Source organism: Mercenaria mercenaria, chromosome 2 (genome assembly GCF_021730395.1).
Source record: "Mercenaria mercenaria strain notata chromosome 2, MADL_Memer_1, whole genome shotgun sequence".
Taxonomy (NCBI): domain Eukaryota; kingdom Metazoa; phylum Mollusca; class Bivalvia; order Venerida; family Veneridae; genus Mercenaria; species Mercenaria mercenaria.
The window spans coordinates 21,949,916-22,022,004 of record NC_069362.1 but is presented as its reverse complement, the minus strand read 5'-3'; the positions used below and the strand labels follow the sequence as shown (position 1 = coordinate 22,022,004).

Here is a 72,089-nt window from a genome sequence, read left to right as displayed (position 1 = left end):
TATCTTTTAACGATTTTGATGACTACTCTTATTTCTTCTGTGCCTATCCTGTCACTTTGATGTGGATATGCGTTCGATATATCTTTTAATAGTAATTCTGGCACGAAATCGCTGCTTTTGGCGTCTTTGTGTTTTGTTTTAGCAAGAGATTAAACGTGTGTTAACAGAGAGATCTTTGCGCTCATGCACTGTTCAGACACCTTTCCATTTATTGTTATTTTGTTGATTTTCTAACTAATCAACTAACGGTAAAAGATATAAGCTATGCCTCAGAGATCAGTATTTCCAGCGGTGGAATGAATGGCCATACGGAGTGTGCAAAATTCATTTGTCACCATTGATCTCGATATTTACGCCTTTGTTGCGTATTCAAATGAAATGTTCGATTAACTAGACACGTTCGCGAAAAACATTCATTTCAGGCGAGAGAGGAACCCTACAAGACGCACATTTTTGGGTATTTGCATCTGCTTTCTCCCAAGACATGTCTGCATTTACTTGACTGATATGCATAGATGTAAATATAAGAGTAATTATGATAAAATCCTTAAATAAGCATATCACTTTATGGCTATTAAATCATACTATATTGATTCATTGATTGCTTTTGCGAACGGTCATAAAAGCACAGTTCTTAATTATGTTTCTTTTTTAACCTGGATTTTGCCTTCTTTATTAGCCATCATTTATAAGATCTACGTCTTTGTTTCAACGTGACTGTAGTTTTATGAGTATTTGTCTTCTTGAAAAAACATTTTGTTGTGTTGGCACCGACAATTATATGTCTTACTGCGGATTGCAGGACTCTTCAATGCATATTGTTGATTGGTATATAAATCACTTTGTCTATATTATCTTTTCCATTTCAGAAATCCCGGTGTCGATTCATGGTGGCGCTATTCGCGATTTATGACATTGTTAACGTTTCAGTATATTCTTCTGATATAGTTTTTTTTTCATTATGATTATTAAATACTGATAAGGATAATAAAAAAAAATTGTTCGAAACTGGATGCGATTATATCATAGAGCGGTTACTTTACACATAATGCCGCATGTAGTGACTTTATATTTCTTAAGGGAGTATAAATAGAGGATATTACATGAGTGTCTTTTCATATTGAATTTATCAAACAAGTTAAATAAAATAATAAAATGCGAGGCTCTGCCGAGCATTATATCAATTTTATTCAACGAGTTTGATAAGTTCAATATGGAAAGTCACAAATGTAAACTTCTTTTTATCACATGTTAGCCTTTCTTGTCGAAAAATAAAAAAAAAAATCGACTTTCTTTTACTATATAAACATGATAATTTGACCGACGTCGCCTATAGTATAAATGACGTCAAAGCTTTATTACACTAGTGTATTATCATTTTTATTCAATGGCTTTATTACACTCCCGCGACGTCAAACATGTGATAAATGATATTCCATTTCCCTTGCACGTATATTCTAGGAAATAGTAATGTTGATTATATTTGATAACGATGTGTTATGCTCGACATACAATTAATTAATCATCAAGAAGACTGCATCATGGAAGAAACATGAACTATTTTGATAATGACCTATTTTCATTAGCAAACATTCGACACTATATATATTTCCTGTGCGAAGATGTTATTAGACACAATATACTTCAGAGATTCGGGGGAATCTATAGTGGCTTATTTCTGCAACGAGATAGCAAAGCAGCTATCACGATAATGTTGAAAACTTTGCAGGAAATGTATGCATATTTTCTGAAAATTAATATTTTCTAGATATTTTTATTCATTTTCTGAAAACTTTTAACGTACAATTTCGAGTTAATGTTTGGAACTACAACGAGATGCTTGGTAGCAGTCACCACAATGCATTAAATTTTCCAGCAAAGTTGTGCATTTTTCTGAAATCATTTTCGCAATTGATTTTGTTTTCTAGATATGCTTCCTATTTCCAGAAACTTTGTGTTGTTGGGATAATCTTTTCAGAATATTTCGAAATATCATGATAATTGCTGAAAGTACCGAAATAGCTATTTAGCTAATAAATGTCAGTTGTTGGCACTTACACAAACGGTATCGAGGTCTTAATGTAGATTATCGCCATAATATTTCCAGGAAACCTTCAATAATTGAGATAATTATTTCAGACAAATCCGCTTAAAAAAGATTTTTTTTTCAAATATCGAGATAGCTACCCAGCTATTTCGTGACAGAAATATGCCACCATAGAAAACACAACGGAAAATCTGAAGTGTCTTTCAAATTTATGCAAATCTCGACATTAACTTTAAAGACCAGATTATTTTTGTGATGCTTTATTTTACACATAAGTTTGATTTTTAACGAAGCAAGAGATACATAGCTTATGAGGTTTCAGCATGAAATCTATATCTATACTCATAAGCAAAAGAATATATAGAGGATCACATATGATTAAACGTAATATTAAAAGCACTGTAGAAATGAAACTCAAGCTGGCATTTCTAAATTTCAACATAATATAAATGGCTTTTTATACCATTTACTCTTTGTTTTAACTTACAGGTTTGTTGTATGCTCACTGAATTTGACTTACAGACGTTAACAAACAGCATAGTTTGTTCTGCATCATGTTTAGGAAGATTTGTAAAAATATGCAATATTTTCGCTTTGTAATCAAGATTAAAATGCAAAATCGTTGCTTAATTATTATTTGTTGTTGGTACTTGTTTCAAAAATACAGATGGGAATCTATTAAACGTTCTTGATTGCAAATAACGTTTGAGGGATCTCACTAAACATATAGTGTTGACAAACTGGCACAAATGACATTTATCATATTAATTCAAATATCAACGTTTGGTGACACGATAACCAGGTTGCACGAAGAAAACTCTGTTTTCATTTGTTATATGGCGTTGAATTATTATTGTAAATTATTTTTCAATATATTTGTTTATACATCTTTTTTCCTATATTTTTACATTTAGATATATTAATTACATCATGCATGAATCAAGATAAATGTAATTTGTAAAATTATTTTGATTTAGAAACGTTTTAATTTAAAGGATAGCAATACTATTCTGGTCAAAACTCATAAATAGATATTCCACAAATTAGGTTGAAACTACATTCTTACCAGGCATAACATATTTTATATTATCAACATTAAAAGGAAAAAGACATGTCAATTTTGACCAAGATTATTCAATACACGAAAATATATCGAAGGCTTTCATAGATTTGTATCAGGGTTATTATTTGATTATTTCTGTCATGCAACTGACAAAGCTGTTGTTTTCTTCTATTCCAGTACAAATGATAAAACAAAAGCAATAAAAGGTCTGATACAGGCAAAGCATCATAATACTGCTTACCAGTAATTGATTTACTAGTGGTAATTACTTGCTTTTATAGCGTGAATAATGCTCTTCACTGTAAATTGATTGTTTTATTTGATAAATCCTTTTAGATATTGGAATTCGCGACATGCCCTTCATCAAATAAGAATTAAACTTGGAAGGTGACTTTAATGATGTTGAAGGTCTAAATGCTAATCTGCAGATTCGGCTTCTAAAGAGTAGGCGGTGCATATGATACTGAAGGTTATACTAATTGTTGCATTCATAACTGATTTCATTTTACAAAATGTAAATTTTGCATATTACACCAGAAAAGAAAGTGTCATTACACCCTACCCTTATGTATACTACAATAAACATGGTCATGACCGGAAAACTATACACTTCAGTCGCATATTTCTCACATAAAACGCACAGTTTGGCATATAGGCATTATGTATGTTGATCAGAAACATCTCAAATAAGGAGCAAGTGCTTGATGGGTGATATATTAAGAAATTTTTTACTTGAATTACGTAACATAATACAGAATTACAATACCAAATGCAGGGACAATTATGTGGAAATGCGGTATATTTGCAGCAAAACTGATGCAGAGGATACAGTTTTGTATAATTAGGCACTTAATGCATGAGAATAAATCTATTCATACTATGCATTATCTTTTAGATATACAGTGATAGCCAGACAAAAGATGAAAACTATTCTTGGAAATGTGCAAAAATCCAGTTTACGTAAGATTTTAGTTTTCAAAAGCAGAGAGTTTAATGTAAAAATACTTTGAACATTTGTTCTTAATTCTTATTAATTTTTATGCGTCGCACAGTTAAACGTTCCTATATTAAATCCCTTTGGACAGAATGATCGTGGCTGTAAAATAAGGTTGCCGTTTAAATCAGGTTCACCAATATAAATGGCTCTCTGGCTGTGCCTGGGGTGCTCTGTGTTACCGGGAAATCCACTCTAACTATTTATTGTTTAAGTCTTAAATGCTTTAAAAATGTGATATGATATAATAAGTATGTGTATTCACTTTATTTTTATTACGTTTCATACATTTTGTAAAAGCATTCCATACGGCATTTTTAAAAGTGATATTCGGCTTTTATGTAGAATGTTATTAGTATGTTAAACATTGCTGCCTTTAAATCTAAAAACTGCCGTGTATGTTGATTTTTAGCTGATTGTCGGTCGTATCCAGAAGTTTTTAACGTTACGTGAACTGCATCATCCTTGTTATATATGAGAAATTAATTCTAAGCACGTATATTGTACTTCGTTTGCATAATTTCCTTCATAATCAATTGCATTAAACTATGGTTTTCCCCATTCTGTTTTAGAGTTTAATTGACTAAGTATGTAAAAGAGCTAGGAATTTCAATATGTTCCTTATGCAGGAAGTTCTGGAACCTTATGGAAACATCCAATAACTTGTCCAAATGAGGTGCTTTTATATCGTCATGTTGGAAAACAAAAGTAATTTCTTAAAGAAATATTCAAGTATGGATGTTACTGTAAACTACAAGATATTTCTTTTATTTTTATATAGTACAATTAAATGCTTTTCTGATCTGGGGGTCTTTGAGACTTAAGATCTTTGGAGTTGAAACTGTTGGCTTTATCTAATATACAATCAAAGTTTATATAAAGGGATTATTACCAGATTATTAGATTTGATTTAGGATTTTATTTCAACAATGTATTAGAATTACGTCAACAGGGATTATTTGACATTAGCACTTATCAGTGTTTTGTGTTGATTACTAGTAAACTTGAAGGGATTTCATTAAAGCTACAATACTAGAATTATAAGACTTTTTTCAAATATTCAATCATTCTTAAAAATTTACAGGATACCTTGTGTTATTGTTAAACTTTTTTGCTGGATTTTCTTTGTAGATACACCCGAATCGTAACAATCTTAGTGTTTGATATCTGCAAGCATCTGATTCTTAATTAAAAATGATTTCCGGGTGCTCAGACGGGACCTTGTTATTCTTGTTTACAGGCGGAAACGTCCGGGGTTCTATTTGGATTCCGTAATACTCCATTACGACAATGCAGCCGCGTATTGAGATATAGATTTAGGCTGGTCTTCGTGAACATCACTTTGACTTCGTTTCTGTTATCTGACGGAAGAAGTGATTGGCTCATTCAGTGAACAATAGTACAACGACTCTTTCCAAATATGGATAACAAGACATTTCGACACAGGCGGTAATTAAGTTTAAAAGGTGCGACACTCGTGTGACTTATTAAATGTGCTGACGCCCGGTAATATCAGTTTGTGTGAAATTGTATTATTCATGTAATACTGTAAGTTTGTTGTATTTTCGTAAATTTTTCACCGTTCCTAGAAAAGATATTTCAGCTCTTACCCTTAAATTTCATTGATTTCAAACGTTTAATGTTTCTTTTATATAACAAAATTCCACGAACTTTGAAAAGTCCTCGTACAGTAGCTTGGAGATCAAATTCTAATATCTCTTCTGATCAGTCGGAAACACAAGTGCTTTTGAAAGCACTTAGTATTATTTTTAATTTGAGAAAAAAGATAATAGGAAATTAAGTAAACTAAAGGGTCAATTCATTATGCTCTATTTTGATGTTATATTATTTATGGAAAGGAGCTTTAGATGTAATTTGTCAGTATTTACAAACAGTATCTGAAATCCCATTAGTCTGATGCCATACTTTTCAGTGTAATTGAATGTTTCAGTAATAACTGGAGGTTCTGATATTCACTTTACACTTATTATACAGATACATATTGATTTCGTCTCTATCTGTTCATTAGAAAATAGACAACGAATGTTTTTTCTGTTTCAAGCATGTGATTACCTTGATAAGTATGTCTGACTTTAGATAACAAGACAAAACTTCATTGATATACGATATAAAATATATTATGTCTTTGTTCTCGTTGCACGGTTCTGTAATCAGCCATTGAAGTCATTTTGACAACTTTAGTTCGAGTTCTGTAAATATTGGGTTTTAAGAAAGAACAGTCAAACTGATGCCTCATTCTTTTCAAAACTGTGACCTACAATCTGTATACTGCTGCAAGTATTAGGGAAATCAAATACATGTATATTTAATGCATTTTATCATAATTGTCTTTGCGGGAGTGTAAGGGTGATTAGATAAATTCTGACATTGGTCTTTGTATGTCTGTACTATTAATAATATCAAGACAATTTTCACGTCTTTGTAATTTTCATACTGTATTTGATATAGTATAAAACGTTAAACTAATTGAAGTTATAATTCCTCTGCCGCATGCTTCGTTTTCAATCATTTTACAGTTGGACGCTACTATTTCCTCTTTAATTGTTTCTGAAGGAACGGAAGGTGGGTTCGATAGGCAGTTTATAAATTGCAACGGGACTACTGTCTTCTGGCCTTTTACGTCTAGCCACTAAGGATGTTTCTCTTGATGTTCTGTCATCCACAACGACATTGAGCACTTGGTTTGCCAAAGAGCATTTTGTGTTTTAAATCCGATGCATTCTAATATGTTCCGTTGTGTGTTAGGGATTCGTCTGGCTGCGATAACTTTTATTTACAAAGCCCTGTGTCTTTCCAACATGGTGGGGGTAAGAGTGAGTTTAGGTGCGCACCATAAACCGGGTTTAAGCTCACCCGTGATGCTTTCGTCACTGACAGTTCCAAGGCCGTGCCAGACTATGTTCATTTCTCTGATCGTTTTGTCCTCATGAGTTTGCTTTGTCTTTGTCTGTGTATGTATGTATGTGTGTATGTTTGTCCGTGTATGTTTGTCCATGTATACTAGTCCTGTACACGCCCCGTAATACATGTTTTGCTTTGGGGAGGCTACGTTTTCAAAACTTGCCTTACGTGTATGTTATTCGTACTTGATTTCCCACTTTAAAGTATACTTGTGAAGTCTTGTGTCCCGTGGCCTAAATGTTGAAAAGTAGGTTCCCCTTTGCATACTGTTAAAATAATAAAAATTCAGGAACCAAGGACACCTCTAGTGACGCAACGTTTATCTGCAAGCATTTTCTGCAGCAAAGAACGAACATAGGATAACATCACACAGACTTAAGACAGGGAGAATAAGGTGGGTGCTCAACTAGAATAACCTTTTATGTTCTATTAAAGACTTACAATTTCACTTAATAATGTGTTGGTGGACGCATTGTTACGAGTATGCTATATACATTTCAAAATCATATCTCGAGGATACAAATATAATAACACGCACCTGTTCTGAAAAAAGTCACCAGAATGCCTATATGTGATAGAAAAGTTACCAAAAATGGTACCAAATCTAAATTCCTCACCTTTTTAACTTTGAAATTTGGAATGCTGTTTTCTTTTCTTTCGAAATTAAATTAAATTCGTACTGGCGGGTTCAATCGGCAGTTTTAGATAGCACAACAAAATTTCATTAGTACAAAATAACTATAAACAAAGTCTTTTCAAATCTAATACTTTCTTCCCTTAGGTCTAAGTCTCAGACTTTCATTAGTGATAAATGCGGGCCTTGTTATTAAAGAAAAATAGATTTTGGTGAATTTGTTCAAGCTCTGTGTATAAGAGCTAAATAATACTGGCGTTTTTTTACATCTTGAAAGCGGTAATTTTACCTAGGCACAGAATATTCATTATATCCACTTCCAATGAAGTCATAACATGGAATAACATGTATATGGTACTTTATTTCAATCAAAACATCTACGTGTATAGTCATGTATATTTACACAATACGAACACACTTACTGTATCTATTTTACAATCTAGATGTCACAAACATACACACCTACTACTTGCATTTTAAAAACTGCTACCAAATGTTAACGGATTATATGTGTAGAACTTTTAAGTAACAGACGTAAGTACTTTGAAAAACTACAATCAACTCAAATTTAATGGGTAATATCAATAGTACTTTAACGCACAAACGCGTGATATGCTATTTCTTAAACTACACTTTAACAGAGAAACTGTAAAGAATTCAATCACAAACGCTTAGTTTACTAAGCTTTTGAATTTCTTGAGGATAAATTGTATGGAACTGTATACATAATATTAATGGTTTTAAAATAATATACGTATGGTATTCGGACTGCATGCTAAAAAACTGCACCGAAAACAAGCAATCTGGCCGCATGTTCACAAAACTTTTTTTCAGTTTCAACTGAGTTTGAGATTGAAATTTTAATTGCAAATTCGACTAGAACTTCAAGATTAAATTCTATAAATTCTAACTGAGGCTGTCAATCAGTACTGAAAAGTCACTTGAAAATAGTCGTTAATTGAACATGTAACTTTAAACATGCAATTTAGACAAAAATACAAAGAAAGTTTCCTTTTCAAACTCTGCTGAGACTGATATTGATTTGTGAACATGGGGCCTAGAATGTTGAATAAATTTCAATAATATGCGTGTAATTTATTTCATCTGTATATAGTTCGGTGGATTATATTTACAATTTTCCGTATTTCAAATAGTTGGATTTTCATTTTATAAATTTTACTGTTTCGGAACTGCACCTGCACGCAAAAAAAAATTGTGAATTATAAATGATCGGACATTCTTTCTTAGATATACATCAGTTAAGATATATAGAAGTATATAAATACCTAAAACATAAAGATATTCTCTCTAATGTATTACAGCATAAAAGAAAAGTATAAACTTAAAATTTTCACAAATATTAACATTTTGACGTCATGCTTTTGTGCATGGCGTTGCTCAATGCGCGTGAGGTTGTGCTGGTAAAACTGGTACACATTTGTAAAAATTTGCTATTTTCAGGTTATGCACATTGTTTTCCAGTTATGATGAATGAAATTGAATGATGATCGTGTTATGTGGTGTAAAAACTCATTCCAAATTTTCCAATTAGTGCAAACAATTGTTGCCGATCATATTTTATCATTTTATTTTTACTATATAATGAATACGCATGGTATGCAATTTTGGTACATGATAAGGAAATATGTTTTGTTACCAAAATTATAATGAAATTTAAGTGAGAACGATTGTGAGGGGAAAATCTTGTGTCTTACTTTTCTTGCATTTTTTCCGCGATACAAATCTGCAGTTTGTCAGTTTGAATACTGGAGATTTACACGACACAAACCTTTGCTTACATTAGTTAAAACAAAACAGGAGTCTGTTATTTTAGACGTTTCAATAATTCATTTAGGATCCTAAAACGAAAGAATCACATTTCTGCATAAATAATATATAAAATACATGTCATTATTATTATTTATATATACACTGATGTCCCGGTTTCGACATACAAAACTTGCTTTTACGTACTGACCTGAAACTATCTTAAACAATATCCTTTTTCTTAAATTCCAAAAGGACTTCGGACACTTTCTGTATGAATTTGCCTACTCCAAGAGTGAAAAATAAACCACTAAGAAATAAGTATTTAATTACATATACCATCAAAATACATATTTGAGATTATTTCTTAAAGTCAAATTTTTCAATATTTTTTCATAAAATGGTAATTTTTGCTCTAAATAGAATTACGTACCCTGTTATATACATATAAAAGCTAGTTTGCTTTAAAGAACATTGTTCCCCCCCGTGCATCAAAACCATATTTGACCAGCATATGTAGATATTAATTATACACATTTTCTGTGACTATTGTGTTGATGCAAGGGGTGGAACAGTACTTTTAAACAAAAAATATAACTACAGGGTGTTCCCAAATGTAAAGTAACCAATACTTTTTATATTCATTTTTATTAATTTGATAGTCACATATTTTACATCTGTTTGTAACTAAAATACTATACAAATGTTTGAATGGTCACATATAGGCATGTTATACATGTAGAGTAGTGAGAGAAGCAAATACTGTTAATTCATTATTATTCATTGGGTTAAATTTTCATTCGCATATCCTGTTTGTTTGTTGTAGTAGATTGGCAAATGTGTGCTGTAAAATACTAGCAACACACCAGGTATCTTCTGCATGCCTCCTGCGACGCGCACACCAGGATGTAATTTGTTTTCCATTTTGTTTTTATTATTATTATTTTTTTTTTTGTATTTTTTATACATTTTTCATTTCTTTATTTCTTCATCTTTTCTGTGCATTTATATTTATTTCTTTAGACACATACTACATGTGACACGCATTCATCACTTCATGTTCTTCTTCAGTAAAAACTGAATTGAGATTTTCTTTGCGGCGGACTAGCCTAAACACAACAAAAAAAAGGGCAATATGTGCACAGCATTTTATCTGATCCTGACTATAGTCTATCCAACAGAAATAAAGCTTGGCATTGATATGCCTGTGATGAATAGGTCAAGAACAGTAGCTTCTTGGCAGGTCACTATCAGTGACGGTTCACATTCAGTGTGATGCCACGAAAGTGATGTGTCAAGTCGCTTTCCATGCAGATGGCATATACAAATACGGCTAGACGCGAACACGAACTAAACGGTCCAGCCGAGTTTCAGGTGGAACTTTTAAGCAGCGACCTGCTTCAACTTTTCGAATATGTTTTGCCCACAACTTCAGCCCTGAATAGACAACATTATCTATAGATGGGTTGTTGTCAGACTTACCCGGATTTAACTTTTTCCGATCCAGCTTCCTTAGGCAAGCCTCAGATAGAACTGTCATTTCGGATACATTTTTATTACATGTTTAAGCGAAACGAGCCGTGCTATGAGAAAACCAACATAGTGGCTTTGCGACCAGCATGGATCCAGACCAGCCTGAGCATCTGCGTAGTCAGGATCCATGCTGTTTGCTTTCAAAGTCTATTGGAATAAGACAAACCGTTAGCGAACAGCATTGATCCTGACTAGACTGCGCAGATGTGCAGGCTGGTCAGGATCGATCAGTGCTGGTGGCAATTGCACTATATTGGTTTTCTCATGGCGCGGCTCAAATATTATGTGTGCCACTGGTACTTATCCTAATCAAAATCCCACCCTACGGCCTTGATAAGATTACTGACTTTTCTTATAATTAATGTTATACATCACACAAATAGCTGCCATCACTTATAACAGAGCTATACAGACATGTACATGTACTTAAATAACTACCTGAACCACTGTAATAAAACTGACCGGTCACTTATACATGTATACCTATTCACACAATGTAATGCGTCAATAACTTTACATTATGAACAGTGTATAGATAAATCGAGTACAGGTTGTTTGGAAAAATATTGTTCCCTTTTTTATTTATTTATAGGATTTTAATCTTAAAATGTTATTTTTTCCTTAAATAAACAGATTTTGTCACTTTTTTCGACTGGAATTAAAATATTTAAAACTTCCGTAAAGTGATGACATTATATTTTCACGGAAATTTAAACATTTTATTTTTTCAAGAAAATATACCCTGGCCCAGATAAAATAAGAAAAACATCTTGATAGGAACAGATACAAATCAGTTTCTGCTGTAAAAAATTAACTAATACATTGGTTTATCACTGACTCGAAACGCTTTGGGTATTGTTTAAATACTTTAGGAGAAATTTGCATTTAAAATATAGGCTAGAAACATATGATAGTGTCCGAAGTCCTTAGCACATTACTAGTATAAAAACGTATGTGATACCTCTAATAATAGATGTATGTTGATAATATCAATACACATAATATTAACCAGCTAATAAAATGTTGAAATTGCATGACTGTTTAATTTACAATATTGAACACTTTCTTGAATTATCCCAAGGATTCTTCTTCTTATCTGGAGGTATTACTAGACCATCTTCATTAATGTTTTGGTCGATGAAGCAAATCATACTGTAAAAGAGGAAAATATGAATTTCATGTTACTCTTAGTAAAAATGCAATGTTAGAACCTTTTTAGAACTGAAGTTTTGCAAAACGTATTTCTAGATTGTAGCAAGATGCCATACTGGAATAATTCAACCGCAAGTACGTAAAGTGAGTAAATTCTTTATATATTGAGGGTGGCTCATTTAGCTAATCTTCCACGAGGCCCCCTTAAAGTAGCACAGAACATAATGCATATCAAACATGAGAACAATGAAAATACAAAAGCATATATTAGTAAATATATAAAAAGTCAGAAAACAAAAGGAATTACGTTATGTAACTTTCATCCAGTTGAGACATGATGATCTAAAGCAATGTCAAGAACAAGCAGATCAAATTCAATTGTAAAGGTAGACAATATAAAGTAATTGGACCAGAATAGAGGATACTACATTTAAACAATCCTTTGTGCGTATTTAGTGTTTGTATCTGATCTCAGTCAAGGAAGCATCATTAGCGTAGGGGGCTGCATGTACATTTCAAAAATATAGTTGGGATGTTAACTGTTAACGACGTTCATACATGAAACATGCCGATTTTTATAAAAAAAACTTGCTGATAAAATCGCTAAAATGAAACGTTCATGTACATTTGAGAACGTTGTGTTTCCCAATATAATAGAGCAATAATTTATATGTAGTTGCATATAACCGTTGTAAAACATTTTTTTTATAATTTGTATCCGAAATTCCTTGATTTTTGATAACAACCAGATATACGAGATATTTTTTTTTGCACATAGATTTGATATATGGACCCCATTTTTATCCATGTTGCATATAAACACCTAGTCCTTTTTAACCAGACATTTTTCCAGGTATTACATTCTTATATAAATGCTAAATGTCATCAGTTTCTAAACGTGTCGTTTTTGTTGAGTTGTTATAAAAATGACTTTAGTAGTTTTATCAGTATTTAACTGATGGTAAGAAATTTTAGTTTCGCTATCGCTGAAAAGATAATACTAATAACTACAATTATATTTTTCAAACCATGGTTTTGGTGACTTTCTTTAAAAGTGCACGTAGACAGATATTAGATACCAAATATAATACTTGAAGGCCAAGAGGTTAACATCACTTGCCAGTCACTGCAAGTTATGAGGAAGCCATCCTGCTGACTTACGGAAAGCGGGTGGTTCTACCCAAGTGCCGCCCGCCCGTGATGAAGTTATGTTCGGAGGGACATATGGAGTCTTCCTCCACAATAAAAAGCTAGACAGTCGCCATAACGACCTATAGTTTTGGCATTGTGACAAAAAGTGAACAGTATAAAGTTTGACAGAAAGGGACATGTGACTGCTTGTCTGTTTAACATTATCTTTGTTTATTAGTTATGACGTAAGAATCTGGAGCAAATCCGATACATCATTACTAGATTGTTGTCTACATGACTCTGCAATTTGTAACATTTCTGCAGGAAATAAGTAAGGGGACCCTCCCCTAAAAAGTTTTGAATGCCAATGCCTGAATTTTAGAGGATGGATTTCAACACTTTAAGTACGTTTGGTTCGTCAGTTGCTCTAGCTTTAAGTTATATAATGATAAATTGGGCTTGGGAAACGATAAGGACAGCAACGCTTGACTATTCAGCAGCCTTGTTACTAAAGAAAGTAAAGTTCAATTAATAAATAAAAGGTCGGAAACGGGCATAACTGTGTGTGAAGTGAAGTTTCAATCCATTCACATTAGCGGAGATACAAGATTACTTATGAAGGAAATGGGTATAATTTTGTAACAAAACAAAGTAGAGTTATGGAATTTGTGCACTGCAAGACAGTTGATCATAGTGTATAAGTACATGTCACTTATACATAACACGCAGTATTTCTTAGAAACAACCAATTTCAATAGTTCACATGTTGACGGATAAGAGTATGCATAACCAGTGCATCGATAAAGCAGATGATTCTTCATATTTACAGAAAAGATACAAATACAAATTATATTTAAAGTCGATGATTCATACAATCAACATTTACTATGTATAGCTTTTGGCCGACATTAGAATAACAACGAAATATCAACACATGAAATCAGCACAAGAAAATAAACATAAGCAATTAATGCATAAAAAAGTAGAACTGCTAATAGCACATGACATTAAGAAGTAAACAACTAAATGTGTGATTGATGCTAGTCTTGGCTAATGTCTAAAACAGCTTAAAAAGGTCAGTTAATACGTGAAAAGCAAAAGAGCACCAATGTGCATGATAAGAAATGTCTTAAAATGTGTATTACATCAAATCAGATTTGAAATAACCAACTAATACCAAAAACAAGAAGGAAAACTGCAAAAAGCCTGCAATATGTGTATTAATACATGGCAATTGGTTAGAACAGTAAGGTACATGGGAATAACAAAGCACATAGCAATGCATAAGTCAATGAAGCAACCAAAAGGAGCGGGTAAATACATCAGACTTTAGGCATTACAATGTATAAAACACAGAAAAACACACATCCAAACATAAGCAACTAAACAGACTTATCAACATAGGTAATGAAAGTAATATATTCAGAAATGCATCGACCTAATAGCCGATATGATATGAGGACTCAAGTTGTAGACCTAACAAGAAAGGTCAGTCTTTCCATTACTTTGTTCGGTAAATTTCTTACATGATTTAAATAAAAAATTACAATAAAGTAAAATAATCCGTGTTAGAATTATTTCAATAGTATTGTCTTACACAAATGTTATGCGGTTTTTACATTTATATACCCAAACGTCCTCGGTTATTAAGAACGACAAAATTTAATAATTGTAGAGCTTCTTTCTTTCTTAATTTAACAAGTCCATTTGCTTTTTACATGCCCTTTGGGGGAAATAATAGTAAAAAGCTAATTAGTTTCCTCCTTTACAAAAATGGCAATGATTAGTTACAGTAAATAAAATTCATTGATTGTTTTTGGATCCACCATTGCTCTTGCATTGTGACTTTATTTCGCAAGATCAAGGTATGTGTAATACATTATTTTTTTATAAATGTCTTCATAGATGATAATAGAATCGTTCTGCATTTAAGGATAGCATTGATAAGGTCTATCTATCAATTATATGAAAAATATTTTTCTCGGTGTACGATTCTTACCTATGATTCGATGAAACAAAAACTGTTTTACGAAATATACAAGTCTGATACAGCGAAATGGTGCTTAATTCTAACTTAGATATCCTAGAGATTATATATTAGTGAACAAATAAGCCTAATTAAAATTTTAAAACTCTTTTAATGTCCAAGACGGATTTATTTTACAATGGAAAATGCACTGTCAGGGTAATTGGTATTTTCTTTTATTTAAAAACATAAACATTTTATGGAAAAAGTCAGACCAAATTAAGGAAACACCTGAATACATGTACAATCAAAAGAAGCTTGTTTCGGCTTTAATGTAAAATTTAACGGAAAGTAAAGTTTTAAGTAAAGTCATGGAATATACAAATTATTCTAGCAATGCTAATATTATTAAACTTATTTTCTTCATTTTCTTTTCTTCATTTTTATCTTCAATCAATTTAATTGAAGAAGGTACTTGGAGTAAATTATAAAAAACACTTTGAAGATTAAATAGAGGATAATTGTTGGTTTCGGTGTAATATCATGTTATAATTTCACCGAGTGGGCACCAAAAGTGACATTTTCACGAGTGGCGCAGCCACGAGTGAAAATAACAACTTTTGGTGTTCACGAGTGAAATTACCGTGATATTACATCGATACCAACAATTTTTCTGTTTATTTTATGTCTTGTTTCCAGCTTTCAGTACGCTCGGTAAACTTTTTGAAGTTAATCCGGGTATCAGATTTGATAATTTTCACTGAGTGGCCGGTGAGTTTATCAGGATATAATTCACCGTTATATTTCGATAAACCACCGAAAAACATAAAATAAAGAATTTTTTCTCGTAACATGTTGTTATTCAGTGCGAAAATTCAATTTAAAGATATTTTTTGTTGGATTTAACGTCGTTCCGACACATGATAGGTCATATGGCGACTTTCCAACTTTAATGGTAGAGGAAGACCCTCCGTGCGTTATTTCATCATGAGCGGGCACCTGGGTAGAACCACCGACCTTCCGTAAGCCAGCTGGATGGCTTCTTCACATGAAGAATTCAACGTTTCGAGTGAGGCTCGAACCCACATCGATAAGGGGCAAGTGATTTGAAGTCAGCGACCTTAACCACTCGGCCACGGAAGCCCCTATATTTATAGATATAAATAAATTAAATATAAATGATTTTGCATGTCATACAGCTTTTTCCCTTTTTTGCCGGTGCTAGAAAAACAGGGGTTTAAGATGACTTATGTGCTGCTATTTATGAATGAATGTGTACATTCATACGCTACTATAATAAAATAGTGCTCGAAAGAAAGCATTCGATTTACTTTTTTTCTATTAATTTAAGAAAACGGCATGCAAGAAAAAGAATCTATCACTAGTTGAAAGTGCAGATGGAATTTGTCTGGCTCTCGGGTAAATGTCTTACACTCGAGGCACGTATTTCCATCTGACCTTCAACCAGTGAAAGGTTCATTTGGTATGTGTGAGTCAAGGTGAAGATATAATTGAAATGATGATTGAAGGTACCTGTAAAGCGACGTTAGTCCATGAATTTATGTTGAAAGACATCAGGAGACAGAAATAAAGAAACTTCAGTGAAATTTAATTACTTTCATGAGTTCACCAAATAGTGTGTTTCACGGGGCAATTCCTTTCTTTTCATTTAGCATTTTGGAATTGGCACATGCCTGAGTTTAACTGTGGTGTTACTTTTTGATGTATATCATACGAGTACAAAGTTATTGAAAAATAATTTGACTTTCCTGTTGTAGTTTTTAGATGACATTAAAAAAAATTTTGTGATTAACTTTTGACGCACACACATGTCATAATTGTAATATCTCATTTGTTGATACAAGATGGCACTTAAGCGTTCCATAACTTAATCTGAATTAAATGTTATTCCCAGATCCACCGATCCATAATACTTAATGATACATTGATGCGATAATGAATGTAAAACCATTCTTTGACGCACATAAAACAATTCAAGATGCAAATTAAAATTCTGTATCATTTGCCAACGTAACAGGATCTCTATAAAAGCATTAAACCATTAACAAGTTTGCATGATTAATGAAATATAAAATATCACGCAATATTTCTGCATTAGAATCGTGACAGAGTACTATGACTGAATATTTGTCTTATTAATAAATGAAGAGTTAATCAAAGACAAAAAGAAGCAATAATAAATGCGATTCGATATATAGACTTACAAAGTCTGTAGAGATCAAATAATCTGTAATAATGTTTATTTCTTTCTTCATACTGATACTGTGTTTTTTTTTCAGAAAACCATTTTGAGGTATTGTAATTTTTTTATGGAAGTGCTATTAAAGAGGATTTTGTAGTAGAGAGGACTCTAAGGACTGATGCCAGTCTATTCGATATATAGAAAGGATAAATATTACGGCGAGAAGTACTGCTTGCTTGCGAATTTATTAAGTTTAACTCTGTAATTGTTGAAACTGATATAACTGTAAACTTCTTCATTTTAGAATTTATTTCAGAACGCATATCTTAAAGGGATAGTTTCGAAATAGTTAAGTCTTAAACGCCTGATAAGCAAAATAAATTACTAAATAATGGATGAAGCGTTTAAAATATTTAACAGGAACACTGCAACTGGCGTGTTCCATGCAGTTGTCTTTTGCAGGATATCTGATTTATGCACTGTCATATAGCAAATGCTAATGCAATAATAAAGGCCATAAATTCGGCGTTTTGCACGAAATTAAATTTAGAATGATTGATTAAACAGAATATTCACTTTCTTCATTTTGAAACTGGTGTAAAAGGAATTCTTTGCTCGACAACCTCGATCTCATACTCATCTATATATAACCAGAAGCTATTTAAAGATGTTTAAAGATGCCACGGCATATATAAAAGTCCCGAGGACTGACAAATTCCAGCATCGTGCTAGAAAGTATTAAAAAGTATTAACGGTTAGCTCCATCTTTTAACAAAAAAAAATCTAAGAGCACCAAATCATACAAAAAAATGTTTTACATGATAATTGAACAGCATATTAAGCATATATATAACTCTACAAAACAGTTGTCAATTTACTAATAAATACAATGCATAAAGTATCGGTATGAAGGAAGTATTTCATTAATTTATAGATTCACATGATCTTAACCATTATAAAGTTACGGTTATGCCTTCGTCCAAATCAAAGATTTTGGTACAGGTAATTTGAAAAAAGTTTAATCTTTATGCTATCAGTTTAGTGTGACTATTGACAGGCAGTAATCAATGCTCTTCAAGATGTCATATAACCTCGGAATTTTTTATGTATTATGAGATGAGCCTTAAGGGGAAAAAGTTCTTCTGAGAAAATGTAAAATTCAGTAAGCAAAATGAAATAAACTTTATTACACATTGCTTAATATAGTGGGGACCATATCCCAAAGCATCAAACAAATAGTGTGTGTATGGTGGACTTCTTACTTTAATTCAAATCGGTCTTAATTTTCTGTAAACAGTTTGAATTATATAAACATAGTCAACAGAAAAAGATTCACACTTAAGTAAGATATTTGATAACTTGAATAAAGAGAAATATAATTATTTAAGCAAATATGGCATAATACAAGTATTTAAATGATATACAAGTTGCGCTTATGTTAAAGCTATGTAATAGTGGCAGATAAACGTAATTATAAGTGACCCGATCATTTCTGAAAATTCATGGTAATTAGCGTAAGACGCAGCGTCTGTCGTAATATCTTGTTATTGCAAGAGTACCCAAAGGTATTGGAAATTGGATTACTTCTGACGTACACAACCAGCTGTACCTAATACATAAAGTAGAGCAAATTGATTTCCAAATCAGTCTTTTATTTGTGCATTTTATGAGTGTCTCTGATAAGAAGTAATCTTATGATTTAATATAGATCGATACTTTCATGACATTATCTGATATATATTTTAAAAGGGATTACGATACTAATAGTCTGTTTAATAACAGTATGTAATGATGTTTAACACAGGAACAAACTAAAGGAAAATACACACATGTAATATCCTCTATTTATCAGTCAAACAGAATCGGTATAGCCTGAACAAATTACACATACCAATTATCATTAATTTCTGAACCCTTATGAAAATAAATAGTTATTCGTTATTTGTTTTAGTGCGCAGCTGACATTCTATATGTTTCTGCAATTATCGTGATAGGCAGCTTTTGTGCAATCAAGAATACTGCGGGCTACTATTGATTGATCACAGCTAGAGACTCGGTCTGGATCAAATAGAACATTTATCAAATGTATTTCTGAAATTACTTGTAGATTATTGTTTATGGTGTCATTAATGAATTTTGTATTTATACTCTGGGAAAGATATCACTCCCATTAGGATCGTATTCTCTGTGTTTCCCAATCTGAATTGGTAGATAGCAAAATACCTTTCACTTTTCAAACGATTTCGACGGCTTGTTTAAGCAATGATGGGGAATACAACTCTTCAGTTGTGAAGTAAAGAGAAAAGGAAATTGGTAATTGAATATCATAATGGGTTCATGGTTTTTACATTGGCTAAACCCATGCAAGTACTTCTGTTTTGGTTCTTAAGCACAATTTATTAAACGTACAACTTGTTTTACGTACAAGTACAAAACTGGTTTGTTGAAATAAATAAAGAAGATATAACGTTACTTTGCCTAATTTGCAAATACATTTGCAGTATTCTACCATTAGCAATGTGTTCATGTACTGTCTAACAAAATTTGACGATGAACATTGCAGGGTGAAAACAAGGAAGGTCCAAGTGCATACAGATAAAGAAGCACTTAGGCTGTTTTGGCAAGCACCGCTCGACATATATTCATATTCATGTTTTTATTTAATGTAATTATATGTATCAGATATAAACTCAAAGATTGGTTCTGACTTATATGGATGCATGCCATGTTTAGACGCCTTATTACGTAATGATAAGATGAATGACTTCAGACAGTAGTACAGTAGTCTGTGTCTGTCAGGAGATTTAAATTGAATTCGTTTATACGTTTTTCCAGTATTCATCGAAAGTAATTCAGGTGTTTCTATCTGTAGAAATACTTACTCTTTAACAGCGTCAGAGACAAACATTCTCTGTAAATCTTTATGTATCCGCAGCATCTCTACCTGTCGCTTCAAGTCTTCCTTCTCCATTCCTAGAACGCCCCTGTTAGAAACACACAATGTATACACAATGAGCGTTTACCTCGAAAACGCGTAACATGGTAATACACATATACACTCAATAATGTGTTTAAATATATTAAAGCTGCGCAAACAATATATCAAGATCATAAGGACTCACATCGGCTGTTATGCTTATACTTACAATACACAGTATCAAAAAGACTGAAAGGAATGTCTAGAATATCACTTCGGGAACGTCTTTTAAAGCTTGTGACTCTTCAAAATGAATCTCATTAACGAAATAAACCTTGTTAAATTAATACAGAAACATTTATAATCTTGAAACAGTCGATCACAAAAATATCATATATGGATATACACTTCGAAATACCGTCACAGACTATGATAACACTTACCGGGAAATCGTAGCCAGTCTTCCAGAAATATGTGAAAAAGTCAGAAAAATGGTTCTGATAGACAGTCTGAAAATAAAAAATGGAGTAACTACCAGAAACGTGAACAGTATCTTTTGAAAAATGAAAAGAGTAAAATATATGATTTTCAGTCAACTCGTCCCCCAGTCAACTCGTCCCCGATTTGGTCATTTCGTACCCCTCGGCGATTTCAAATTGGTCATTTCATCCCCCTTTTCGGCCCCCTTTTTTAAATGTATTTTTGAAAGAAAAAAATCAAAATATGATACATTAAGTCGTTTTCTCTTTCAAATATGTATATTTAATGCTAAAAATATACATAAATTTTCATTTGTTTTCAGAACTTTTTGCTTTAAAAATGATCGATTTAACAAGGAGGATTTTATGTTTTTTTTCCGTTTTATTTTTTTTCTTGTAAGTCTGCTATGTTGGACAACATGATTGCTGTTTAAATGTCTGTATTTGATGCTGCTTATTTTCAAACTCTTGAATAAGATCAAACTTTTTATTAAACTTTTTTATAACAAATAATTTCCTCACTCCAATTAACGGAAATTTTGACACATTTCATTCGATCAGTCAACAACTTCACATGCAATTAAATACCATTAACACCTTTCAATCAGCCCAATCAACGGCTTTAAATGTGATTAATAACCTTTAACACCTTTCGTATGTAGGTATAGAGTTATATGCTCATTCTACAGTTTTTAGAACCTCCTGCCTCCCGACTCTTGATGTTTTTTTTTTTTATTTTAATGACAAAAATGAATATAAAGCATGTTGGTTATCTTTAGTAATACATATGTGACAGATATATTAGTTGTTTATTTATTTTTTATTGCATTTCTAATTAAAACTTTCTTTTATTATGATCAGGGATAAGGATTTATTGCTCTCTCTTTTCTTACTATGATTTTTAAAAAGTTAATTAGATTTTCTATTAAATTATATTTTTATTACTAAGGGCATTGTTTTTATTTTTTTATTTCAATTCAGTTAATTGTCTTATATTTTCAGTATATTTCTTTTGTTATTTTATCAAACCTAATTATATAAAGTTAACAATTTTCAATATAACTCCTTCAAGACTCACGATGATTTTAAATATCAGTTTTAAAAGTCAAAGATATCATAAAAAAAGCAAAAATGCGTAAAATATTAAGGGGGACAAAATTACCAAAAGGGGGACAAATTGACCAAAAGGGGGACAAGTTGACTAAAATGGGGACGAGTTGACCAAATTTTATCATGATGGGGACGAAATGACCAATTTTGGGGGACGAAATGACCAAATCGGAACGAATTGACTGGGGGACGAGTTGACTTGATACCAAATATATTACCTTGTAAAGCGTTCGTCTAACGAGACTAGAAGTACTGTACAATACGAAATACGTAACACACAGGAATGCAATATTTTCAATTTTTTTTGTAATTTACTACCTATAAATTTGATCTTCATTTTAAAGAAACTACATTTGTCAAACTGTTGAAAGATTACAACCGTTCTTGTTTTTGCATTAATTTATTAACGATTCTACTTCAAGGCAGTGTATTATCTATCGTTTTGTATACAATAAGGATGAACTATATTTTGAATAAATGTACGTATATATAGATGTTTAAATTGTAGCTACCGGAGCTAGCAAAACTTTGTTTTAGGACTGTTTACTGTTTCAACAACATATAAAAACCACATTTTTTATCTTTCTCGCGAACTATAGTTTGCAATTATATTTGTAGAACTTTTTTTGCATGTTGGTAACGATGGTCATGTTGTTCGTCTATGATTACATCATATAAGTTGTGTCATGAAATACAAATCATACAAAAATAACCCTCCCATTTAGACCAAATGTATTGCAATTATTTAGGTAAAATGCTAATAATTTCGAGACAATTTAAATATTTCGACACATCTTCTTAATTCTTTACTTCTGTTCATACAATAATATAATCATTTATACAAATAATCATAAATTCTAAAATTAACATGAAATATTCGAGAAAATATGATATAATATAAAGAAGATTTAACAATAATTTCATATTTTTTACAAAATCGTTTTTCCACTGGACAACGTTTTGTTCTTTTTTTTTACTATATAAGTGGCTTACAGAATACACAACGAAATACTGATGTCCATGCTTTATTCTGAGTTATTTAGACACAATTCTGAAATTTAGACTGAATATTACAAAACGACAATAACTACTTTCAAGATATGATACTTAAACACATTTATTTTCCTTTATTTTAAATATGATTTCCTACGAATATTCCGATACTGCCCACAACTATATAGCCAAAGGAGAACCAGTAAGTAATGACAGCTACTGCGAAAAAAGCTTGCGCATCCTTTAATAGTTATTTTGAATTTTATTTCACAACTTGACTGCTTTTTTTACACTACTTTTTTGAGGAGTATATGGAGGAATGTCTTTTCTTATCAGTTTAAATAGAAGGTTTTCGTTTTAGGGCCATCTTGCGTCTAGACATATTTAATAACGAACATCATGCATGTGGATGATTTATCTTTTTAAAAAAGTCGTCTATTTATCGTTTTCTTGTCGGAGACTGTCAGTTATATTATCACCGAGTCAGCAGTATTTTGACAACTAGTAACAATATTGCTATTTTATATCTTTCGAGTTGTTTTTAATTCAACATAAAATCTGTAATAAGGTTTGCATGAATTTTCAAAGCTGATTACTTACTTAAATATAAAACTGTAGTGATAGACAAGATAATTGTCAATATTGTACACTGAGAAAAAAAGGAGAATTACTCGAAGTGTTTTATTGCTTTTATTAAATTTAAATGTATTTTTCATTTAAGGAATAATTTGCTTTTGTGCATTGTCATTATGCGATTTAGTCAATCCTTATATTTAAAATGTAACGTACAGTTGCTGGCTATAAACTACCAGATATTGTCTTAAATATTTACGTTTATCTCTTTGAGATAACATTCAAGAAAAATGCGTTCTTCTGTGAATATGCAGCCTATTAAATACCTTATACAATATGCTTTAAATTCTCAACATTTGTTTTAAGCATTGGTTTAAAAGTTTTGGATCTTCACTTTTCACAGATTTCTGTATTATGCGTAAAGACAAGGCAAACGGTAAAGGTCAGCCAGCCTGTATAGTTAAATTTACATTAACGATACGGCGGATGTTCTAGAGTACTCTGCTGGTTCTAAAACATTGTTCTTGCTATATACCAGTAATAAAACTATACCACTATAATAAGTAAACTTTCCACTGCCAATATAAATTATCAAAATGGTACAACGTTACACCACACAAAGTATAAGATTATCTAATAAACATAGTGCACCAAATCGGTTCAGTCTAAATCATGACGTGATTTACACGTGAGTTAGTCAAATAAATGGAAGAAAAATACGTCATTAAAACGAATTATTTTTTTTATATGGTAATAGCTTTATGATTCTTTATAAAGACGCGTAAACATGTAACAAGTCGCCCAATCAAGAACATGATTTTCTACAGTAAACTTCCTTTGTCCATGGTAGAAAAAGTAGAGTAGAATAGAAAAAGACAGGAAGAATATAATATTGGAGAGCAATTTATAGGTGTAAATTTCTTATATAACAGTATCTCTTCCGACTGCTTGCATTTTAGTATAATGATGCATTATGCTAAATCCGATGTTTGGTTATGTAAATGCAGCTTTTTGTAAACACATTTATAATGACAATATAAATTTGTAAGGTAAGCTTATAAATTCACTTTTTTGTTAATATCGTGATTGTATTGATAAGCGTTTTCCTTATGTGAAGGTAAACTGTTTTGTTTTCCACTGGCTAGATTATATTTCCTGGAGTCCATGCATATGAAATTTCTGACACAGAAAGTTCATGTTAAATGCCTGTTTTAGACAGAAAGAATTCTTTGGATACTTACCTAATCTCAATTATATTAAAATATTTTCATTCAAACTATGATGTATATCTCTGTACTATGCAGACACTCCTCACATTTCCTATTCTCCTTACTTTTACATTCCTGAGACAAACACCATTACATTTCCGACATTATTCATTCAACATATATCCTAACTAATCCAATAACCCTATTTTTCTTCTTCTGAATAAAGACTTTTTATAAGAGAACCCAATCACATACGGTAACGACTCAAACCATGCGAAAAGAAAAGCTACAATATCTGATAATGTCAATTTTGGCTTCTACACTGTCGCCGCACTGGCATTGCTTGAGAGAGATAGACGGACTAAATGTACATTCCAATACAACTTTCCTTCGCTATAATAGCCGCGCAGCAATTATCCGTCTTTAGGTCAATAAAGAAACACACACTGGAGTAACAGGAGATAGGAAATTCAATGTCATTGGGAAATGGAAACGAAACACAGCCCTCTTAAACCAATTTAGGTAAACTATAGGATAGTCAGATTGATAATAAAAGAATTTGGTTAACCAACAAAAGGACAAAATACAGCTGTATTAATTAGAATTGTCATTCTTTTTCTGTATAATATATCATACATACCAAGGAATAAGAGCAAAAGAGATCTTAGTGCGTATAAATAAAGTAGAAAGTAGACCTTTTTCGTTTTCATTTATCATATGTGTTTCTTTATTTACTTGAAAATATTATGCAATTATAATATGTAAATATACCAATTGTAAATTTTAGTATCAGAAATTAGTTTTGAAATTGAATAAATAATATTAAATTCAGAGGTTTTCTTTTTACACACACAAAAACAAAAACGCTGTTTTATGAAATACAGTTTAACCAAGCCGAAATGACACCAAGAAGAACATGTATAAGTCAGTTGCTATCTGCATCATTTGAGAAATAATTCTGTAAAACTGTACATTTTTGTTTGACTTAAAATGCGTGACAAAACACAAAAATACACTATGTGAAATCGAGCAAAAGTAACGATTGTTGAAATGATTTTCTTTATAGCATCTCAGTAACATTCAGAGTAGCTACTGCACTATGACCTATGTAATAACTTGAGGTATTCTGTACATCTTCTGGTCGTTCATTTATATTTCTTGCTGCTGTACCTACCATTGTTCATTATGCCAAAGAAAACTAGGATAAGATATGGTTAAAAATTATCTGACCCAATGAGTCAGGAGATATCTGACCCTTCGAGTCAGACGGTTTATTTTATGAACAACGAAGTAAAATAAATTGCAGTAACCAAATTTGGCAAAAGTTGGAAAACCACCATAAGAATAGGTGGTGACTACCGAGATGTACATGTAAAGGAAGGCAGGGGGATGGAAGTTTTTTTTGATACAAATCTGTTTGAAAATAGCTCCGAAAATTCTGCACACACAAATAGCTCCGACACCTTGTAAACAAAGAAAGCTTTTAGAAATGAATCCATTGGTCATTTCATGGAGAACCCTCCAATGGCGCTAGGCGATTGGCTAAAATCGTTTAACACGCTACTATAACGTATGTAGTACAGGTGTTGGACTGGGATACTAATAAATTTAGTAGATTAAACAAAAGCAGCAGCAGAAGTACCAGAAATATAAATCAGTTTATACTTACGCTTCCTATAAATTACTATTTTATACATTGTATTTCTTGTTGCTATACCTGCCTACCCTTGTATTTCTTTTATTTGATATTTGAGTCTGTCTGCTTGTCTGGCTAGAATGTTATCATTTTAAGCTTTCAAGATACTATGAATTGCAGAAATCAACTGATCATTGCAAATAACTTTGGTATGCCGATAAAGTAAAGACACATGAAGCACTTCGACCATGCTTTCTGTCAAAAAATAATTTCTTATATTTTGACTAATGACATGGAGATATTCAACAATGCATATATTTTGTCAGTCATGGACTATTGCAATGATATATGAGGACTTCATACTGGTGAAATATATAACATATAAAAGAAAGTAATTTGTGTAATAAACAAATAGGTATCGCAAACATCTTCCCTCTTGTAAAAACAGATGCAGTACTGCTGTTTAAATGTGACCTCAACTTTTCGCAAAGTATATGTTTGAATTATTAATTTTTGCTCACAACAATTATAGTCAGTCTCAGTTCTTCCATATTTCACTGTTGAAACCATGTACAAACTATTTGAAATGCACATTAACACACTATATGTGTAGAACTAAAGTTCATCAAACATCAAATATCAAAATAATTAATCATTTGAGCACAACTTAAAGCTGAAATTTTAATTTCATTCTATTATTCTATCGGCATTTTCACATATTGTCTCCAGGACATTTTTGCATTACAGATACATGATCTTTAACCTTTAGCCTGCTGGCGGCAGTTGATTCTGCTTTTGCGACCAGCGCAGACCAAGACCGGTCTGCACATCCGTGCAGTCTGATCATGGTCTGCACTGTTCGCCATTCAGTCAGTATTGTTTTGGTAAACACCCCTTTTTGCAGTTAATGGTACTGTCCAAATTGAAAGATGGACAAGTTCATTATAGAAATTTAACTGGATAAAGGTTAATGTTAAAAGAATGATTGGTAATTGTATGTATGTAAAATAAGTACTACTTTCATGATTAATAATTATTACTTGTAGTGATAAGTTCAAATTGTTTATTGTTTAAGTGTGTTTTGTCCAGATATAAAATTGTGCTACTGTTATTGTCGTAGACACTGTGTACTTACATGTTACATGAAGGACAATATTGGAAATAAGTTACACATAAAACAGGTCACCTTCTCAAAATAATATAATTGAAATCATTATTCTTATAATCATAGTCATTATCATCATCATCATCATCATCATCATCATCATCAAATCAATATTATTATTATCATTATCATCATTATTGTTGTTGTTATGAAATATCAAAAGTGTTAATTCTTAAAATAGGTCCAGACATCAGAAGAAAAAAATATAGATAAAATGGATTCACTGCAAAATAAAACTCAATGACCCGTTTATTGTAATATAGTAATCTAAGTCGCAAAGGGAATGCGGTCAAGTAAACAATTATGTAAAACGGCACGCTGAATTAGAATTTATCATACGGTAATGGAAATTGCCTTTACAATTCCCCACCGATACTTAGCGACGCTGCGAGACTGGAAGTTCTTGGTGATTTCCATTATGTCTTTATAATAAATTCGATAACTGAGTTTAGCAGATCGCAAGACAATGCAACGAGTGTTCATGATTTCAAACCTCTGGTATGGCATATGTTCTCCATTGCTGATTTGATAAAAAACGCTGTAACTGAAGTCATTCGTCCTTGACCTCATCTGGGAGGTTGTCAATTATTTATATAGAAAGTCGCGTTATAACTAGTGTAATGACATTTCATATAAATATACATTTATTCAAAACAGGTATTTTTGATGTCTTCTTCTCACACGTTAGGCGAGAACTGTTCTCTCTCAGTAATACATAAAACGGACATATATACAAACTAAATGATTTTGTGAGGTATCCCAATAAATGACCAAAACTGTTGTGCAGAAGGCAGAAAACAAAGTGTTTTTTTTTTTTGCGAAATAGTAAATCAGATTATTTTTTTTGCTCTCTAACATAAGTCTAATTCTTAGAACGTGAAGTTTATGTGAAATGTTTATTAGCTATGGTAAAAATTTAAACACAAAATGACACAATAAAATGAAATAGCTAAAGTTTTATCAATTGAACTGTGTTTATAAAGATTTCAACGTTATAAGTAATATATGTTAGACGGTTAATTGGTATAGGTTCAATCGGGAGAATTGACTGACTAACTAATGAAAATATTCAGATGTATGCCCTTTATTTAACATAATATGCTTTAATTACGATACAGCGAAGTAAATCACGAATTTCCTTTGCACACATTTATAGACATATTGATTCAAAGCAGCTATTTTATTTTGTGTCCGATAAAGTTATAACGGGAAGTAATTTTCCAATTTGCCGCTTTCTGTCCAGTATACGATTAATGTAATATAAGGGTCCTTAGCGTCTTCGTCTGCATTAATCAATAATTGTTAATCTTCTGAAGAAAATTGTATCCAGAACGCCATACATACTTCTCAAAAATCATGTCTTAAACCTTGATTAATAGACGTGTTCGAGTAATATGTCGAGTTTTTTTTTTTTAAATAAACGTATCATATTTCAACAGTGGACACCAGAAACAACAAAATAAAATCTGTAAAGTGCTTCATAAATTCCCAGTAGTATGTAATAATGTCAATTCACAACATTTACTTATGAAATAATATATCCCAAAAAGGGCACCGCCTGAGTTATATAATAATTCACATTTGAACGACGAACAATGATTTCATCCAAGAAAAAATGGTTTTTCATATTATGCCGACATAATTGTGACGTATGAACAGTAATTTTTACAAGATCTGAATTTGGAAGCTTTAGCAAATTATACTAAGAAATGTTTGTGCATAAGTAAAACGCTTAAATATGTTGACTACGAAAAGACAGGCAAAATCAAACAACGAACTTTTAACTTTTTCATCTTTTTTGCAAGAAAGATGGCAACACGTTTTCCAAACGACTGGTGACCTTATTTCAGTTTTTGAACGTAAAACTACGTAACGTATCCGTCATACTATTCTGACTGCCCTCTAAATTAAAAAAAAAAAAAAAAAAAAAAAACACACACACACAAAAAAAAAAACAACAAAACACTATCGTGACACCAATGATATGCACAGATGAAATATAGAAAATAAGACAAAAATGTTACAACTCGATGATACTTCATATTTATTTTAGATACAAAAATCAACAACAATTCATAACATATTCATAACATATAGCGTTTTATGTAATATGTATAGTTACTTGTATCTAATGACGTTGCACTAAATAAAACTTTTAATGCGCCATCGATATCTTTGTGAATCACTTTTATATCATTTGTCGTACATTTTTGAAATTGTTCAAACATCTAAGAAAATGTATTATTAGAAACGTATAGAAACTTCACCAAAATTGAGTGTTGCTATGATGTCATTTTCGTAATTCCACTGTCCCAACCCAGTTTTAAAAAGTCACAGAAGTACACACAAATCTCAAGAATTTAAAAACGAATAAATTTCGTTAAATGGCACGAAAATTATTACCAAAAATAATAACTTCATTTTCTTGTAATATTTTGGGAACAAATTTTAATTTGGTTTAATATTTGACCATACATTAGTCAAAGGTCAATATCTACAGTTCTGTATCCCTATAGATAATATTTTTGCTCGTTTTTGTTTTGTTAAACAACTGCTTGTGTATGTAATTTTGGTGTATGTGTAAATTTGATTTGTTTTTGAGAAGTGGTTGAAAAATAAATGAAATGCTGACATTGTTGAAAATAAAAGATATGTCATCAACAACAATTTTCTTTTAATGTGTAAGAAATTTGATAAATGTATAATGACACCGGAAATAATATCTTCTTTAGTTATATCAAAGTTTACAAATATGTCTGACTGTATGTCCAAGGCTTCAATATTTCCACTGAATTGGTTTCGTTCATAGATTACTTCGACGAAAAAAACGCATCTAAAACGTAAGTTTATATTCATACATTCATTAAAAGATTAGTGCTTTTGTCCTGAAGACTCTTCTTTGATCATAAACTATTCTGACCTGTATTTTAGTCAATGTCATGGACAAGGAGTGAAACAAATACGACAAAAAGAAAAGAAAAATTACAACCTTTTTTGATAGACTGATAGTTTCTTATTCATTTCAAACCAGAAATTCAAAACATATGATAAAACTTTCAGTGTAACGTAGCTCAAGTTTTAAGTTTCAGGAATTGTTTGAACATAGACGGGACATACAGTATAAATTTTTACAGAAGAGTGTAATCAAATTAACTTGCCTGTATTTGTTCTTTAGAAAAACTGACATACCAGTAATTCAGTGACTTAATAAATATGTCTGTATTTTGATAAACAAGACTAAACCTCACTGATATTCTCCTCAGCGTTCCAGTCACACAGAATCGATGAAACATGTTTAAACATTCGCAAAAAGGTTGCTCTCCTTAATATCCCAAGAATAAACGCTGCGAGCTATTTTGAAATAGTGCCGACAAATCAGCGAAAAAGCGGCAGCAATAACCCTCAGCCACTTTGCTAAATTGGTGACGTCATTGACTCTCTGTTTCGAAGAACGGCGGATGTAATAGAAAATGAAAAGTTGATACTGCTGGACACAGTATCAATTTAAGCATATCACCCAGCACTGAACACTAGTCGGGATATCAGCCGCGAAGTCAAGTGTATTCATTTTAGAAAACCAGATAAACGTTGATTAATTTTATATACAAGTATAATTGTGCTACAATTTTGTTAAGTTTATAACATCTAAATATTGTAAATGTGAGCTCTCTGTTACATTTGAATATTACTTAGACACTGGTTTTAGACTTAATTTGATCGAAGAAATGATAAAATCCATTAGTTATCAAAGGCTGCTGTAACTCATTCAAACTTTTTTCATTTCTTGTAATTGCACCTGTTTATCGATGGCCGCAATTTTAATTGAGTGAAAATTCCTATTTCGATGTAGATTCTCAATATTCCCTATGAAACTTTCTAAAATGTGCTGAAAACGGTAAGATATTAGCCAAATATAACGAAGTATCTTATCGCAAAATAACGCCCTGAAGTTAACGACGCTTCTTGTCAAGTCCGTTCAGTATAGGATACTAATTGCCTGGCGTGTTTGTTTTCTCCACGGTGTAACAGCACATATTTATCATCTAAACAATAAAAAGTGTACTATATAAGTATGACGGGTATGAAGTTTATTGAATATTCGACGTAAATTAAAATTTATATAGGTTTTTGTGTTCGTTTATTTCGTAATCGAATTGTTTACTTCAAATGCTTTCTGACCACTTTCGTAAACATTGCTAAGATTTGTTTCAATATTTTCATATGTTTTTAATGTGTATGATCATTTTATCGACCTGGAACACTGGTTAGGTTAACTGCCCACCGCCGTTACATAACTGAAATACTGTTGAAACACGGCGTTAAACCAAAAACAAACAAACAAAAACGTTGCGCACACTGCATTTGAGATTACAACTGAACATTCCGAGTGACTTGTAGATTATAGATACTATCCGTTAACTTCATATTTCAATTCACAAATAATGAGTGTGCTAATAATAATATTTATCAATTAAACACACGATAACTCTTGTTGATGATTTTCATTTGCGTGTTCTCGTAGAAAGGTCAAATATCCAGACGACACGCATTGGCATGCATTTTGTATTTTGGACAACTGCGTAGTGTAATGAGGGTCATCCAGAATGTGTTTATTACCTATAAATCTCTTGCTGTTCTTAGTTCAGGAGAAAATATTTATAAACTGTCTTATCAATACTTTGGTTCCTAAACATTTCTTACCCTAAGGGATTCTGATTATTTGTTATGAATTTAAAATGTACTATGTAAGAAAGAAAATCCTGTGGAAGCGAAGAAAGGAACCAAGGAAAATAATGGCAAACGATTTGATTGAGTCTGTTCGTGACAGGTAATTAAAAGTGCAACGCTATAGCAGAATTCTGTTATGGTAAAATGGAATGAACTTCATGTTCCCAAAGGACCTGAAAATTATTAACTTTGAAACTAGGCATACAAACACTAAATAGGAAAATGGCGCGAAAAAAATAAATTGGTCAGTTTGTGTGTTTTTTGTTCAGTAGAGCTATTTTCTTTATTTTATTTGCATTTTTTTTTTGCTGAAATTAGTTATGACTTATAGCTTAGAATATGTATAGTAATACAATATCTAATGAAAATAAATAATGAAAACAGCTCTCTCTCTCTCTCTCTCTCTCTCTCTCTTGAAGGCTTTTATGCGATTGGTTTGCAGATTCACATCTATTCAAATGTATCTTACACAAACATCTAGTAAACAGACTACACTGCATTTGAAAGCTTCTTTCATTTTCCTTCTTTACAAACCCAAGAAAAACAAAATAAATAATCAAAAATACAGAAATACAAAAATTTACAAACGTGTATTTTTTGTAATTTTGTTTATATCAATAAATGATGATCAAGATAATGTGTAAATCTGTGGTACAGAAGGTATTAATTAGGTTCCTGTCCTGAATCGATAAATTATAGAAATCTTTTAGTTAACCTCTTTGCGCAGTCACAACTGAGAAAAAATGAAAATGCCTTCTGTCATGTTATAGTTCTGTTTTCACTGTTTATGATTTATCTTTATTTTTTGCTGCTGAAGTTGATTTCAGCTTACGTATTTTTTTCTGTAAAATTCATTTTAAAAGTCAATCTTAGCCAAAATTTAAGATTCGGGCGCACAGAACACCAAGAAGCCATCGCTACATCATTTCTGACGTCATATTTGTTGTCAGATAAAGTAATCAATTAATCTTGTGTATCAGAGCTAATTCAGAGTTTTGTAACCGTTTGTGTAATACAGACATAAAGCAGTAGGTCCGTTATTATATTCAAGATGCAAATTATGGTGCCGTATCCTTCTTTAGTGAAACATATTCTCTGCAAAAATCATCAAAACTATTTTCATCGTTAGACCGTTTCACTTAAATGTACGTTAAAAAAGCAAAACGACTTAGTTTTTGGTACATTAACAACAAGAGTGTCAAAAATACGCCCGTAGGATGAAAACTGTTCAATTTAGAGAGCGGACAAGGCTAAATTCGCTTTTCGGGTAAATTTGGCCGAGATATTATGCCCACAAACATTGTCAGCAAGTTTGGTAAAGATCGGATGAAAACTGTTCGACTTAGAGAGCAAACATGCCTTGGACGCCGATCGCACGCCGCCCGCCGCCAAGGGTATTCACATAATACGCCCCGCTCTTTAAGAGACGGGCGTATAAAAACACTAAAGATTATTATAAAATATTGGAAACATGCATGAAATATCTAACGAAAGTTATAACCCATGGGAATCTAAAATTTGCAAACAGCGAGTACGTAAAATAGTTAACGAAAATTGTAGTCACGTGGCTTTACGATATACTATTTTTTCATGCTTTCTAATTGCTTTCTGTCTAACAGCTAATGTTAAACAATAAAATACTTAAACGTATTTTTAAAACGCAAATTAAATGAGCCGCGCCATGGGAAAACCAACATAGTGGGTATGCGACCAGCATGGATCCAGACCAGCATGCGCATCCGCGCAGTCTGGTCAGGATCCATGCTGTTCGCTAACAGTTTCTCCAATTCCAATAGGCTTTAAAAGCGAACAGCATGGAGCCTGACCAGACTGCGCGGATGCGCAGGCTGGTCTGGATCCATGCTGGTCGCAAACCCACTATGTTGGTTTTCTCATGGCACGGCTCAAATGTAGACAGATTTATTATATCTTCAGTAGGATAAAGATTTTGGTTAAGACTGGATACACATATCAGAAGTCATTTAAGAATTGATAAAAGGCAATATGCGAATACTTTTGTAACATTTAGCCCAAAAAGGCTGACGATATGTCGCATATCATGACATGTCATCTTGTCAGGATATACTAAATAGAAATTTGACAGACGTATATAACATTTAGTATTCTCACTTTGTATCTATTTTTGGATATAAAACATCACTCATGTCAAAACTACTAGGCTTAAAATATTGACCTATATTTTGGCAGATTGTCAATGATTGAACATAATAAGGTAAGACAGATTGCTTTCTAAGAAAGCTTTTTGTTTTCATGTCAAGCTCGTGCCTAATGGCAAGATGTATTGTAGTTACTGTACATGATTGAGATCTTTGTCTGTTTTCTATGTTATTTAGTTGGGCATGGTTGTGTGTTTGATTGAGGCATACGAGTGTCAGCGCTTACGTTGTAGTGTGACTGTTATTAAAGAACGTAGCATTCCCTTTGTATTTTCATCCTTGTTCTTCTTTCCTCTTCAAACCCCACAATTTACCACTTTCTCACCCTCTATCTATATTTCACATAAAGTAATATGTACTTGTTAGATGTTTGAAGCAACCCGTCTGTATATTTTTTCCATCACAGCTTCTTTTTGTTGGGAGCCTATTTTACTAATGCGTGGCTCTGAGGCTGTGTTTTAGGTGCTCTGTGCTTCCAAGAAATCTACCCTTGCCTATTATCTTTTGCTAAGTTTCAGAAAAAGATTTATAAATTTCCCCTAAAACAGTACTTCTGATATAATAATATTACCTTCAAGTTTTATGTATATTGTTTAAAGACAGGTCTATTAAATATTACAGTTAACAACATAACAACTGCAATTTTCTTTAAAAACAACAAGTTTTATGCGTGCCATTTCATATCAACAATGACACAATACAACCTAGGAGTCATTCACAGCTCTGGTTTTGTAAAACATAGAACGTTTGAATCAGGCCTCAGTAATTGCTTTTTTACGCTAAAATATCCATTAGAATCATGTAGTTCATATATGTCTTTTAAACGCAAAATCTTATACACGCGAATGACTTTGGAATTCTTGCTAATGCTTTGGAACCTGATCAGACATGCTGTGTGAAATAACATTAATCTTCATTTACAATTATTGCAAGTATTAACAGAAAATCGCGCGTATAATAAGACGAAATTGACCAGGATACGTTAGATTATGCAGAATACAAAGTGATTTTAACGGCAACTTTTCATGCAGACGATTGATTGATTCAATTGTCTACATTTGGAGACTTATGGAACATGGTCGTAAAGCCAATACACAACTAAGCCGTGCCATGAGAAAACCAACATAGTGGCTTTGCGACCAGCATGGATCCAGACCAGCCTGCGCATCCGCGCAGTCTGGTCAGGATCCATGCTGTTCGCTTACAGTTTCTCTAATTGCAATAGACTTTGAAAGCGAACAGCATGGATCCTGACCAGACTGCGCGGATGCGCAGGCTGGTCTGGATCCATGCTGGTCGCAAAGCCACTATGTTGGTTTTCTCATGGCGCGGCTCAACTAATCATGCTGTATATGTTGTATCCAACTGATGAGAGGATTCGTCAGGTATCAACCTTTTAATTGTGTGTCTGTAAATCATTGTTTTGTTAGATGACACATTGTTACTTTATATCCTTTATCCTTGACTACAAATGATGTGTGTTTGTTTGACCAATTATCTTAATTCAGACTAGACTGTTTTTGATAATATTGTTATATGGCAAATGCAGGCAAGAAGAACATTATCACAAACGTAAATTTTCACAACAGCTTGATAAATGTGCAGATGCACTAGTAGTATTTTAAAGGTTATGCATTTTCATTGTCACTATAAATGTTTATATCATCTTGCAAACTGACTTATGTCTGACTTTAAAACCCAGCTGTACATAATACAATTTACGAAGTAGAAGAAATTGTTCTCTAAATCAGTCTATTCTAGTTTTATTCATAAGTGTGTCTGACAAGAAAATGTCTTATGGCTTACCATGCTGTCATGCTATATATTTTCAAAGTGAATAATTAAACTAATTGTCTGCTAGCAAAATACGAGAAGACTCACCCATTTCCTTTGTCAGTGCTTCAGTTATAAGCAAACAAGGTTGTTAGCCGTTAGCACAAAAACAAATATAGGCTTTAATACAAATAATTATCGTGTGTTACTGTTCCATTTCTAGTACAAAACTAAACTAACAGTCCGTTCAGACAGTATTGTTTTATCCGTAGGTAACTGGTTTCGCCGCTCTCTGTTTTAATTGGTATGAATAAAGGATATTCTATTTCTCCATCTTATAATGTTACTTTCAGCGTTCGTGAGTTATTCAAGATGTATTTCGTCGTTTTGAACTTTTAAAGTGAGGTACATTTAATAAAAACTACAAGACGATCCGTTGGATGCATGGAATGTGACTAAGTAAGACACGGTCCAAATGAGTCTACTCGTGAGGAGTGTAATATCACAACGCCTCCTTACCGGCTTAAACGGAATTCTATTGTTGCATAAATATGAAGAGAGCAGATCTACGGTACGGATCTCGGGGTCGTGAGTTCGAGACCATGGCGAGGCGTATGTTCTCCGTGACTATATGATAAAAGACATTGTGTCTGAAATCATTCGTCCTCCACCTCTGATTCTTGTTGGGAAGTTGGCAGTTGCTTGCTGAGAAAAGGTTCGTACTGGTACAGAATCCAGGAACACTGGTTACATTAACTACCTGCCGTTACATGATTGAAATAATGTTGAAAAACGGCGTTAAACCCAAAACAAACAAACAAACAAACATAATATATACCGATGAATGGACCAGCAAATATAACCGCACTGAATCCAAGAAATCTAAGACATCACAACTACAGTAATATCAACACATAATTATCCATGTTCGATAATTCATACATCATCATGTTTTAAATATTTTAGGCCAGAATAACATATTTAAGGTCAAGGTTTCTGTTTATAAGTATTAACTCTGTTATTTGTAATAACAAAACATTATCCAAAATTTCAATTCAACAGCCCAGAGAAACGTGTGTATAAATCAGTAACTTTTGCCCCGACTTAATATTGTTGATTTATAACAGACACAAGTTAATCGGTGGAGGAAGCACATCTTACACATATATCTCGTAATTTCGAATAACAGTAATAAGAAAAAAATTCTTGTTCTTTTTTCGATTTTATTTCTGGAAAAGTTAACAGTAATCAAGCGTTGATCATAGGACTTTTTTTGGAAGCAAAAGTCAAACTATATAGGTCTGTTGTCTGAATGAAATAAACACGCGAGTCATCATTAGCTGTTGACACCCAGTAAAAATAGCTATTTGTTATTTGTACTGTTCTGAAAAGAATACGATATATTTCAGCAAACAGCTGGTATATTATGTATTTCTGCAATCGTGATGGGCAGGCATTGTTAAATAAATGCTTTCCGTGAAAGAAGCACCTCTCAAGAAAACTGAGGGCTGTGCATTGATTGATCGCAGCTAGAGATTCAGTTTCAATTAGATAGAACGTTAACAAATGTTATTTTGAAATTGTTTGTAGATTATTGTTTATGGTGCCATTAATGTATTTTGTAATTATTCTTAGGGAAAAATATTATTCCCATTAGGGTCGTATTTTCTCCGTATCGTTATTAGAATTTGGATATTGTGGCATAGTTCTCCTCCTTTCTCAAAAGGATCTCGGCGGCTTATTCATTCACTAGGGAATGAAATTATTCAAGTCTGAAGTATTGAGAAACAAGCATGGGAATAACATTGTAAGTAGATGATTTTCTCGCATTGGATCAACCCATGCGAATAAATAAAACGTTTTATTCTAAACAGTAGCAATAAGTAAAACAACAAGTATTTGTTACATGTGCAATTGGCTACGCAAGTATTGAAATCAACGATTCAGTTACGGGGCTAACGCTTACAACATACTTGCATACACAAAACATTAAGAGACAAATATTCTCCATCCCCAGCACAATTTTTCATAGAAGAATCATATACCCATAGTGCACTTATTCATAAATGCCTGTAATATACGAATTATAGTTGATAATCAACATGGTGCGTATCAGCTACAAGTGAATTTATAGTATTTAATTATTCTATACTTTTTCTTTTCAACTGAAACGGCAATTATGAGATTGTTTTTATGATAAACATATATTAACAATGTCATTCATGTATTTTGTGCTTTAAAGAAAGCAATTTAGAACTTTAAAATTTTCTTGGTTCTGAAACAGGTAATAACCAAGATCTAGTTCAAGATCTTTCAATTGCGATACCGCTTTCACGCCGTTGTATATCATAAACTAGACTAGCTCCTAGACTATGAAATATCTTTTTTTATTTTTCATTTTTAAAATTTTGAATATAGCCAGTCAATATCGTATGTCCAATATCATGATAATATATATTACAGTCAGTTCTCTGAGAAAATCTCTGAAGTCACTATCACATAAAAATACAAAAAATACAAAAGTTGAAATTTTGTGACAAATTCTTTATTATGTCTAGTGGCAATCACAAACCCACATTGTATTCGTTAAATGCTCATAATGCTTTTGTTTATAAATTGGTTGCCGCAATTTTGGTTATAACCATATATTTTTTCTGATTCTAATTGTTTTTGATGTAGTTGTCAAAATTTGAATATTGATAACCATAGTGGAAAATATTAGTGATTCAATTGTTTATCATTACCTCCCTTTATAGATTTAACTGGATAAGTTCATGTGTAATTTAAAAGTAGTGATAATATGCATTTCATCTTAATGGATAATGTCTTTATCTGTATTTGACATAAAATTATAAGCCTTATGGAACTTTAATATTGATACGAATCGTCCTAACACGTTTAAACTTAAAGCTGTTCAACCAATTCAAGATTTAAGCCACTACAGCTTATATTTACAGAACATGTATTATGAGAACTTATATCTAGGATTTGGTCATTTACTTTTAAATTTTCAAAATAACATAGCATAAATTGTTAATGCACTTAAAAAATACCATCATATGCCAAGAAATCTTTGCAAGTCTTCTATTTATGTGTGAAACAAGACTCATAAGAAAAAAGGTTAAAACTGAGACTTACAAAACATTTTCTGTAACTTTTCAAGAAACAATATTTGAGGTAAAATAAAGTATGACCATGGAATAAAATTGAAATTCATTTCGGGTTAACCTAGTTCCAATCAATAGATCGGTCAATAATGTGAATCATTTGTATGTCTGTAATAAACATTGAAAATATATTAAAGCGCAGGTCACCTGACTTCACTTTACCAATTTTGGCTCAGGTAAAATAATATCAAAACTAAACACACCGGCCGTTTGTTTGGAACCAATAGATGATATCTTTCCACCAAAACGTGAAAACAATGAAATAGTCCAAATTTAACAAATAATAATTTAGGAAGTATTCTATTGTTTATTTCTTCATCATGTTTTTCTGTATTTTATAACATAGACCATCTTCTATATACTAGAAGCATTTTTGATAACATACTTGTGACCACAGGCCGCTATTGATTTCACCTTTATTTCCTGTAAATATCTGGGCAGAAGGTCATTAACAGCTGATTAAAACTGTACATTTTGATTGGTGGATGAAAAATTCCAGAGGATTTCAAATTGAATAGATAATATTTTCTTAAGGGGTGTGCAGGTGCTCTGATCTGTATTGTTATACAGTATAATCCGTTGCAACTCCTGTGGAAAAAAGCTTACGTCATAAACCTGAATCCCCTGGGTAGTGAAACTGCGGCAGAGTTTAACTACAGACCTGTCAACTCTGCCACTTTGATACAGATTTATCTCCCGTACACAATTTAAAGTCAACTCGTCCCCTAGTCAACTCGTCTCCCAGTCAACTCGTCCCCATTTTGGTCTTTACGTATCCATTGACGATATCTATTAACTATTCTGTTTCTAGTATATATATCTTGCTAAAGCCCTTACTAAAGTAATATATTTGTTACAGTCAGTACTCTAGAGATTCTCCTCACAGTTTCACATTTCCTATGTTTGGTATTTTACTATATTCCAGACAGAAACGTCATTTTTCACGACAATATTCATATAATCTATCTCCAGATTCATCCAATAACCCTGCTATTTTTGTGCTTAAGAAATCCAAACCACATATATTCACGACTCAGACAATTAGTAGAACAGACCCACAATGTCTAATAATGTCAATTTTGGCCTTTAAACAAGTTCGGTAGTTGTGTTGCTGAAAAAAAGATAAGCGACTGAATGGTTCATTCCAATACAGTTTATGTCCTTTTATTCTAAAGAAAAGACGCGGCTATAATGTATCGAACTAGAATCTCACCATCGTATTCATTTGCAACTTAATACTGACGTGAACTAAACGAACACATGAAGAAGTTTATTAGGGGCCTCCGTGGCCGAGTGGTTAAGGTCTGGCTTCAAATCACTTGCCCCTCACTGATGTGGGTTCGAGCCTCACTCGAAGCGTTGAATTCTTCATGTGAGGAAGACATTCAGCCGGCTTCCGGAAGGTCGGTGGTTCTACCCAGGTACCCGTTCGTGATGAAATAATGCACGGAGGGGCACCTGGGGTCTGCCTCCACCAGCAAAGCTGGAAAGTTGCCATAATTATGACCTATAATTGTGTCGGCGCAACGTTAACTCCGACATAAAAAAAAGAAGATTATTTGGAAACAGCTTGGAACGGTCAGTGACAAAAACACTGTGGGGTATAAACTGGTAAATGGTAAACTAAACCACACCCTACTTTATCGTATGAGAAGAAAAAGTAAGGCTAGTGTAAAATGATATCAATTTAGGTCACATTTTGAAGTATTTTTAGACAATTTATAGCCTAGGAAAATGTTTGACGTTGTTTGGTGTGAATAAAATAATACAATTCAAATCTATAGGACATAGACAAAAATAAAATTCAGATCTAAGTAGAACCATTCTATACGTCTATATAATCCGTTTTTAAAAATAAAATTCTGAAACAGTATGCTAAATTATCAAAATACATTTAATGCAGCAGGTGACAAAGAAAGCTGGTTTGTATCTACCTGATATCAGACAGACCTTGTGTAGTAAGATGTATCTTTTTATTTCAATACACGTGGCTTATTGCTGACTCAGGAAAGGACATTGCATATCATGTACCATCTACTTTGTACATCTACCCGCGTGTTGTGAACAAACTGTAGCTCTAAAGACAGTTATTCTCTACTTTCGTCAAAGTTGACTTGAGTTCCATTCTTCAGTTGCATGTGGACATTTCCTGATTACTTCTAGTATTATTTAGTTGAAATTTAAGTAGCAAATGCTAGCTTTGATTACGTTAGTTCACATGCATGTTTTAATATTCTACACTGTTTATACGAAAAGGAAATGAAAATATTACTCTCACAACTCTGTTCACCGAAGCCTAAAGATGGATCTACAAATAATATCTTTGACGTACTAGAAACCATTTTCTTCAGTGATATAACCATTATTGATTAATGCAGATGAAGGCAATTTTTATAGACACCACAGAACGCTCGAAGCCAAATTACATCGATTTTATACTGGACAGAAAGTGGAAAATGGGAATTTTACTTTCTGTAATAACTTTTTTCTACACCAAGTAACTTAATTTATCACAAACCAGCTAATACCTTAAATCAATAGGTCAATGATTTTTTCTAGGAAATATGGAAAGTGGTTTTGTTAGTGACCATTCTAATGCAGCTCATGGCTATTTCCTTTCTTCAAGTATTTTTGTGTCTGTTATTTTTGTGCATTTATTAATGCCCTCTTTTGTTCTCACTCCGTCGGTGTGCAGTTTTATGCATTTACATGTTATCTTATTTCCAGGTGACTGTGTGGAGTGATGTATGTGTGTCCGCGTTTTTATATGTTGCATTTCCCGTTTGACTTTGTTTATTATGGAATAAGTATTTGTTAGTAAAACTTTTAATAATTATTTTTGCCGAAGTCTGTAAGTTTATTACAATTTTGCATTATAATATTTATCGTTCTCTTTATGTAAGCCCTTTGAAGCATAAAATGCGTCTAAGCAAAATAATAGAAGAGTTGATTTGACTTAGTTTGTTCACGAGAGGTTGAGAAATGTAAAACACCCCTCACGCCCTCGAGCAAAGCTTATGCGGAATTCGTTTATTATTATTATACCAGATTTATATAGCGCCCTTTTCATAATCAATTTCACGTTCAAAGGCGCTTTACATAGTTCAATGCAGCCACACAGGGCGCATAATTCATCCTCTACTAGTACAGACACAGAGCAATCTAACCAGGACAGAATGAGACAAAGCCCCCACGACAGAGAGATCAGACAGATTATGATAATATTGAATGGACCCCATTATCCTTTTCTTATAATTATTATCACCATCATTTTTGTGTTTCACATATCGTGCATTTAATTAACTATTGCGTGCAGCATCAAGCTTTTATGTGTTATGTAAACGATATAGAGTGCGATAATTTCAGCAGAATTAACTGATTTAATTACACTTGCGTTGTTTTGCAACTGACCGTTCCAAGGCGTTGTTAGGACGTTGATTTACGGTGTCGGCCCGGTACAATTTCTCCTTCTTTGCTGTATAGTAAAACAAACACTTTTGGACATGGATTGTGAATTTCACAACAAAATTGCAGCATTGACAGCTCTGTATTTCTAAAGAGTAATACTATCCCAGTCAATATATCACAGAAAAACACCACCATCAACGATGAACTTTTTTGCTACACATCAAAGTATCTAGTCCATGTTTAAATTTCCCACTGACATCTGTCATGGCCACCAGTCTGGTGTAGTTTTTTAATCCTTCCGCACAGAAATGTAATCCTGAAAAACACACATAAAACAACTGTTAAAGACATCAGAAATGACAAAAATGTACACAGTATCAATAAATACATTTGGAATATAACATGTCAAAGTAGGGATAGCGTTAAATTGGGAACTTCAAAATTTCAAAGAACTACTTTCTAGGATACAACGACCCGGAAGTACTTCTATACCGGGTGACACCTAAATCTTATCAAATTTTTAATTTAGCCAAATTTTTCCCATAAAATCTTGTAACTTAGGGTTTTGCGAGAAAAGTTACACAAGACAATTGTCATCGCAAAGAAAATTTTGTCCCGCAGAAACATTTCAAACATTAGACCTACTTTGCGGAGAAATTGGGTCGAAACCGGAATTTTGAAGAAAAGAGGCACATTACAAAATTTGCCTTCCTTCTGAAAATTTCAATCAGATTTTCATGAAATCAACTGTGATATCACTAGTTAATGCTTATAGTATGTTTTATGTAACTTTAAGCTTATTTATTTTGAAAAAATGATGTATCAAAATGAGTATTTACTTTAAAAATATGCAATTTTAGTAATAATGCATAATTTACCCACTACAATTGCAGAAAAGTGAAACTTTTAATGATTGAAAGACCAAAACCCACAAGCAAAGACCAATATGTGATTATATTTATGACAATTACTGGAAGTAAAACAGATCAATACATCACAGTCTATCTTAAAATGAATTATTTCTTCGGCTAAACCGAACAATGCCTGAAACGCCAAATGCAAGCCGATCCGCGCCATCTTGGAAGCAGGCAAGTGCGGAAGGTCAAGAACTCCAACTGAGTCCAGACACAGCTCAGGGTACCCTGAAACTGTCAGCAGTTACTGACATTTTAGGCTACAGTTCTGACTAAAGACATTAGGACCAGAGGGCAATGCACCGGTGGAACATGTAAATCGCTTACCGAAAACTAGCCGTCATTCTGCGGTGTTACACTGGGAATCACAGCTTCTGCCCGCTCGACTTAATAGGTTGGTCTGGTTTATGGGTAGCTGCTGACTGGTTGTACGATTCTAAATTTCCTTCTGACATATGGAATTCATCGCCTGCAAATGACAAAAGAAAGATTGTGAACCGGTGTCGGCCTTTCTTGAGAAACAGCTGAGTGTGTGTGTATAGTTCTAATTGTGATCAGGAACACCTATAGAAAAAAGTGACATAATATTCACAGATTGGTACCATCTATCATTTCTTTATCATTCTGATATCAACTGGTTCAGGAACTTTACAGGAAGTCTGTCATTAAAACACTGCACTGAATAATTTTCTACATATATGTTAGCTGAAACAGTGAAAAGAATATTAAAATAACTATTACCAGACAACCTCTTTCAGCACAGACAACAAAGTATCTGAAATGCACATTTAAAAGAATTGAAACACATAAATGCTATGAAAAAACAACATACAGAAAAACATGAATAAAAGTCCAACAGGAAAAGTCCTATCTAAAGAATGAAGTAGAATGAATCGAGCAAAACTGAAATACAAATACCGTCAAGTGTGTTTCCAGTCGGTACCAGGACAAATACATATTAAGGAAACTGCACGAGGCCGACCCAGGAAATCAGCCCCGTTAAATATTTTCTTAGTAACACAGACCTGCGTTGTGAACCTGAAAAGCAAATCAGAATAGAAGCATTCCCATTCAAGGCAGAATGTATCTGACGACGGCCTGATGCGGGCTGAAGCTGAAAGCTCGGAATATGTTCTAAACTGAAAAAACAAATGAATAAATAAAATAATACCAAACAACAACAACAACAACTATTTTATCACACTGAAGCAACCTCCATGTAATTCCTGTGTAATACAACCAATGTCCTGTCAGTGTAAAGAAAACTTGTTATACATTAATATGCCGACAAATGCACTCGGCACACCGGTAAGCAATGTCCTTCAATGCCAAAATGCGGTAGCACATTGGATTGACTGAAATGAGAAAAATAATTATTTCGTGTAATATTAGTTATGCGTCTCATACGCAAGGGAACGAACATTCACGCAATTTCTTTATATCATATATGAGACGCCTGCTGACTGGCTTTAACATCAGTGTAATAACACCGCGACCGGTTCAAGATCCAGGCCCGACAAGCAATCAGTCTCTCCGACTCCTGTTACGAAACCGACTATAGCCTCATTTATAAACCCATCCGGTCCAAAATGTACAGCTTCCACGCATACGACACTGTTCATCCATGGTCTACTGCGGCACTATGTAACATGTTCACATATATATACTTATAAATTCTTCGGAAAAGAGAAGCTATGCGAAAGAGAATTTTTTTTTTTAAAATTTAAGAAATTTAAATTTATATTTTTTTCTTAAAATTAAAGTGAAAAACTATGTGTCTTCTTTTTATATAGCCTTTTTAAAGCTTCCTGCTTGTTCAGTGTCTTTGCACTATAGAAGAAGACTGACAAATCAGAGGAGACAACTATTACTCAAATTTCAAAAAATTTCAACTACTGAATTTTTAAAATTTGAATAAATTAAAATTTCACAAACCTTAGAAATATCCTTTTAGCCACTGATTTGTATTGTTATCAGCTACTAGTGTGTGAAGTTTCTGACTGAAACCCTATGGTTGCTGAGATATTCCACTTTCTGAATTTGCCATATAGGTGTCGGCCCGGTACAATTTCTCCTTCTTTGCTGTATAGTAAAAAAACACTTTTGGACATGGATTGTGAATTTCACAACAAAATTGCAGCATTGACAGCTCTGTATTTCTAAAGAGTAATACTATCCCAGCAATATATCACAGAAAAACACCACCATCAACGATGAACTTTTTTGCTACACATCAAAGTATCTAGTCCATGTTTAAATTTCCCACTGACATCTGTCATGGCCACCAGTCTGGTGTAGTTTTTTAATCCTTCCGCACAGAAATGTAATCCTGAAAAACACACATAAAACAACTGTTAAAGACATCAGAAATGACAAAAAATGTACACAGTATCAATAAATACATTTGGAATATAACATGTCAAAGTAGGGATAGCGTTAAATTGGGAACTTCAAAATTTCAAAGAACTACTTTCTAGGATACAACGACCCGGAAGTACTTCTATACCGGGGTGACACCTTACAGTGAAAATTGTAATCAGAGTAACATAGGGGATATGTAGAGATACACTCGCTGTTGCAAAGAAGGAAGGATGGAAGAATGTGAATAACATTATTCATTTGTTCCAGTTATGACAATATAACCACCTGCTCCTGATGCCATTCTTCAGCTAGTTGAATGTAGTTGCAGAATGTCCATGTTAAACTATGTACGTTTATAAATAATGTTGCATGTAAATAGTGAAGTTGTTGCGGGGCTGAGGTGAAAGATACTGATTGGCCCTGACAGGTCAAGTTTAAAGGAATATAGTAATAATAGTAATAATATCAGTAAATTTGAATGATTAAGAACATTTGTTTTGTATGAAACGTTTCCATTAAACTTCTGCTTGTTGGATATATTCTAATTGGATTGAAATTACAATGGAATGGCTAAACAATACATGCTAACTGCACATAATCTAATAATTGTTAGAGAATAGACATTGATTAGAACTGAATTTTCATCAAATTTCTTTCATTCTAGGTACCAGTTTAACGCAAGTTTTTGGTACTTTGTATTCCCTTATTGCGTGTTATATTTTGTGTAACTTTCTGAAATAATATTTTAGTATTTCAAATTCAGTCGTAAATGAATATGGAGAGGTAGCAGCCACGTGTAAAGTATTGTAAATTAGATGGGTATGGTGCAAGTTAAACAGTTACAACTGATTAAATATATCTTTTAAAAAGTGTATACCACTAGCATTTTCATGACAAGATATCTAATAGCATAAGAATTTCTATTGATTTCTTCAGACATATTTTAGCAGAATTATTTTCATATCCGGTCGCCATAGTGATAACGTCATGTCCGAGTCCAGTCGCGGTCCCCAGAAGAGATACATATCAACTGTTTTTGTCTTAGACCAGGGAAATATTTGGTATATGTGGCAATATTTCTCTATTATTTTCTAGCGGGGTTACAAAGGCCATGCGCTATGTTCTATGACTTTCAGTAAGTTATTAGAATTACCTAGTCATGCAGGCACATGTAGAAAAAAACCCTTTACTTTGGAAAAAATACTTTGGACAATGGTTATTATATGTAACTATTGAGTTACTTTACAATAGTTTCGCTTAATAAGGTACATGCGAGTTGTTGCACTAATTCTCAAAAACTGACTGAATCAACACGAGTCTGGTGTTATTTTACTTAATTGCTTTGTGTGTTCTTATACATTTGGTTCACATTAATATTAATCGATGTCTATATGTATTCAGTGCATTTTATGCTTCAAAGGGCTTTTAAAAACCAACGTATGTTACGCATGTGCTCCATGCCATTGCAGAGGAGGGAGCAACAGTAGTACATCATTAAAGACCCAACGAATCGGTATAACAGACAAATACCAAAGCAACTCAGTTCCAGTTGGCTTTAAGACCTACTTATTATGTTCCGTTATCTAGACACGACCAAAGAGGAATGTAGCGTGCAGCTTTCAAAGGACTGAACACGAAACACGCAGTATCTCCAGATAAACGGGTCATAACGTCTATTTTAGCAAATACAATTGGAAAATTGCTATGGAAGTTGATAGTTTGCTATTCATAATGGCTAAGATATGGTATATCGTGTCACAGAAGTGTCTTTAAATTCACATTAACTTAAAAAACCCAAAAAAACCTGGTTACAAGAGTAACATTTGTGAATACCCCAGGGTAGTTTTTTAAAGGCGTTTTTTTGTTTTTTGGTAACGTTCAAGAAGTCTTCAAAATCATTAGTTTTTTAAAAAAACGCTCTTAAATTCGTTTAAAGATTTATGACATTTACTATTTTTTTTTTGGTTTTGAGCAAAATAAATTTATCCTTTTTATTTTTTTGTGCTTTAATCGCTAAAAAATCATTACCGCACTAAATTATCCCACAATTCAATCATAATAGTGTTTTCGAGGACGTTTTCAGTTGCAATTGTTCAGCAGTCATGTATTTTGTGCTTTTCTTGTTTTCTCTGAAGTCGCCTCGTTGTGACGTCAACTTTTATTTCAATCGCGTGCTCAGAAAGAGATACAAACTCACTCCTATCTACAATGTTATGTAAGTCTATCGAATTTCTCATTTTTTTTCTCAGGGCGGATCACACAAACCCCCGGAATGCTTTCATTTAGAACATAATGAAGGGGTAGTACTAGATGTGACCCCTCGTATAAAAAGATTGTACTATTTAATAAAAGTCATTTTTGCTAATCACAGCTTATGTTTCTTAACGAAAACCCTTTCATGTTGTTATAAAAATAGAATTTATAACACAACTTCACCGTGTTAGAGTTTGTCGCCGATTTCTCTTTGGATTGTGCCTCCTAGGTGTTTAATAATACTGCGCTGGTATTTCAGCTTAAAATGACTCTCGTTCATCATATATACCATTTATCATCGTTACGTACAAATGTTAGGTATTTATTCTTGACTTGTCGAGTACTAGTGGAATGCCTTTTGGTACTAAATTTAATTAACGAGTTGAATTAAACAATATAAATAGAGGCTCTAGAATATTTCATCACTTTTCGTCTTTCCCTTAAAAAGTTTATAAATAAATAAAAAACTTCACAAGAACTATCCCCGCCCAAATTTAAAAACTAACAGCTGAATTGAAAAGAAGGCTTTCTATCCGTAACCTTACATAGAAAAACCACAAATTGTTAAGACCCTAATCTATTTAGTTTTTGCGAGGGAAATTTGGAAAAGCAATTTCCCCTGTCGAAATTTTACCTAATTCGTTGCCTTTTAGTTTCGTGTTTGTTCGGGTTGAATCCATTTGAAAAATAAAGTAGAGCGTGGTTTTATTTTGTTTCCGAGGCTGAAAAAAGTTTACGAAAATTTTTCAATCCATCCATTGCTTTACGTACGCCCATCAACCTGCGTGCCCCAGTTTTATCTCATGGGATTTTAATATTTCTTCGTAAAAACGACATGTCATTCGCAACACCCGAATAATATTTAAAGCTGAAGTCCTTTGAAGGTCAAGAGTCAACAAGGGTTTTTTCCCCTGTAAGGAACAGGGGCAATTTTTTCATAAACATGATTTACAAATCAATAGGGACTTTTACCGCCGTCCGTAACGACCCTTAGTTGTCAATTGTAAATCAACAAACGAAAATAGGGAAAAATCCGAATCAGTTTTGTTATTTTAAAACACTGTTTTAATCAAAAAAAACCCCTTTTTGACCTCAAATTTACCCAGTTTTGACAATAGAAAATAACATACAATTTTGTTGCTGTAATTGCATGAGAGCGAGCAAATAGGTCAAGTTTCCTAATTTAAAAACACATTCTTTATTCCTTTTTTCATCTCCCCTTTTTTATACACGAAAAAAAGTTTATATCCTAAAACTCAAATCATTTTATCTTTTCATTTCCCATGAACGAATTTTCAAATTCCTGTTGCTCTGGTGATTTCTTTATTTATCTTATGACGGATAATCGGTAATGCATTGCTTTTTATAAAAAAAAGCAAAGTTTTGGACAAGTTTTAAAGAAATTTAAAAACGAATGACAACCAGTATTTGAAAAGGTTTTGCAAAATTGAAACAATAGAAAATGTAAAAAATTGTTAAATTTAAACGACGTTTTTAAACATTTTCGCACTTTTTAAGAGGTAACTGAAATAACAGAACATGTAAATAGAAGATTATCCTAAACGTATATTTTTAAAAGGATTCAGTATTTATTTTGCTGCAATATAACACGACATTAAATATACTTTGCTTGTCAGCAAATATGTCTATTATAGAGTAAAACGCAGTATTATCAGTGTTCAGGTCCATTTTAAATATATAAATATTTTGGCGGACAATCTTTAAGAGTAAAAGTTTAAATTTTTAAGGGCTTACATCTGCTGATGAAAAAAATACCTGATCAATAAATGTAAAAATGTCAAGTTGATAGCGATCGTTCATTAATATATGACCGCGCCACGAAAAAAAAAACATAGTGGCTTTGCGCCCGCATGGATCCAGACCACCCTGGGCCATCCGCGCTTTGGGTCGGGATCCTGCTATTCGCAACGGTTTCTCTAATTGAATAGTTTTTCGCAGGTGGTCTGGTCCAGCATTTTTTTATTTATGCCCGTGATACGCTTTCAAGGGGTTTTTTGAAAGGTTAAAAAAAACATTTTCCATGACCTTAAAAGTATTTTTTTTTCGTGTTGTTCTTCAAAAGCTTTTCCCGAAATTCATTCTTGAAATATTACTTTTTTTAAATTTTTTTTACAATTAAGAAATGTTAAAGAATGAGGTAAAATCTTTACATCAAGCAGGAGCCTGAAAAAAAATTTTTTAACCATTATGTTTTTGTTTTTGCAGATGTTTATTATATTCTACATAAATTATAATAAAAAAAATTGTTGCTTTTTAAAAGTTAGATTTTACGGTTTGAGAGCATGAAGAACAAAGGTTAAAAGAGAAAAAATAAACCCTTTCTTCAAACGAGCCTAAAAAAAACCTATGCGTGTATGTAAGGATGTGTAGATGTTTTTTCATTTTACAAAGCCCAATTGGAAAAAGTAAAACACTTGAACTTAGAAATGGTCAAATGGGGGCCATTTGGAATGGTCGTGCAAAAATACCATGGGGAGTTAAAACCGGTTAAAAGTGCGCATCAGACCTCATTAACATCATTTCAACCTCCATCAAAACGTCTGTGCCAAATCGACCAAATTACAGTTTGCGCTAATGCCATACTAGTAGCTTTCCATCCTTTTCAGTACAAATAGAAAATGTGTAAAACATAGTATTGATGTTTTTGTATTCTCATGTACACTTATTGATTCTTACGATAGGCTGAATTTCTAGGTGTCGTAAACAAGTATTACGGGAAATCAGATTCCAAATTCCCACTTTTGTCCAGTGTAAGATCGATTAACTTAGACAGGAACTCCAGGAGGCGTCACATATCATACATTTTTTTTCTGTAGTAATTGATTATTCCACTAAAAGAAATGCTTTCTGTCAGCTAAGACTAATGTTGATAGGCGTTGCTTAGTAAGATCTTTAATTTTTTTTGAAAAAAGTTATTGTTCCTGTTCCAAAAGAAAAGTTTTGGGTGTCTTTTAATTAAGTTGTTTGAAAAGTAATTTGATAAGCTTGTTGGATATCAAAAGTGTTAATGCAAAAGTCAATTGAAATATGCAATTTCTTGGTTTAAAAAGGATCCAATTAAGTTTTGAAAAAAGTAGGCAAATGTTACTTTCAGATGTTTGGTGGTAAATGTTTTGTGCTTAATGGGGGGAAAAATGCAAAGGTAACAATTTTTAAAGAGATGTTGTGTTTCCTCAATTGTTCATATGCCCTTACATTTTTCAGGTGCCCCCCATTTTAAAAAAAAGTGAAAATATTCCTAAAAAAAGATTCAAGTGGGGGACATTTATTTCTGATAAATATGTCACAGCAATGAATCATCCCCCAAAACGCTTCAAATATTTCCCAAAATTTTTTGATTCTAGAATTTACAGCATTTTTCATCTGATTCTTTTAGAAAATAAGTTTAGGCCGAAACTGCTGAAGAAATTAAGTAGATAATAATCGCTCAAGTAAAAGTTTCTATATATGTGCAGCTATGGTCTTTGAATGTGGCTTTTACTGTTAGAATTTTGTCCATGTTTTTTTTTTTAGTTTACACAAGCTTAAATGCGTGTTTTTATGGATTTAATTACTGCATATTATTTGATATGCAGGGTAACTCCTTTCATTTTACATTTGAGTTAAAAGCTGCAGTGAGCTCTTTTTAAAAAGCGATGTATAAATAGTTTACAGCTTAGTTTTAGTTAAATTTCTGCACGTTTGAAAAACCCCGGAAGTACGTTTTTACCCGGTAAGTAGAATAAAGCCTGGATTCGGCGTACGGAAATAAAAATCATTTTTGAATTAATGGCCTAGGGGGTAAAGTTTTACACGGCACTGTTAAAAAAATATGATTCAAAAAACATCTAAAGTTTTATAATTCAAATTAATGTCTTAAAAAATTAGCTTGAAATTTTTGGTTCATTTTAAATCTGGTAAAATATTCTAAAGTAAGCACTGGGACCTTACATTTTTTTTTACCTATTATAGACCATATGTTTTTTTACGACTGTGGGGAAGGTTTATCAAATCTACTTTGGAAGAAAAAAAATTCTATTCGCGAAAATTTTTTTGAAAGTTTAGTTTTCCAACAACTGAAAAAAGTACATACCTATACCAAAGCATAGGATCTAAAAACGACCTTTTCAGGGCCCCGCGTTCGACGACCCTTCCGACCCAAATCAGAGCTTGGCTTAAAAACTTTTTGAAAATCTACCTGTACCCTTATTTTTGAAATTTAAAATTATTATGTCGATTGTGTCAATGGGGGGTTAGCTCAGTCGGTGGCCATTTTCTGTGTGCGAGGGGTCCGGGTTCGAGCCCTGAAAATCAGCATATTTTTTACTCTTTGGTTCAACAAGTCGTCTGTTGGTTAAAAAAAAAATACGATACTGGAATCCAAAATAAAGAAGACTTTTGTGATGGGTCATTTCAGATCTTCTTTTAAAAGATAAAGTACTTTGTCGATTGGTTTTTCCAAATGATCCCATATAAAACTTGCGTTGGAGTTCCAAATTTCAAATCATTAGTAAACCACCAAGACACAACCTATCATTTTATTTTTAAATTTTTTTTAGGTATATTCTGAAATTTAAAAAATGGTTTTAATAAAATTTAAAAATAAAAAATTCTACATTGTAGAAAAGTTTAGATCCAAACGTGCAGAACTACCTTAGTGCTAATTTATTTTAACTCGACTGTGATGAAAGCTTTAAGCTTATTTGAACCATTTGTCATAGGATACCATTATAATATATATAAATAAAATGAATAAAGTGGTCGTTGTTTTTCATTATACATATTTTCTTATATCTTGAAATGACATTTTAAAAGAATTTAGTTTTCATACGTATTTCCTTTATTTTTTTTGGCCTATATATCCCCATTACAATGCCCCGTTTTAAGATAGACCCAAAAATTTTTCAATGATGAAAAAATTTAAAAAAAAAGTCTAAAATTGTTTTTCCGGGTCCTTGAAATAACCAAAAATATTTCAAAATGTGAAGTTTTGATGTTTTGTTAATATCAATAAAAGAAAATTTTAATTTTAATTTTTAAAATTGGATCCACAAAAAATGGCAACTCTTCCTTGGGGGTTTATTATAAGCAGAGATATTATTTTACTTCCCTTTCATTCACAAGGGAAAGGAAATGAAAACTGTTTTAGATACAATATATACTTTTTTGCACAACAAAAACATTTTGGATTTATTCATTTGTGTTTGATTTACCGCCAAAAAATGGTTCGATGATTCTGTCAACTTACACATGGAAAAAAAAAAACTTTTAAAAAAGAGATGCTTTTTAGAAAAGCGCTGTCTCCACAATGCCCCCCATAAAAAAAGTTAGTTTCTTGATGTTTGAGACGAGTGGGTCCATTAGATGGTCTGGTGAGTGGATCCCAAACAATTCAGGGCCATAAAACAAAAAATGCCTGTGCGGATTTGGCTAGTTACGAACTTTTGGAAGGTCTTATGGCCAAAACACATTTTGTTCAAAGTTTGGTGAAGATCGGGTAGAAATGTTCGACTTAGAGACGGACAAGAGTAAAAAGACGTGTTTTTTCGGTAATTCAAAGGGGTGTAAATTAAAATGCCTGACCGATTTTGGGTAGTTATCGAACTTGGCCGAGGTTCTGGTCAAAAAACCCTTTTGTTCAAGTTTTGTGGGTCGGGTGAAAAATGTTTGATTAAGAGTGCGGACATGAGTAAAAAGGCCAATTTTTTTGTAATTTAGGGGGGGTACTCCAAAATGCCTGGGCCGATTTGGCTAGTTATGAAAATTGGGCCCAGGCTATGGAAAACACTTTTGTTTAAGTTTTTGGGGAAGGTTGGATGAGAAATATTTGAATTAGAGTCGGGGCAAGAGTAAAAAGACCCATTTTTTGGTAATTCAAGGGCAAATCCAAGACGCCAAGACCGTTTTTTATTATCAAAATTGGCCGGGTCTTTGGCAAACACATTTTGTTCAAGTTTGGTGAAAAAATCGGAGGGAAATGTTTGACTTGGGGCGGGCAAACTTTGTGACAGACAGACGACACACACACAAAGGGGGAAATCAATATGTCTCCCACACCCCTGTGTGGTGGGAGCTAACAAGCCAATAATAAATGTGTACCGTAAGTAATTAATAGTTAATAAAGTTTTTCTTTTATCAAAAAGTCACAATAGAAGCACTTTTGTAATCGAACCCTGGGTAGGATTAGTAAAAGTGCAAATTTTATGATTTATTCCTTGCCTCCGTTACCCCCTAATTTCCCCCCTCTTATCCGCTAACCGTGCACCCATGCCTTTAAAAATCATGATTTAAAAAGTGCAAAGCATTTGATTGCCATTTTTTTCCTTCCAGAAGGCATACATTTATACAGAAAAAAATTTTCTTTTATAAACTTCTTGCAGGTTAGTTTTTGTTTTCATTTTTAACTTAGGGCTTCCTCAAATTTGATGGTATTGAATAGAATTTTAATAGTTTTTATATCTTTAGTAATATGGGCGCTTTTGTTTGTAAAAACTTGTTGGTTTCAAAACCCGGTTTTGCCCAAAATTTCGATTTTTTTTGTAAAACTGGTTTTGATCTCGAAAAGGTTTGTGTCTTTGTTTTCAAAAAAACCCTAAACCCGGGGTTTTTCAAAACCACCAACTGCCCCCCGAGGCGGTTTGATCGGTTTGTTGTATCCCAAAAGTATTGCAGTTTGAGAAAAAAAGGCGGTCGGTGGACCCAAAAAAGGAAAAAGGGGGGAAAAAAGTAAGAATTTGTTGATTTTCTGGTGAAAACCCCCGGTAAGCTTTTTAAATCAGCCGGTTAATTTGCCCAAAAATTACTTCGAAAAAAATTCGTTTGGGGTACTACTCGTTTTCACATTTTTCTAACCCTAGAAATATTTCCGTCATTTCGTTCCAAAATTATTTGTCCCCCAAAACGTAGCCTTACTCATTTGGCTTACCGAAATGACTTATTTTATGATCCGATATTTTGTAGTTGCCATCCCTCTAACACACGGAGACAGCGACAGTCAAATGTTATCACGCTATCCAGAAACGTCCTATTATTTGGACTACCAACACTGCAACAGTCCAAAATCCCCCAACTGTTAAGAATAAAATAAATGTGTCGTTTTTGAGGGTTACATAATTGCAATATTTTGTATTTAAAATAAAGTTCGTTGCAAGCAAGAGATATTTTTGTAGTTGAAAAGAAACCACTTTTCTTCAAAACTTTTGATGAAGTCCTGAAAAGCCCTATGCCATAAAAATAATTTATATGCCATAAAAACTTTATATATAAAACATAGCAAAGCGTTCTTCAGCCTGCAAAAAAAGTGTTTAAATTTTTTTAAAAGCAAATGAGTTTTTTTTCATGCAATAATTTATATAAAAAGCATTTCAGTTTATCCCGCAAGATATTAAATTGAAAATAATTGACGATTGATTTTTACTGGGAGAGGACCTGTTTAAATTATGCAGAAAAATGGCCCCAAAAAAACTGCAAGTATAGTCATTCAAAATAGAAAAGCATCCCCAACAACAAAAATAAAATGACTAAAATTCTGTAAAAGGGCTGTCGTTGTGGTCAAAAAGTTGTACAAAACATTCAATGCTAACTCCGAAAACAAGTTTGCACTTGTTTGTTTCAAGAAAATGCATGGTCTCTGTTCCCTACAAAAAATTTTTTCATTTTTTTAAAATAAATAAGAGAAACATGAAAAAAATTTTTTCAAAACTTTTAATAATTGAATGTGTTTTCAAAGGGAGGTATTATCACATACCATGTAAAATGCCCGGGAAAATGGTGTTTAACCGTTGTGAAAAAAAAGTTTTTAAATTTTTTTTTTTACTAATTTTTGAAATTGCTGGAGGTAGGGGGAACGTTAAGATTTAAAATGTGAATACTGCCTTATCAAAATGACATTACATCTAAAAAATCATTAGGCAATTATTACCCCACTTTTAAAGATCGATATCTCACCCCCTTATATTTCTTAAATTCTACAACGACATGAATAATTTCAATTCATGAAAAAACATATAAAATTTTTACATAATTATCAATTTCTTTAATAATGCAAACCAGGTTTCTGGTCCCCCTTTAAAACAGTGACATAAAAGTTCAAAATATTAAGTATTTCTGATCAAATCAGGGGTTATTGGATGCCATCTAAAACATTTTTGTCAATTTTGGACATTATAATTGTGTCATCAAAAAAAATGTCATCATTTTTTTTAAGAAACTTATTTTATTTATTTAAAACAAGTTTTTTTGTGAGGTAAGACACCTCGTGGCTTAAAATACAATGGTTACTTAAATCGCCCGCACCAAGTCGGATATATGGCTTTGCTTAAAATTGGTAGTAGACATTATCTATTTTTGCCATTAACTACACCACAGTGTCATACTTTGTGAGTGTGAATAAAAAAAGGGAAACGCAATGATTCAATTAAGGAGTTACCCCTGTTTTCAAATACTTAATCTCTAATTCCACAAATTGAAATGAAAAAAAAAGATGTAATTTCAAAGATTACTGGTATGGATACAGTTAGATAATAAATTTCATTTTGTCTTTGTGACCAGGCTTAGGGTATTGATTTTAAAAATTTTTTGTCCTTCACTGTTGTGTGTTCGAAATTCTTAGGGGGTAGAATTCTTTTTTGTGTGGATTTTTAAGTAATACGCTGGGTTTCAGGATTGGCTAACTAGCTGCCCGCCCATGCCCTTAATAATGCATTTAAAGTTTGATGTGACCTATAATTCTGTAGTTTGGCATTAAAATTAAAAACAAAATTTTTATTCATCAAATCTATTGGCTTTTGTGTTGAGTGCAAACGGTAGTGACTCGAGTTATTCATAATTAGTCTTCTAAAAAATGTTAAAAAAGAGTCGGCACATGGGGGAGTATCCCTTTTTGTATACAGTTATTTTTAAAAAGTTTGGTCTTTGATACAAAATTGTCATTTAAACTCCATTTAGAATAAATTTAACCCAGTGTTTCTACCTTGCCGTTTTGTTAACAACCGCCTGTTTGTTCAAGAAACCCTTTTAAAAGAAACCGTTTCAGTTGATCATTATTTTTATCCAAACCGAAACTTAGAACCCAAACCGGATTTTTTTTGCAAACAAAAGCGCCCCATAATACCATTGTATATTATCTTTCTTTTGTTTTGTTATTGTATGCATCATTGCACTTGCCGTATGTTTATCCTTCCATAAGGACATACATTTATACAGAATAAAAATTTTCACATTTTAAAGATTTTTTAAAACGTACCAAGGGATATTATTTGATATTTCCTTTAAAATGACGCTAAGGGGTCGAACGAAAAAAAAATTCTTTCATGGGAATACCTATAAAATTGTAAAAAATTTGCATACCAAAAACAATAGAAGTAAATTACCCAAAATGGCATTTTTTGCTTTTTTTACGCTATACATTAAAAAATTTAACAATGTCTTATATTTCTAAGTTGTTTTGCAGTTTTTTTAGCTTAAGAAACTAGTTAATCAGGAAACATTTTTATAGTTCCAAAAAATTTTTTTAAGAAAAAGCGACTTGTATCTTAATTTTTAAAGTAGAATAATTTCGTGTGTATCACTCGTTCAGAAAATAGACGTCGGATAGATGTATATTCTTTTTCAAACGCATTATTTTTAGGTTCAAATAAGACTGAACCTCACAGTATTATATAATATAAAACTTGGGACAAAAACTTAGACATTTTGAAAATTCAAATTAAAGATATAGATTAGACATACATGAGTAAAATGGCGATTACAATCATAAAACTCCAATATCAGCTTTACTTTATTGTTACACACATTACAAAAATCAGTGCTTCAAATCCGATTAAAATGATTCCATCACTTTGACAGTAAAACGCTTCCTGCGTTCATTTTTGTTAGACGACTTTTGTTTTAACAAGACATTTTTCACATAAACGATTATTCTAAGTTGTATTTTGAAACAAAATAATATGTCGATTTTCAAAAAAGTGGGTTCTTTAGATAAAGAATTTTTAAAGAATTCTTGTCCAAAATAATTTTTCAAACGCTAAATGCGGAGTAATATGACAATCGAACGGTCTTTTTTAAATTTCAGACTGCAGCTGGTTTTCCATCCCATTTTCAAAAATGTGGAAAGCACTGTTTGACTGTGAGGAGGTGCTAAAAAATAAACAAATTTTATCAGTTCAACCCAGGTTTTAAACCTTTTTGACGTTTTCCTTTGGATTTTTGTTTAAAAAGAAGATGCATTGACTTTCCCCTTTTAATTTTTGGAGAACTTTTCATTTATAAAGCATGCTTTAGTACTATAACCTCTTGCTGTTCAAAAGGAAAGGAAGTTTTTACAAATTTTAAAAGGGTTTTGAACATAGTTATTAACAGTTTTCTAAACCCTGCGGTTCAATTATTCAAACACCGGGGTTTCCCAATTATTGTTATAAGTTTTAGTATAAAATGTTACAAAAAAACCATTGAAGCACAAAAACCCCAACCAAAGCCAAATAATAGAAATCTCATTTGTTGAGTCGTTTGTGAAAAGTTATAAATGAAAATTAAACGCTGATGTCGATTTCTATATATACAATTGAATGGCTTCATAAACCCTTGGCCCAGAAAATAAAAACCATCACTAAATCAAAATGGGGGGAAACCTCGGCAATCGACTATTTTTCCAACTTCTTAAATTTGTAAGACTAGCCTAGATTTTTATGGCCCCATTCATAAGTTTTAAAACCTTTTTAAAAAACATCATAATACAATATTAGCAATGATTGTTTGCTGGGATAAAATTGCGATATGATAAAACGCCTGATACAGTTATTGTAAAAAAAAAAAAACTGTTTGTAAAAAATGATTTAAGCCATGAAATTTTGGCTTAAGAATACTTCCTTTTTGTTTTTTAAAACTATTTACTGATCACAAAACAATTTCTTAACTTCTAATAAATAAAAAATAACAAAAATGTATAAATTTGCAAAAAGTTTCTCTCCAGTATTTATGCTGCCATTTAAAAGGGGGAACGCAATTGCAATTTTTTTTAATATAGTTATTGAAATAAACAAAATCTTTTTATAAAATTCGGAAATTAAACATATCCTTATTTTAATCAGATATTTGTACCAAAGGATAAAGGTTTGAAAGAGGAACGAGGCGAAAATGGGAAAAGCACGTGCATTTTTATGTTGGCCCCCTCTACGTTAATTGTACGTTTTTCCTATTTGAGGGTGCGATGAAATAAATGAAAGACTCTATAATTTTTTTTCCCCTAAATCCACTAAATGGGGGAGGGTTAAAAATTTTTGTTTTGAATTTTTCTTACTTTCTCGCGTCCCCCCTGAAAATTTGGGCTCGGGTGCCTGACTTGACAAGTTTTTGAGTACATTGGGAAATCTCCCTTAGTTTTATTTAAAGTTTATTTTTTATTAATTAATTGGTAAAATTGCTAATGTTGGGCCTTTCCACGTGGTTTTTTTTTTACATTTGTTTCTAACTTGTTGAAATAAGGTATCGGGGTTTGACATGCCCTAAATTTTTTAAAACCCCCAATTTTTTTTAAAATAGGTTATGACTTTCGAAGGCGGTGTCCCAATATTAAACTTTTTTTCTGTCTGTCTTGATTTTCTGTTATGTGTTTTGTTTGTTGTACGTTTTTTCCCCTCCTTCCCTCACTCTTCGCCCCCCTCCTTTTCCTCTTGCTTTTGCGCTCTCCCCCTTTTTTGGCTTTCCCCCCCCCTTTACTGTAAGTTATTTTTTGGACCCCCCTCCCTTTTTGCCCTTGGAATCCAAAGCGGTACGCAATTTTTTTTTTTTCCTGTTTAAAGGTGTGCTTTTGTGTGCTTGTGTGTCAAAAAGCGGTGCCCACATGTTTTTATTTTTATTGTCTGTTTTTCTATGTTGTTATTTGGGGTGTGATTGTGTTTTATCTTTGTACATGAATGTCTGCGCTTTTGTGCTTATTGTAGGTAACGTGTTTAAAGGAACGTAGCTTTCCCTTTGTATATTCATCCTTTTTCTACTTTCCCCTTTCAACCTCCTCCTCACCCCCTTTTCTACCCTTTACCACTCCCCCCCCCCCCCCCCCCCTCAAATCTTCAACCTTCATGCTATTTCTGTGAAAATACACAGAAAAATGAAGACCCTAGTAATTTTGATAGATTGTGTGATTTAATAAGGGAAAAATTCACTTTTTAATTTTTAAAATTAATATTCGATGGTGTTATGTTTTACAAAGTTTTTTTCCCCATTAAGGGGTTCGGGGGGATTAAGATTTCATTAATTATTGTGTGCCCGGTTTTCACTAAAAATGAAGTGTCAGAATTGCGAGTTAGTTACTTGCCCAGATGTTTTATAGAACATTGTTACAAAAATCTTGCTAAAAAATTTCAAAATATCTTGTTTTCTTTTTTAAAAAATAATGCTTTTTTAAAAAAAATTGTGGTAACTTCAATAGATTAATAGAATTTGGGCATAAAATTCCCAATATAACTGTTGGTTTTCTAACTAATGGTTATTTTACAATAGGGAAACAAAAAAGATTCTTTTTTTGATCGGGAAAAAAATCTGAAAATAAACCTTTTCCGAAATCAAAAATTATCCCTTTTTAGACTTCTGTCATTCAGAGGACTTTTTTTGGGCAAACCCCGGTTAAAACAAAGCGGGGGCGGAATAAGGAATTGTATTCCGCTTTACTAAAAGTATCTGTTAAAATCTTTTTTAATTTAAAAAAAAAATTATACATGAGTGCATTGTTTTCAATGCTTTCAATTTGGGAAAACGTAAATTTGAATAAGGTATTTTAAAATGCTTGTTGTTTAAAACAATTTATATAAAGACCCAGAACCCTAATATAAATAACAGTTATTGAATCTCGAACATTTTAATGAATTGAAAACCATAATTTGCTACACACTACCACAACAAAAACAAAAATTTTAAAAGTGCATAGATCAAAATGCCAAAAGACTGATTACTGAACCCAAATGATTTTTTCTAGTTTTAATGCTTGCTTGTATAGATTGAATAATGTTCATTTGTTAAAGATCTGACTAATCCTCTTAGATGTTGGGAAATCACGACATAAACATCATCGGAATAAAGACAATCTTACAGGATGATTTATCATTTTTAAATAATTAATTTTCCCCGTGGTTTAATGATGATCGTAAAAAAAAAAAATGTTGTTTTTTGGGTTATGGTCCGTTTATGTGCACTTTCCGGACATTTGGAGCAAAAGTTAGGCGTTTTTCTACCAAAATTTTAACAGATCGGTCCTACCCATTCAAAGAAAAATGAAAACGGTAATCGACTAGTCGAAAAAATATTTCTCCAAAGAAAATCAAAAAATACTGAAAACAGTCTGAAAAAATATACTCATGGCGTCGGGAACTTTTGTTTCGTTTTTACACAATCGGGCTTTATTATGTTTTAAAAACGTAGTTTACAATATTCAAAGTAGAGTACATAGGTACACAACCTCCACTTTTTAAAAGGCTAATATGCGATGTTTTAAGGTGCTTGGCTACATTGCGTATCAAAGAAAAATAAAAATAAAGACACAATGCATTTGAAAGCTGTGGTTCTCCGTTTTCCCAATCAAAATCTTTTTTCGAAAGACCGATCTGCCTTTTTCGGCACATCGGTATCTTTTTGGTAAACCCCCCTTAACAGTTAAGGGTTGTCCAATTTAAAAGAGGGACAAGTTCTTAAAAAATTTAGAGGGTAAGGATTAAAACAAACGTTTACAAAACAACCAAGCGCCATTACATATTCACCCCAAAAAAATCTCGAAGGAAATGGAAATGTACTGTCTCCTGACTTACAAAAACAAGATGTACCTTCAAAAAAGAAGAAATTCATCCCAAATGTGGTAATCTTGGATATCTTGTAAAAAGTAAGTTTTCTAATGATTTACTATGTCCTATGTCAATAGTTTTTAATTGATAATAATGATACCAATGTCTGTTAAAAAGAAAATTAGGATTTTCTGCATCCATTTTCAATAATTCAATGCAGCCACAGCATTTTAACACAATCAAAAACGGTTTTTAAAAAAAAATAGAAAAGTTCAATTTTCTACAAAATTTTTGGTCCCAAATTTATTTACATAGGTTTTTGTTTTGTTTTAAACTTGCATACACAATGTATTTTTTGTTCCCTTTTTCCAATTTTTTTGATTTTTCGTGAGTTTAGTCAAGACGTATTTCGTTTTTTAAAAATTTTTTAAGCGAATCGGCTTTTAAATCTATTTGAAATCCTTCAGAAGCATAAAAGCGACAAAAGCAAAAAAAAAAATAAACTCGGGTTTAAATAATTCGTCGTAAAAAAAAAGAAATGAAACACCAATGCACTTACTTAATCGGAGCCATTATAAAATGTGCTGCAACATTTAGTCCAAGACTCCCACTACAGTAGCAACAATACGGTTATACAATTCCTTACTTTTACATATTATTGTTTAATAATTTTCTTGAAGTATTTTTTTTTTATGCTGCTTTGAGTTTAAAAATCTGGGGTCCATAATCTATTTAAATAAAGGGTTTCGAAAAAACCGAATTTTTCCGTATTACTATAAATACAAAATATTAACCAATCATTTTGAAAATCCACAATTTCCAAAACTAAACGGTACCCAGTTAATTTTGAATTTAAAAATTTCCTAACTACTTTTTTTCCCACTTTTTATGCAAAATAAAGACAAAAAACAAAGGGGGATTAAAAATTTTTCTTATCAGGTCATGACTTGATAAAACTTGCCGGCTACATTTTTAATTTTTAAAACGATGCCATCTTTTTTTTGAAAATGCATGTAACTGCTTAAAGACATATTTTGCAATAAATTTTTTAAAAAGCGCTTTTAAAAGGGAATGGACAAAAGCCCCTAAATTTTTGTGCATAGTTTTGCAATTACCACAAAAAATTTTTTAAAAGGAAAAAGCCGGGGAAACGGGGAAAAGGTTTTATAAGCGTTTTTTTTCAGGGTTTTAGCGTTCTGGTTAAAACAAGGAAAAATTTTCATCTGGAAAGGAATGTTTTTTTGAAAAAATCTTCAAGGGGAAAAGGTTTGCCATTTCTTTTCTGTCAAGGGCGTTATGGGTGTGAAAGTTAAAGCACGCTAACGTTTTCTCGGTAAATGGGGACCCGCTTGCAACTGAATTTGGATAAAACTTCACTTGGCAGCAATTAAAATTTTCTTATCACGAAAAGAGAGGGCGGGTAAAAAAAAAGGTTGGCCTTTGTTTTTTCCGCCTTTTTTTTTTAATTTTGGGATTAAAGCCATTTCAAAGCAGTAGGTGTAATTTGGAGGGGTATTTTTTTTAAATTTTTTTAAAAACGACAAAGATCTGTTTGGGGGGAAAAATTAAATTTTTTAATTTTTTTTTAAAAATTTTAGTTTTTAAGGTGGGTAAATAGAAATTAGGTTTCGTTTACAAATCTAAATTTATTAAAATTCCCCCAACGAAAAAAGAGCCCCGACTTTTATTTTCTTCGACTCCGTAAATTTTTAAATTTTTAAAAAAATAACCCAAGTATTGCTATATACTGGTACAAGTGTTCATATGAAAGGGCATGTCGTTATACTTTAAACCCCACTTAAAATTTTTTTTTTAGTCATAAAATGACCGGGGTGGGGAAAACTAAAGATGCCAATCCTACCTTTTAAACGGCTTTTGAAAGGGCATTGAGTAGACAAAAATGTTAGTTGTAACATTTTAAAACATTTTTAAAAGGGTTTAACACTGACAGCTGGGCAGATCTGATCCCCTGATTTGTGGAACGATGACACATGGCAATTTCATCCCTTATGAAAAACTAAAGAAAAATATAAAACTTTTTCATTAGCTGTTGAAACCCCATAAAAATTATTTGTTATTTGTGTGTTGTGAAAGAATTGAGTATTTCACTGATACTATAGAGTTTTGAAATCGTGATAGGCTGTCATTGTAAATTTACGTTTGTAGTAAACAAGTATACTGCGGGCTGTGTATTGATTGATCATAGCTAGAGACTAGTTTTCAATTAGATTGAGCGTTTATCAAATGCAATTTTTAAATTGCTTGTAGATTTTTTTAAAGGGGCCATTAAAGTTTTTTTTAATTATATTTTGTGAAAGATATTATTTCCCCTAATTTAATTCCCCTGTAGCGTTATTAAATTGAAGATTTCAACACTTTTCTTTTTTTTCAAAGGATTTAAAGGCCTATTCAGGGGTGGGGAATGTAAACTCAATTATACAGTATTAAAAAAGCCGTGCTGGGGTAACATAATGCGTTTTTTCGCTTAACATGCATTGATATTTTTGTTTATTTGAATTTAAATCGGGAAAAATCTTTTGAAAGCGTGCAAACAAAAAGGGTAAAGAGACTCGGTTTTTTATAAGTTTTTCATTTAAGGGAAGAAAGTTCAAAATCACTCAGCCCCCCAGCACCGGCTTAAACGGGAAATCTATTTCACATATGTTGATGGACTCCATGATTCCAAAAGGGCCAAAAAAAACAAAACGAATCCAAGTACGGGGAGACTTTTACAGCCCCCCACGGTACTAAGATTTCTGTTTTAATATTATTAAAATCGTAAACAGATCCTTTGGAGCCAAAGAAGAACCAAAAAGAATAATAGAGACTCAGTTTTTATAATCTGTTTCATGAGAGGTAATGAAAAAGGGAACACCACTATGCCCCTAGCACCGGGTAAGGCAGAACCTATTACAAATGTTTTGAATGGACTTCTTTTCCCAAAGGATCAGAAAATTAACAAACTGAAGAGGGAGCCGCCACTCGGCACTTAAAGATTGCTGTTGTGATAGTTATTAAAATCTGTAAAAAGATCCTTTGGAAGCAACCAAGAAGAATAATAGCAGACTCGGTTGATTGGGTCTGTTCATGAGACGTAATGAAATGTGCAACACCACTCACGCCGCCTAGCATCGACTTAGGCGGAACTCTATTACACATATGTTGAATGGAATTCATGATCCCAAACGACCAGAAAATATAACAACACTGAATCCAGGTACGGGTAGACTTTTTACAGCCCCCACACGGCACTTAAGATTTCTGTTGTGATAGTTAATAAAATATGTTCTGTTCTTTTCTGAGTCTGTTCATGAGAGGTAATGAAATGTGCAACCCTCTCACGCCACTCTAGCACCGACTTAAGCGGAACTCTATTACACGTGAAGCCCAGTGTTATGCATTGACTTTAATTATGACTACAAGTGTAGTGTTGCTTACAAAAACAACACGCATTTGTTGAAATCAACAATTATTCAGATATTGTGTTACCGGCCAAATTTTATAATACAGCTGAATATGCTATTCATTTAAATGAATTTATTTATAATGCACTTACCCTTTAACAGCGTCAGGCAAATATTCTCTATAAATCCTATAGCAGATTCGAAAATATGTACCAATAAAGTACTTACTCCTTAAAACCTATAATGTATGAATGGTACAATGCCTATTCCCGAGACAGATTGTCAATTGCGTTTATCTGTTGAGAAAATAAGTGAATCAACAGGCGCATTAAATTGTCCTACACCTTCGTTTTCAAATAATATACAAGTAAAACTGAAATGACATTGAGATGGTCATATGCTTATGTTATCAGAACATGTATTATGAGGGTTTTAATCTATGTCTATGATATGAAGACATTTACTTTAAAAATTGCTTAAATTGTAAAAGCAGGACGGCTACAAACATACCGTGGATTGTTACTGTACCATCATTTGATATACCAAGAAATCGTGGACAGTGTATGACTGTGTGAAGTAAGAGTCAGATGATAAAAAAATCCCGACAGATGCTCTAGAAATGCAATGGTAAAAGTTGAGTGACTTACAGAACAGTTTATGTAACTTTTCAAGAAAAAGTATTTAAGGTTAAGTGAAGTATGACCTTGAAGGTTATAACACACTAAATAATTGTTGTTCTTTATATTATATAAAACTGACCTATTTCCAATGACCGCAGCACACATCAGGACCCATTTTAAATGTCTGTAACTTACATTTTCTTGAAGAATATTGTCAGTGCTAACTAAAAATCAAAAGAAAAGTGGGGGTCATTTTTGATGCAAGAAAAATAATTTCAGTCAAACACACAAACAGCTAAAAAATGAGACCCCAAATTATACTGGTTGTGTATGATCTAAGTTTCCATGAAAAAATTTTGTCATGTTGTTATTTCATTATAAAAATGGTACCTACATGTCAAGCATAGATCTGTAATGTGATTTTAGCAAAAAAATGCAAACAAAATAAGAAAATAGCTCTACAGAGCAAAAAAACTATTTGTATCTGCCATTCTGTGACTACCATTTTTTTGGCGCCATCTATTTAGTGTCTGTATGCCTGGAAACACGTTTTATGATATGTTGTAATTCATTTCGTGATAATTTATTTCTAAGTACTAGTTCCTGTTTGTAAATGATTCATATAACAAAGCATAACTATGAATCAATTACCATGCCAACTGTTTGTTCAAAACTCACTGCATATGACTGTCTTTTTCATCTAAAATGTGAAAAAAATGAAAATGTGCAAATTTTAATTTAAAAAAGAAGAAGTTTGTTTACCAAAGTTCTCACTGTTTTCTGAACCTTTCGGGACGATTAAGGAGAAGACTATTTACTTCATTCGTCTGTAATCAATGCGTTTTATAGCAAATGTATTTTACAACATGGACCAACTTCTTTCTAGACATTTTTAATAACGTACATTATGGAAGCCGATTAAAGTTTTGCTTTGAGAAGCTTGTCTGCTTGTGGATGACATGCACAGGGCATATTTGTATAACTGATCAGGCAGCGGAATCCTTGCACGATAATTTTAGAATTTTGTTTTGAATATTGCTGAAATAACGGAATTTTGAGAAAATGGGCATTTTTGCCATATTTAGATCACATAGAATTGTTTTCAGTACTGAGCACACTCAAGAAAAACAAAAATATTTTGACGCTAGGTCCAGCTTCTTTCACAGTATTTATGGTCATTTTTTGATTGTGGTCGATAGCTGTGACCATTTTGAAAATTTCAGACTTGTTAAAAAATTTGGTTAAAAACGGAATGTTTCACGTACCCGTAATGTTAAAATTATTTTCATGTACGTCAGATATTTGTTTTCTTTGATAATGAATAAATTAACAAATATTGCATGCAGAATGATAAAACACCTAAGTATGCAAGAAAACTTGGAATTTACTACATTTTTAGAGACTTTCGGTTTTAGGCCATTATTAGGCAAAAGTGAAACTTCTCTTATACTAATCTTGCTTTAGAAGTTTAATTTATTGCAAAATATAAATGTAATGAGAAGTCAACTTTATACATGTTTCAGTATTAAACTAGTTATAAAACTATGAGTATTAAACTAGTTGTAAAAGTAGGAGGCTATTTTAGTTGGCATAAAAGCAGCATGTTAGTTTGAATATAATTTGCAACATGGTACTCGGATTCTTACCAATAACGTTCTCAGAGAAAAGGAGAACAAGGAGCATATATTTACATTAAAAAAAACAAAGACAAATATCAAACAGGGAATGTCACGCACCAAAAACGCAGCCTCTTGCCTGTAACAACTCTATAAAGGTCTTGTAAACGGAGGTCATTTACTAATAATGTAAATTGGAGAGGATAAGGTGTCGGCTGGTCAAACCGTGGGTCTAGGGTTCGAGCCCAACTGGGCTCAGGACCACGTCTTCTCATATGACACCAGTACTGGTTGTTTCAAGGAAGCTTGGTTGAAATAAGCTTGAAGCTTTCAATCAAGCTAAATAGTATCTTTAAAAACATATATACTAGAATGTACATAAATAAATTTAAACCAAATATGGCACGTTGCAGGATGTTCCATGTACACAAAAACAAAAACAAAAATTCTTATACTGATAAATCCTTTGGAGTAAGTTTGATAAAATTCTAAGTATTATAATTGCACAAATTCTTTATGACATATCATTACATCAGGTTTATGAATGCGGTTTCTAGATGTTTATTAAACTTTTATTAAAAGATTATGTTAACTAAATAGTTTAAGGTTCCACGTTGATTTCCATCTCTGAGACATATCATTGCTGAAGCTAAATCGAAAGCAAAACTAATTTCATAGAAAACTTTGTGCTTGTTAAAATGATAATGTTCAACGGGATTTTGTGATCTATTCCATTCCATTTATTTCAAAGTGTTAATAGAAGTTACAATGATGCTATTTACAATGCAAAATTTGCTTAGTGCTTTCGCAGTACACGTTGATTTTGTCGCCGCACCGCTATTTAGGAAGGGGAAATAAATTGCACAGTTTAACATTTAGTACAAAGAATCTTGCTTACTATTCACTTAAATTAGCCAAACCCTCTCTCAGTTTGCTTATTTACTATATAGATAATTACCAAGAGCAACTTAAGATGTGCAAATGTCAAACCTGTCTTAGTTTCATAAATAAATTTTTAAGAAGCAGATTACATCACATCAATCGGACTACTATCAATATTTGTCTTTTGTAATGTCAACACGTTATAACCTCGTTAAAGACTAGTGTAAATATTTGCAGTAATACAAAGATGACAAATTATCTCGACCTCTTATATGATCCGGACCAGCTAGGGGTCGTCTGAATGTTGCGCTTGATACATCGGTTCACGATAAGTAATATTTTGCCAAGCAGAATCTAACTTTGGTGGATGGTCAAGTTACAGACAAGACTGGATATACAGTGGACTTTTGACCTTCACGTGTGAACTGGAAAGTGGCCTAGAAATTGCCTTTGATGGCATTTTTTGTTAATGCCCGACAGCCATGTTCATTGTTAACTTTATAAAAATTGAAAAAGTTTCAGGGGGGCTGTCGCCTTCTAAGGGTCAAAGTAAGGTCACAGCACAAGGTCAAAGGTAAATAAATGCATTTTTGTTATAAACGTCAGATTTTCGCCACTTTTGCTACCTTTTAATATAAACTTGTAATTTTTTGGTGATAATTATGAATTTGAGAAGTAAAACAAATTACTTCGTGTATATGTATTGCATTTGAGACTGGCAAAATTCAAAACGACTGAAGTTATTTCTATAAAATGAGCTTAATTTTTCGTACGCTCTGATTTTCTGTTCATTTATAAAAGCTATCTTTTTCATGTTTGATATTCTAAAACTTCCGTTTTCAGGCTAACACTTTTTAAAAAGGCTAGTTGATTGCCTGTATGACTGTCTGTATGAACAGTACAGGTAGAAAAAGTCTTTGGCGCGTATTATAAGACTGGTACAATTAAACTTTGTTTGCTCGAATTTGGATTATTCGCTTACTACTGACTCGAACTCATCGTCAGGTCTATATAATGTGTACCTCACGTTGGCTTGTCCTACTGATATCTGGGACACATTTTGCTTGTCCCGTCGAGCTCTAGCGAACATATAGTTTGACAGATCTAATTTAAAAGATTCCTTCGAAAGCATAGAACTCAAGGACGTAAAATAGCAAACTCAGTTTGATTAAGTCTGTTTGTATGATAGTATGAAATGTGCAAATTCTCTCAAGCATTATCTAAAATGGTCTATGCTGTCAATTAATAATCTATTCCAGTGGTTTATGCATGTGTTGTATTAATTTCAGGAATGTGTGGGTGTTGAGAAATACCATCTATGTACAAAAATTAAGCGATATCAAAGTTTAAATATAGATATTAGATAACCGCAAATGTTATGTTGTTTTTATTTTCATTCCATTAACATGAAAATGGTACTCTTCATATTTTTGAATCAGCTAAACAATATTACTTTGCACATTAACGTTAGGCTATTATAAGAACTGGTAACCGTTCTTCATGTGTTTTCAATATCTACAATTTTGTAACTACCGGTATTTGTTTATATTGGTTCTATAAATGTCATAACTTCAAAAAGGCTTAATAATTGTCAGTGAATTTGAAAGTATATCGAATATTATTAGTATTATCTTTATGACTGTGAGTATAAGGGAAAGCATGTCTGTTTTCCTGTTACAGCGCCTTTAGATTTCCGAGTATTTGGCTGGTGATAGGGCCGGGTAGAGCAAACGTACCAGTGTATCACGAAGGAATCTAATGTTATAAAATGAAACAAATGTGAGCTAATGCTATTTTAGCTTCAAATGTGTAAAATTAGATATATATTGTTAATTTAATTCAGTGCGGAATGCTAGAATGAACTACCCTGATATAAAAATAACGTCTTACCTTTGTATAAAAATGATTAAACCCCATATGATGGAATAATAGTCCCACTTCACAAGCTATAGACGTCTTAGCCTGACATATTCAATCGACAGTATTTGTTAATTATAAATCCATCGTTTTGAATTTCGAATCTTCTTCATGCTCTTCTCGTCATGTAGGACGTTATTTTTACACATTGTTCATCTCTTAGTTACTATCGAAACACCATATTTCATTATTTTGATTAGCTTAACCATCATTTGTTAGTAATCATGAAGATATCGAAAGGTATATTTTAATATTTTACTGAATGTGACTTAATGTTACTATCATAAAAAAGCTAAAGCAACCTTTCTGATGTTTTATATCTTTATTTTTACATTTTAATTTATAAAACATCTAAATAACTAATGTTTAGTTTGAAGGTACTAGCTTTCTTTTCACAATGTAATCAAGGGCATCCTGTCTGAAACCAAATAAAATAATGCAAGTATCGCATTAAGAGCTTCGGTGATAGTTATTTAAATGTTCTACTTAATTACAAATACATAAAATATGATGATAAATGTCTGACCGATAGTAGGAAAAGGAAAGAAATTACAGCAAATCAAAGACATGGTGTATAGAATACTTATTTGAATTCCTACAGATCTGTTCTGTTTTGTTTATTGCCGTACATGTATTGTGTACACCTATAATGTGACCAATATTTCAGTTATTCTTCTAAAATGGTCCTATTTAACCATCACCTCGTGGGCAAATTAACATAAATCTATATAATATTATGAATTATCACCAGTATTGAAATCATTTCTTTAGGAGCTGGAGAAGCATTCCGTATATGTAAATGTTACTTGCAACTGTATTTTAGTCAGGTAACGGCGGTCAATTAACCTAATCAGTGTTTCTGGAGTCTCTACAAGTATTAGCCTTTTCCCGCAAGTAACTGCCAACTTCTCCAAATTATTCAGAAGTGGAGGACTAAATTACTCCTGACAATGTCTATTATCAAATAGAACATACACCTCTCCCGGGGATCAAACTCACGATCCGTAGATCTGCGCTCTCCTTATTGAGCTAAAATACTTGGCTGTTTACATGACAGTAAAGTGATTTTAACTGTTTATGCGGGAATTTTTATATATTTATATAAAAAAAAAGGATTAAATTCAAAACTGCTATTTACAATAGATTAAATTCATGAATATTATGCATGTGCAGTTGTGCATTTACACATATACTCTGGGTACTATTCCGTTTTTTCCTATCGCCGCTTTTTTATGTAATCTTACTATAGGACATTTTTGGTATTTTCATATCCGGGATAGTACCTTGTACTAATTATATGTATATAATTATATGTATTTGCATTTTGATATTTTGATTAACGTTTTCCCGCCATTTGACGTTACGTTATCAGTTTTACGTCACGTCCGTTGTTTATATTTGTATGTGTATTATCCTGATGAAGGCGTTAGCCGAAACGTTGATGAGATAAAAAAAAACTATACATAATACGTGTTGTTGTTGGAATACCTATCGCATTATATATTTATATGTAATTCATTTTCGCTGTAGTCTCCCTCCTCAAAACCAACCATATTTTCTCTTTCGCACACAATTATCAAAAGGTGTACCATATGTAAATAACCTTC

The 72,089-nt window shown here is 32.5% G+C and overlaps 2 long non-coding RNA genes across 2 annotated transcripts; both read right to left on the bottom strand.

Annotated features, from left to right (window-relative positions):
* Window positions 1–11,891: 11,891 nt before the first annotated feature.
* LOC123563480 (uncharacterized) lies at window positions 11,892–25,096 on the bottom strand. The gene is made up of 4 exons (XR_006688825.2): window positions 24,726–25,096; window positions 20,773–20,838; window positions 20,295–20,396; window positions 11,892–12,112 (listed from the first exon to the last, which is right to left on the bottom strand). It is a non-coding gene; the product is annotated as an uncharacterized LOC123563480 (long non-coding RNA).
* A 17,687-nt stretch (window positions 25,097–42,783) lies between these two features.
* On the bottom strand, window positions 42,784–45,680 carry LOC128548418 (uncharacterized). Its single transcript, XR_008367025.1, has 3 exons — window positions 45,596–45,680; window positions 43,988–44,129; window positions 42,784–43,062 (listed from the first exon to the last, which is right to left on the bottom strand). It is a non-coding gene; the product is annotated as an uncharacterized LOC128548418 (long non-coding RNA).
* Between the last annotated feature and the right edge of the window lie 26,409 nt (window positions 45,681–72,089).